Source organism: Hippopotamus amphibius, chromosome 17 (assembly GCF_030028045.1).
Source record: "Hippopotamus amphibius kiboko isolate mHipAmp2 chromosome 17, mHipAmp2.hap2, whole genome shotgun sequence".
Lineage (NCBI taxonomy): Eukaryota > Metazoa > Chordata > Mammalia > Artiodactyla > Hippopotamidae > Hippopotamus > Hippopotamus amphibius.
In genome coordinates this window covers 11929240-11990187 of record NC_080202.1, presented here as the reverse complement: position 1 = coordinate 11990187, position 60948 = coordinate 11929240, and the positions used below count along the sequence as shown (strand labels likewise).

The 60948-nt window shown below is 40.3% G+C and overlaps 5 protein-coding genes across 5 annotated transcripts; all 5 read right to left on the bottom strand.

Annotated features, from left to right (window-relative positions):
- Positions 1-4805: 4805 nt before the first annotated feature.
- On the bottom strand, positions 4806-5756 carry LOC130839541 (olfactory receptor-like protein DTMT). The gene has a single exon (XM_057713800.1). The coding sequence runs from the start codon at positions 5754-5756 to the stop codon at positions 4806-4808; it is 951 nt and encodes a 316-aa protein (XP_057569783.1).
- A 7807-nt stretch (positions 5757-13563) lies between these two features.
- Positions 13564-14508, bottom strand: LOC130840362 (olfactory receptor 1468-like). Its single transcript, XM_057715797.1, has one exon. It carries the CDS (start codon positions 14506-14508, stop codon positions 13564-13566), a length of 945 nt encoding a protein of 314 aa, XP_057571780.1.
- An 11367-nt stretch (positions 14509-25875) lies between these two features.
- LOC130840332 (olfactory receptor-like protein DTMT) lies at positions 25876-26820 on the bottom strand. The gene has a single exon (XM_057715746.1). The coding sequence runs from the start codon at positions 26818-26820 to the stop codon at positions 25876-25878; it is 945 nt and encodes a 314-aa protein (XP_057571729.1).
- A 10526-nt stretch (positions 26821-37346) lies between these two features.
- LOC130840331 (olfactory receptor-like protein DTMT) lies at positions 37347-38291 on the bottom strand. Its single transcript, XM_057715745.1, has one exon. The coding sequence runs from the start codon at positions 38289-38291 to the stop codon at positions 37347-37349; it is 945 nt and encodes a 314-aa protein (XP_057571728.1).
- A 9607-nt stretch (positions 38292-47898) lies between these two features.
- LOC130840285 (olfactory receptor-like protein DTMT) lies at positions 47899-48843 on the bottom strand. Its single transcript, XM_057715639.1, has one exon. It carries the CDS (start codon positions 48841-48843, stop codon positions 47899-47901), a length of 945 nt encoding a protein of 314 aa, XP_057571622.1.
- Positions 48844-60948: the final 12105 nt, after the last annotated feature.

Here is a 60948-nt window from a genome sequence, read left to right as displayed (position 1 = left end):
AAGTGTTCAGTTTCTTTACTGGGAGCTGGCTAAATGGGGACTCTGAAAATTCATTGAGCTATGCACTTGACTTGTGCATTTTCTGTTTGTATGTTATATTTCAATTTAAGAAGTTACCTAAATAAACTGAAGATTGGCATTCCAAAAGAAAAAAAAAAAGAATATTGTGCCTAGTGACATGACCGACAGAAAAAGACAAATACTGTATGCTATGTGAAATCTAAATACAATACAAATGAATGTACATGCAAAACAGAAACAGAATCACTGATATAGAAAACAAAGTAGTGGTTACTAAAGAGGAGAGGGAAGGAGGAGGTGTAAATTATGAATATGTGATTAAGAGATACAAACTACTATGTATAAAATAGATAAGTAACAAGGATATATTGTATAGAATAGGAAATTATATCCAGTATCTTAAAATAACCTACTAGGAGTATAATCTGCAGAAATACTGAATTATTCTGCTGTACACCTGAAACTAACACAATATTGTAAATCAACTATATAATTAAAATAATTAAAAATTTTAAAATTGTACCTTAATAAAGCTTCCAAAAGGTGAATAATCTACTTCGAAGAGAGCAAAATCAAATGAACAGAAGTATCTGTGTATAAACAATTAAATGATTTATAAAAGTATAAATATATTTAAAAAAAAAACACTGTGAGATATACATAGCATGTGATATAATTCAGCCATGAAAAACTGAAATCTTGGCTTTTGGGACATGTGGATGGAACTCAAGGGCATTATGCTAATGAAATAAGTCAGATAGAGAGAGGCAAATACCATACAATCCCTCTTATATGTGGATCTTAAAAAAAACAAACTAAGCTCAAAATATAGAGACAAAATTTGTGGTTGCCTGAAAAAGAGGTGGAGGCCAGATGAAATGGGTGAACTGCTTTTTTAGTAAAAATAAACTGTTTTATCACTTTCCTACATGTTCATTGCTAGTTGATATAAATATAATTTCAGTATCTTAATATTAATTTTTATTATTTTAGATTTAGATACAGAAATATAACTAATTTATTAACAATGTATCCTATGAACTCACTAAACTCACTTATTCTTTCTAGAGCTTTTTTACATTCTTCAGCATTTTATACATAGACAATCATGTTGTCTATAAATATAGTTTCATTTCTTACTTTCCAACCTGTATACTTCTTTTCTTTTTTTTTTTTGGCATCTATGCTGCTTTTTTTTTTTAATTATTTTTTTGGGGGTACACCAGGTTCAATCATCTGTTTTTATACACATATCCCCGTATTCCCTCCCTTCCTTGACTCCAACCTGTATACTTCTTATTACCGTTCCTTCGCTTTTGCAGTCCCTAGGACTTCCAGTACAATGTTGAATAACAGTGGTTAGAGCAAGTATTTTTACTTTGTTCCTGATCTTAGAGACAAAGCATTCACTCTTTCACCATTAACTAGATATTAACTATAGTTTTTTAGAAGTTCCTCTTCCCTCAGGTTGAGGAAGTTCTTTCTATTTCCAGTTTGCTGAAGGTTTTAATCACAAATTGTTTAATGTTGAATATTTTGTCAAAAGCTTTTCCTACACTAAGGGAGACGATTTTTCCATTTTTGATAAATCTTCCTTTTTAATACCAAAGGGCCACTTGATAGCCATGTGACAATACACGTATCCACAGAACTATAGATTAGAATACAGCTTTAATTAAATAGTTTCTTTGAAGCGTCACACCATGCTTTTTAATCATATAGGTTTTTTTCCTTTAGTTTGTTGATATGATCATTTAGATTTTTGGGGTTTTGAATTTTTGAAACACATTTTCATTCCCAGAATAAACCCCACTTGATAGTGATGTATTATATTTTTCATATATTGTTAGACTTTACTTGTTTGTGTTTTTGAGGATTTTAGTTTCTACCTTCATGTGGGATATTGGTCTGCAATTCTCCTATAATGTCTTCACCTGTTATAGGTATCAGGGCCACTTTGGAAAATAAAATAGAGCCTCCTCGAAAGAAAAAAAGAAAGAAAGAAAGAAAGAAAGGAAGGAAGGAAGGAAGGAAGGAAGGAAGGAAGAAAGAAAGAAAGAAAGAAAGAAAGAAAGAAAGAAAGAAAGAAAGAAAGAAAGAAAGAAAGAAAGAAAGAAAGAAAGAAAGAAAGAAAGAAAGAAAGAAATAGAACTACCATACGAACCAGCAACCCCAATTCTGGGTTTATATCCAAAGGAAATGACATGAGGAATATGAAGAGACATCTGCACTTGAGCGTTCATGTCAACAATGTTTCCAAGAGCCAAGATATGGACACAACCCACATGTCCATCAGCCAGTACAGGGATAAAGACGATGTGTGGTACATGCACACAGTGACTACCACTCAGTCTTTAAAAGAAGAAATACTGACATTTGTGACAACACAGATGAACCTGGAAGACATGGTTCTAAGTGAAATAACCCACTAACAGAGGACAAATCCCAAATGATTCCATCACAGAGATGAGGTATCAAAGTAGTTACACTCATAGAAGGAGAGACTAGAATGGTGATTGTCAGGGGCTGGAATGAGGAGAAAGCAGAAAATTGATTTTTGATGGGTATAAAATTTCTGTTATGTAAAATGAGGAAGCAGTAAAATATAAGACAGTACCTACAGTTAACAATATGGTATTGTGCACTCTAAAATACATTCAGAGGAAAGAAGTTACATTAAGTGTTTTTTGTTTTTGTTTTTGTTTTTTCCAGAAGAAAAAAAAGAGAGAAGAAAGAAAACCCACAAAAGAACACAAGAAATTCTTGAGGGTGATGTATACGTATAGTAGCTTGGTGTGGGTAATGGTATCAAAGATACATGCATTTGTCCAAACTCAGCAAGATGTATTCATTAAATGTATTCTTTTTGCATATGGATTACAGCTCAATAAAGCTAAGAAGAGAAATGGATTATAAAACAAAAAGCAGATTTTGGAAAATATTAAAGGTTCCCATTTTCTACATGTAAAGATTAAAGTGCTCATAGAGCATCATGTAGAGATGCCTACCATGAAGATGAAGATGAAAATTAGGAACTGGAGAACAGTTCTCACTGAAGACAGAGAGGTGGAGGTGAGCAGAAAATACAAAAGGGTTTAGATAAAATTAAATGATGGGTTTAGATGCCATCCATTACAGGACACAATAAGGAAACAAATGGACCCAAGTTGGAAAGCTAGACAATGCCATATATGGAGCTAAGGTTGAAAAGTGAACGAGTGCTCCCCTCATTTCTGAGATGGGAGGAAATGAGAAGAATCCATAAACTCAAACACTCTGAGGGACTTCCCTACTGCTCCAGTGGTTAAGACTCTTCACCTCCAATGCAGGGGGTGGGGTTCAATCCCTGATCAGGGAACTTAGATCCCAAATGCCATGTGGCGTTGCCTAAAAAATAAATAAAATTATTTTTAAAAGAATCAGATACTCTAAGACTTTAAATAACCTCAGTATTGACCCACTCTAGGGCCTTGTCAAACCCTCAAATTTCACATTTTTCAGTTGTTAAAATTGTGATAACATTCTGTTGTGAACTCATTACAAGAATAGAACAAGGTCATGCATATAAACTGTGTGAATCAATTCCAAAATAGGAAGCAAGAGAGAAACACCCTTAAAGAATGAGGCTGGTAACTAGACTCCGACTTCCTTCCCACACCTGAGGGAGTAAGTTTAGGGCCCCAGGTATGAGTCAGCTCCCAGGTAAAGACGAACTAAACTATCGTAGCAAAGGAGATAGAAAGTTCACTTGAGGGTCAAGTCAGGTGAAAAAGGGATTGGAGCGAAAATAAATCAGGAGAAAAGGTTAAGAGACAGAATAGTGTGAACCCTTGCTCAGAAAGGGGTAAGTAATAATCTGTATTCAATAATGAAAAGACCAGTTTAACAGAGGTAATCAGGGGAGTGAGAATTTTGAGGTTAAAAGAGTATTGCCCTGGGAGGACTCAGTAGTATTTAAAGCAGGTTTTGGGTTATTTAAAAAAAAAAAAAAGATAAATTGTTTAAAAAGGGACAGAGATATTGGAGGAAAGGTCATGCTTCTCCACCTCTTTAGCCTGGCAGACTTGGGTTCTAAGCAGCCTTCCTAGGAGCGTGGGGGGGGGGGCCCGGATGGCTGCGGCACACCTCTGAAGGGTGAGCTTTAGGAAGGGAGCCCTGGCACAAGAATGTGCTACCATCGCGGCACGCAGTGGCCAAGGAGGCAGGGATCCCAAATGAGTGTTCTTTTATAAGCTGTGACATCTGTACTGTTTCTTTAAGTCTCCTCCAGATTTTCAGATTGGAAGATAATAAGAGTAACTACCTCGTGGTTTTCTGGTTCAGAAAATATTGTTCACCTACTGCGCACCTCAGTACTGCAGTGACAGTCTCTTCTTCATGGAGCTTCTGTCCAAACAGTGGTGGGAGCAGGGAGGGGGGAGGATGTCTCATAAATAAACTCGATAAATAGTAGTGTTTATTTGTATCAGTAAAGGAAACAATCGAAACAGTAAAAAAAAAAAAGGGGGGGGGGGAATACAGACATTAACTGGAAGTTTAAAACTTATGCTTCTTAGGGTCACCCAGAAAGAACATAGAGGAAGACCCTGCTAGAGGGTCACTGAGATCGCCTTTCCGACTTCAACTACATACCTCCACTTTATATCTTTTACTTATTGGACAATTACCCACTATGTAATTTGAACAAAAAGATCATTGAAAAAAAGAAATCTGGGTTAATATCCCAATTTTAAAATCAATTTTAAATTTATCTACTAGATAAAATTGTGTAGAAATCCCAATTGTTACCATTTTAGAGAGAAAGATATTTTCTTTTTGCAAAAGACTCTTCCCAGGGCTCCCTTCATGTCTCTGTTCCTCAGGCTGTAGATGAAGGGGTTCAGCATGGGGGTCACCACAGTGTACATCACAGACATGACAGTCTCCTTAACAGCAGAGTTATTAGCTGAAGGGCATAAATAGAGACCAATAATTGACCCATAGAAGAGAGACACCACGGAGAGGTGGGAGCCACAGGTGGAGAAGGCTTTGCAGATGCCCTTGGCAGAAGGGACCTTGAGGATGGAAGAGAGAATTCGTGCGTAGGACAGGATGATGAGTAGGAATGGGAGGACAATGACGAGCCCCCCAACGATAACTGTCACCAGCTCATTAACTCGAGTGTCCGAGCAGGACAGCTTCAGCAGAGCAGACAAATCACAGAAAAAGTGGGGGATCACATTGTCTGCACAAAAACGCAGTCTGGCAGTGAGCAGAGCCTCTAACATGGCGGTGAACGTGGTCAGCACCCAAGGCAGAACCACCAGGAAGAGACAGAGCTTGGGGCTCATGATGGTGGTGTAGTGCAGGGGGAAGCAGATGGCCACATAGCGGTCATAGGCCATGGCCGCAAGGAGGAAGTCCTCAAGGTCTGCAAAAAATAGGAAGAAGTACATTTGGGTCAGGCAGGCAGCATAGGGGATGGATGGGACGTGGCTCTGCATGTCCTGCAGCAACTTGGGCACTGTGACAGAGGAAAAGCAGAGATCAGAGAAGGACAAATTGCTGAGAAGCAAGTACATGGGTGTGTGGAGGTGGGGGTCCAAGCAAATGAGGACCATGATGAGGAGGTTCCCCAGGATGGTGGTAACATACATGGCCAGGAACAGGGCAGAGAACAGGTGCTGATGCTCTGACTGGATGGGCAGTCCCAGCAGCAGGAACTCAGAGACAACAGTTTCATTCCTCCCTGTCATGCTCTGTGTCCAGGATCCTCGAGAAGAAATCAGAGTGTCCATGAAAACCTGCATTTCCACATGAACATATTTCTATGATACATGGACCGTTAGATGCTTTGCAAAAATACTTTATATTTTTCACAATATAATCACAATCTTTATGGTACTCCAATTCTCTATAATCAAAATCTCTATGATAAGAAATGACTTATTTTCTTCAATTCTCTTTAACATGAAACAATATTCCAACTTTTCCAAAACACTCTTTTCCTTTATCTCCTGAGGCAGATAATATATTGGTTTTCCTCATACCTGCCTGGCCACACGTCCTCAATAACTGTAATTGGCTTCTGTTTTGTCAATATCACCAAGTTGTTTGATGTTCCAGGGCTTTTTCCTAAACACTGTTCCCTTATAATTCTGCATATACCACCAAGAAAAGCTCACATACTCCAATGGCTTTGATCACCATTTAAACCTCAGGTGTAGATGTCTCTCTAACCTATAAGAGAATATACTCAATTGTGTAATTGTTATCTTTCCTTGACTGTATCACATGCATCTTCAGCTAAACAGATTCCAAAAGAAACACATGCTCCCACCCTGCCCCTCTCCAAGTCCCTCCTCCTCAAATCTCCCATATCCCAGAAAAAGAGCTCAGGTGCTCCAGACAGAAACGTGAGAGTTTTCTTTCATTTTCTCCTTTCTCTTGTCAACATCCAACCTGTCAACAAGACCTATAAGTTCTTTTTCTCATTCATCCATGCATTATCTACCTTGTCACTACCTAAGATCAGCCTGACATCACATATTGTCTGCACTATTGGAACAACCTCTTTTTTAAACATTTTTTAATTAATTAATTTATTTATTTATTATTTTTTTGGGGGGGTACACCAAGTTCAATCATCTGTTTTTATATATATATATCCCCGTATTCCCTCCCTCCCTCAACTCACCCCCCACCCTCCCTCGAGTCCCCCCCGCCCTCCCCGTCCCAGTACTCTAAGGCATCTTCCATCCTCAAGTTGAACTCCCTTTGTTATACAACAACTTCCCACTGGCTATCTATTTTACAGTTGGTAGTATATATATGTCTGTGCTACTCTCTCGCTTCGTCTCAGCTTCCCCTTCAGCCCCCGCCCCCTCCCAAACCTCGAGTTCTCCAGTCCATTCTCTGCATCTGCATCCTTGTTCTTGTCACTGAGTTCATCAGTACCATTATTAGATTCCGTATATGTGAGTTAGCATACAATATTTGTCTTTCTCTTTCTCACTTACTTCACTCTGTATGACAGACTCTAGGTCTATCCACCTCATTACATATAGCTCCATCTCATCCCTTTTGATAGCTGAGTAATATTCCATTGTATATATATGCCACATCTTCTTTATCCATTCGTTTGTTGATGGGCATTTCGGTTGCTTCCATGTCCTGGCTATTGTAAAGAGTGCTGCAATAAACATTATGGTACATGTTTCTTTTGGGATTATGGTTTTCTTTGGGTATATGCCCAGTAGTGGGATGACTGGATCATATGGTAGTTCTATTTGTAGTTTTTTAAGGAACCTCCAAACTGTTTTCCATAGTGGCTGTACCAACTTACATTCCCACCAACAGTGCAGGAGAGTTCCCTTTTCTCCACACCCTCTCCAACATTTGTGGTTTCCAGATTTTGTGATGATGGCCATTCTGATCGGTGTGAGGTGATACCTCATTGTGGCTTTGACTTGCATTTCTCTGATGATTAGTGATGTTGAGCATCTTTTCATGTGTTTGTTGGCCATCTGTATGTCTTCTTTGGAGAAATGTCTATTTCGGTCTTCCGCCCATTTGTGGATTGGGTTATTTGCTTTTTTGGTCTTAAGCTGCATGAGCTGCTTGTATATTTTGGAGGTTAATCCTTTGTCCGTTGTTTCATAGGCAACTATTTTTTCCCATTCTGAGGGTTGCCTTCTAGTCTTGTTTATGGTTTCTTTTGCTGTGCAAAAGCTTTTAAGTTTCATGAGGTCCCATTTGTTTATTCTTGATTTTATTTCCATGATTCTAGGAGGTGGGTCAAAAAGGATCTTGCTTTGATGGATGTCATAGAGTGTTCCGCCTATGTTTTCCTCTAGGAGTTTTATAGTGTCTGGCCTTACATGTAGGTCTTTAATCCATTTGGAGTTTATTTTTGTGTATGGTGTTAGGAAGTGTTCTAATTTCATTCTTTTACATGTTGCTGTCCAATTTCCCCAGCACCACTTATTGAAGAGGCTATCTTTTTTCCATTGTATATTCGTGCCTCCTTTGTCAAAGATAAGGTGCCCGTATGTGTTTGGGCTTACTTCTGAGTTCTCTATTCTATTCCATTGATCTTCCTTTCTATTTTTGTGCCAGTACCATACTGTCTTGATCACTGTGGCCTTGTAGTATAGTTTGAAGTCAGGATTTAAACATTTTTATTGGAGTATATTTGACTTACAATGCTGTGTTAGTTTCAGGTGCACAGCAAAGTGAATCTGTTATACATATACACACATCCACTCTTTGTTAGATTCTTTTCTCATATTGGCCATTTCAGAGTATTGAGTAGAGTTCCCTGTGGTATACAGTAGGTCCTTACTAGTTATCTATGATCTATTTTATATATAGGAGTGTGTACATCTCAATCCCAATCTTCGGAACAGCCTCTTAATTCATCTCCCTGCTTCCAGGCTTGAAACCCTCCACGACAGTATCCTTCATCACACCAGGCATTCTAAGACGAAGAACTGATCAGCATTCTCCATAAAGTCTTTGTGGATTCCCATTGCTCTTCACATAAAGGCAAATTCCTTAAAGGCAAATTGCTTTCAAAAGGTGACCCATGACCTGACCCTTGCCTACCTGCACAGCCTCATCTGGCCCCACAGCTACACTCACAGTTCACTCTCCAGCACAGCTGGACTTCAGGGCAGCAATCTTGCTCTAGCAGTTTGCACTTGCTGGTCCTCTTCCCCAGCATTCTCTTCCTTCTGCACCCTCTTCACATGGCTTGTCCCTATTTGTCCTTCTCATATATTACATGGCACTTACCCAGCAGACCTTCCCTGTCTCCCCAGACCACATGAGAACCTGCTATGTTTCCAAGCATCCTGTGCTTGTCCCCACAGTGCTCCATACGAATGGGATTATTTCTTTATAGCTGCCTTCCCTAGCGGATTATAAATGCCATGTGGGGAAAGGTCGTGTCTGCCTTCACAACGGCAGCACAGCCAGCACCTGCCCCAGTGCTGGGATGCAGGTGGTATTTCATAACTGTTTATTGGTTGTGCTTCAGGCTAAGACATGCATTCCTCCAACTGTGAAGGCAGCAAGACTCCTTTTAAGTTAGAATCACTAAAACTACTAAATCCTCCCCGAACAACAACCCACTACACTCAACCATCTAGCACTGAATTTGACACTGTATTACAAAAATTTTGGAGGAATTCTGTCCCCGTGAAATTTGTTTTGGTGCCTCAAACACACTGTGATTTCGCCAATACAGGTAATACAGACAATAGAAATATATACATGTATCTAGATAGGTAGCGTTATAGAGATGTAAACCGCTACTGGATCCGTTTCTCTGGGGAACCCTAATACCTCTCAGTGTGTCTCAAAGCTGGCAGAAAAAGCAGAGGAGAAGCATCATGAGATGGGGAAGCTCCTTCAGTAAAGACAAAACTGAATCCAGCTGCTGGGATTTCACTCTTTGGTGCTGGTTGACCCAGCCAAGTCAACAGGTTTACACATGGATATTATGTACTGGCGTCACGCTGGGAAGAAAGACCTGGTTTCTCAGAATTTTTTCCCCTGGTGAATGAGCTGGACCTGACTCTTGTAGCAAGAGTGTGACTGGGGATCAGAAACCAGAGACAGCACTTGAGGATGTTGTCACTGATGATGTAGTGAGCCTCTCACCTTCTATACCCATTAGGTCAGTATTTCTCAGCCAGGATTGCACTTAAGAAAACCTAGGGCAGTGCTTCTAAAATGTAACGTCCATGCAAATTGCCTTGGAGTTCTGGTTTAGCACTGTTTCGGAGTTAGCAGGCCAGGTTCTACATTTTAAGTTAGCACCCAGGTACTGCCCTTGCCGCAGTCCATGCACTATACAGTGAATAGCAAGGATGCGTGATGCTTTTGAAAATAAGATTACTCAACACATCAGATAAATGTAACCACAATCTTTCAGAGGAAGTCTGCAGAAAGTTTTTTCAAGCTCCAGGTAGGTTCTAAAATAAACAATGTTGCAGAACTATTGCATTAATGCTTACCTTAAGAGTATGCTGAAATTATACAATATTCTGGGAATAAATGATATAGTAAGTAATACAGAAGAATGTTATCATTAATAAAAACAGATTGTAACTGGTGAACATTACTAAAGAATATCTCAAAGATAGTGACGTTTTAGGGGGCCTAGAGGTGGAAAAGAGGAGCATTACCATACTTGAAAAACTCTCCTGCAGAACAGCATACAACCTGGGAAAGGAAGACTCTCAGGCTGGAAGGACCCTAAGAGGCCAGCTCAGTCATCCTTTACCCAACATACCCAGTGTGTCTGAGGGTGACTCCAGATGTGGACCTGAGATCCTGCTTCATTTATTCACTAAGGCATGTGAAGTAACAACCTCTGTAGTCATCACCTGCACCTGCAAAGTCCCTTCTCACACCTCTCATTCTGCACATCTTTGGGACAAAAGTACCCTGGATCCCAGAGGTGTCTGAATCCTGGTGGAACTCATTAAAGACAAACTACTTACCCAAGGCCTCTCTGGGACAAGGGTTCTCAGGACCTGGAACGGGGACTGATTTTAGTCACTGATCACACTGTCTGTGCTTTGGGGGAAGGTGAGGATGGAGAGAAGCTCGTGCATGAAATCTTAATTACTGCCTGTTTAGGGAATGGACAGTACACCTTTGTGGTTGGAGCCTACAGTTTGGGAAGTGAAGGAGGATGGTTTGTGAAGCCATAAAACAAGCTGGGACCATACTGCTAATTTCCTAAAGTATCTGAGGAGTGCAGCACGCTGTTTTCTGTGGGCAACAAGAAGCCATCAGTTGTTTGAGCAAAGTGCCTATAAAGACACACCTTTTGGAAAGATTCTGAAGGTGGCAAAATCTCTCAGTATAATACCATTTCCCCATTTAAACCACCTGCAGCTAACATGGAGTGGTTATCTATGACACAATCATATGCAGATATATAAAAAGTATTGGAAAAAGAGAAAAGATAATCTCTCCCTGATCACATTCAATTCTTCCTCAAGCCGAGATAGAAAATAAAACCCAGTTTGAATCTCCCCTCAAAAAATTAAATAAAAGAGAATAGAACTACCATAGGATACAGCAATCCCAATTCTGGGTTTATATTGGAAGGAAATGGCATGAGGAATATGAAGAGACATCTGCACTTGAGCGTTCATGTCAACAATGTTCCCAAGAGCCAAGATATGGACACAACCCACACGTCCATCAGCCAATACAGGGATAAAGAAGATGTGATACATGCACACAATGACTGTCACTGAGGCTTTGAAAAAGAAATACTGACATTTGTGACAATATAGATGAAGCAGGAGGACGTGGTGCTAAGTGAAATAACCCACTAACAGAGAACAAACCTCGAATGATTCCATTTCAGAGATGAGGTATCAAAGCAGTTACACTCATAGGAGGAGAGAATAGAAGGTGGTTGTCAGGGGCTGGAATGAGGAGAAAACGGAAAATTTATTTTTGATGGATATAAAACTTCTGTTATGTAAAATGAGGAAACAGTAAAATATAAGATAGTACCGACAGTTAACAATATGGCATTGTGCACTCTAAAATACATTCAGAGGAAAGAAGTCATGCTAAGTGTTGGGGGTTTTTGGTTTTTTTTTGTCCGTTTCTTTTTTTGGAAAAAATAAAGGAAGAAAGAAAGAAAAAAATGCAAAAGAACACAAGAAATTCTTGAGGGTGATGTACAGTACCTTGGTGTGGTTATGGTATCAGACACACATGCACTTGTCCAAACTCATCAAGATGTATACATTAAATGTATTCAATTTTTGCATATTAATTATAGTTCAACAAAGCTAAAAAGAGAAATGGATTATAACACAAAGATCAGCCTTTGGAAAATATTAAAGTTCCCATTTTCTGCGTGTAAAGATTAAAGTGCTCATAGAGCATCAAGTGGGGATGCCTACTATGAAGATGAAAATTAAAATTCGGAACTGAAGAACAGCTCCCACGGCAGACAGAGATGTGGAGGTGAGCAGAAAATACAAAAGGGTTTAGACAAAATAAAATGATGGGTTTAAATGCCATCCATTACAGGAGACAATAAGGAAACAAATGAACCAAAGTTGGAAAGCTAGACAATGCCAGATGTGGAATTAAGATTGAAAAATGAATGAGTGTTCCCCTCATTTCTGAGGTGGGGGAAATGGGAAGAATTTGTAAAATTAGATACTCTGAGATCTTAAATAAGCTCAGTACTGACCCACTCTGGGACCCTGGCAAGTCCTCAAATGCCACATTTTTAAGTCTTTAGGATGGTGATAAGATTCCTTGTGGAATCATCACAAGAATAGAAGATAATGGATATAAAATGTGTTGATCAATTCTAAAATAGGAAGCAGGAGAGAGACAGCCTTAAAGAGTGAGGCTGGTAACTAGACTCCGGCTTCCTTCCCCACACTTGAGGGAGTAAGTTTAGGGCCCCAGGTATGAGTCAGCTCCCAGGTAAAGACGAACTAAACTACTGTAGCAAAGAAGATAGAAAGTTCACTTGAGGGTCAGGTCAAGTCAAGAAGACAATGGAGACATGAAAGTCAATCAGAGGAGAAAAGGTTGAGACAGAAAAATGTGAACCCTTGCTCAAGAAGAGGTAAGTAAAAATCTGTATTCAAAAATGAAAAGTCCAGTTTAGTAGAGCTAAGCAGGGGAGTGAGAATTTTGAATTTTAAATAGTACTGACCTGGGAAGACAGAGTATTACTTAAAAGCAGGGTTTGGGTTATTCTTAAAAAATATGATAAATTAATTGTTTTAAAAAAGGACACAGATATTAGAGAAAAGGGCATGCTTTTCCTCCTCTTTGGAGTGCAAGACTGGGGTTCTTGGTGGCCTTTCTATGAGTATGAGGTGGTCTGGATGGTGGCCTCACACCTCGGGAAGGGTGAGCTTTGGGAAGGGACCCCGGCACAAGAATTTGCCTCCATAGTGGCACCCAGTGGGCCAGGAGGCAGGGCATCCCAAATTAATGTTCTTTTAGAAGCTATCACAGTTGTAATATTTTTGGAAGTTTCCTCCAGATTTTCAGATAGGAGGATAATTAGAGTAACTGCCTCAGGGGTTTTTTGGTTCAGTAAATAAAGGGCACCTGCTGTGCGCCCAGGCACTGCAGTTACTGTCTCTTCTCTATGGAGCTACTGTCCAAAGTGATGGGGTGAGTGAGGAGGGGGAGGGTGTCTCATGAGTAAATCAGTAAGTACTTGATAAATAGTAATGTTTATATTATCAGTAAATAAAACAATGGAAGCAGTAGAGGAAAAGGAACACAAATATTAATTGGAAGTTTAAAAATGATGCTTTTTAGGGTCACCTGGAAAGAAAAAAAGAGGAAGACCCTGCTAGCAGGTCACTGACGTCCCCTTTCCAAGTCCAACTATACATCTTCACTTTCTCTCTTTTAGGTATTGGACAATATCTTACTATGTAATTTAACCAAAAGACCACTAGGAAAAAAAGAAGCCTGGGTTGATATCCCAATATTAAAATCAATATACCGACTGGATAAAATTGTGTAGAAATCCCAACTTTACCATCACAGGGAGAAGGGAGTTTTCTTTTTGTAAAAGACTGTTCCCAGGGCTCCCTTCATGTCTCTGTTCCTCAGGCTGTAGATGAAGGGGTTCAGCATGGGGGTCACCACAGTGTACATCATGGACATGACAGTCTCCTTAACAGTGGAATTATTAGCTGATGGGCATAAATAGAGACCAATAATCATCCCATAGAAGAGAGACACCACGGAGAGGTGGGAGCCACAGGTGCAGAAAGCCTTGCGGATACCCCTAGCAGAAGGGACCTTGAGGATGGAGGACACAACTCGTGCATAAGACAGGATGATGAGTAGGAATGGGAGGACAACGACGAGTCCTCCGATGATAAATATCATCAGCTCATTAACTCGGGTGTCAGAGCAGGACAGCTTCAGCAGAGCAGACAAATCACAGAAAAAATGGCAGATCACGTTGTCTGCACAGAACCTCAGTCTGGCCGTGAGCAGGGTGTGTAACATGGCATGGAACGTGGTCAGCACCCAGGGCAGAACCACCAGGAAAAGACAGAGCTTGGGGCTCATGATGGTGGTGTAGTGCAGGGGGAAGCAGATGGCCACATAGCGGTCATAGGCCATGGCCGCAAGGAGGAAGTTCTCCAGGTCTCCAAAAAACAGGAGGAAGTACATTTGGGTCAGGCAGCCAGCATAGGGGATGGATGGGACGTGGCTCTGCATGTCCTGCAGCAACTTGGGCACTGTGACAGAGGAAAAGCAGAGATCAGAGAAGGACAAATTGCTGAGAAGCAAGTACATGGGTGTGTGGAGGTGGGGGTCCAGGCAAATGAGGACCATGATGAGGAGGTTCCCCAGGACGGTGGTAACATACATGGCCAGGAACAGGGCAGAGAACAGGTGCTGATGCTCTGACTGGATGGGCAGTCCCAGCAGCAGGAACTCAGAGACAACAGTTTCATTCCTCCCTGTCATGCTCTGTGTCCAGGATCCTCGAGAAGAAATCAGAGTGTCCATGAAAACCTGCATTTCCAAATGAGCATATTTCTATGATACATGGTCTGTTAGATGATTTGCAAAAATATATTATTCTCATCACAGTAATGACAATCTTTATGGTACTCCAATTCTCTATATAATCAGAATCTCTACTCTGGGAAATGACTTATTTTCTTCCCTTCCCTGTAAAATATAACAATAATCCAACTTTTCTAAAACATTCTTATCCCTAATCTCCTGAGACACAAAATATATTGGTCTTCCTCATGCCTGCCTGACCAGACATCCTCAATAACTGTAACTGGCTTCTGTTTTGTCAATATCTTCAAGTTGATGTTCCAGGGCTTTTTCCTAAACACTGTTCTCTTGAAATTCTACATACACCACCAAGAAAAACTCACATACTCCAATGGCTTAGATTGCCATTTCAGTCTCAGGTGTAGGTGTCTCTCTAACTTACGAAAGAGTACCCTCAGTTCCCTAATTGTTATCTTCCCTTGGACATTACACACTCATTTTCAGCTTAATTTCCTAAAGCAACTCACGATCTCCCCCGGCCCTCCCCCATCTCCCTCCTCCCCTAGTTTCCCATATCTCAGGAAATGGGAGTCCAGGTGCTCCACAACCGGAAAGATTTCTTTCATTTGCTCCTTTCATCATCATCAACTTCCTATCTGTTGGCAAGTCCTAAAGATTCTGCCCCTTGATTCTCTTACCCATTCACCCACTCCCAGTAGCCACTATCAACACCCTAGACCTGGCTGACATCATGTCTTTTCTGTACCATTGGAACAGCCTGTTAACTTGTCTCCCTGTTTCCATGATTGAAGTCTTCTCCTTCCATATCCTTCAATCACAGTTTATAGCTGTCTTCCCTATAGAATGGTAAACTACACATAGAAAAGGCCTTGTCTGCCTTCCTGACTGCAGCAGTGTTAGCAGCTGACAGCGCATCTGGATGTAGCCAATGTTTCATAAACACTAATTGGTTGTGCTTCAGGCTGACACACATTCTTCCAACTTTTAAGACCCCAAAACTCCTTTTAAGTTAGAACCACTACTCCTCCTAAAACCTCCAAGAACAAGCACTCACTAGACTCAAGCATTTAGCACTTAATTTCACACTTTATTACAAAACTTATTGATGTAATAACATCCCCACAGAAAATGTTAGGGTACCTCAGATACACTACTCTTTTCACCTCTACAGCTGACATAAATAGAGATGTTTATCCATATAGATAACAATAAAAGTATAGGTATAGATATACTCTCCTAATGATTCCCTTTCTTTGAAGAACCCTGATTAATCCACCTCAGAGTGCCTCAAAGCTGACAAAGAAAGCAGAGGAGAAGCATTGTGAGATGAGGGAAGGTCTGTCATTAAATACATGACTGGATCCAGCTGCTGGGATTTCACCCCTTGGTTCTGGTTGATCCAGCCATGTCAACAGGTTTACACATGGACTTATGTGCCGACAGCACAGTGGAAAGAAACATGGAGGGAAAATCACACCCCTGGTTTCTCAGAAATCTGTTTCCCTGGTAAATGAGTGGGACCCAACTCTTGTGTCAAGAGTGTGACTGGGATCACAAGCCACAGACAGCACCTGAGGATGTTGTCACTGATGATGCAGGGAGGCTCTCACCTTCTACACCTGGTAAGTCAGAAGTTCTCAGCCTGGACGGCACATAAGGAAATCAAGGGCCGTGCTTCTAAAACTGAATAACCATGAAAATCCCCTGGGAGTTCTGATAAACCTTTGCTTCTGATTCAGCAGGCCAGGTTCTACATTTTAAGTTAGCACCCAGTAATACCTGTGTCTCAGTCCATGGACTATACAGTGAATAGCAAGGATACATGATCCTATTAAAATAAAGATTACTGAACCCCTCAGATAAATTTAACCACAACCATTGAGAGGAAGTCATACAAAGTTTTTAATGCTCCAAAGTGATTCTAAAATGAAACAAGGGTTCGGAGCTATTGCATTAATGCCTACCTCAAGAGTTGTTAGTATGCTGAAATTACACAATATTGTGGGAACAATTGATATAGTAAGTAATACATAAGAATGTTATCACTAATAAAAATATATTGTAACTGGTGAAGATTAATTAAAAAATTCTCAAACATAGTAAAGTTTTAGGGGGCCTAGAGGTAGAAAGAGGAACATTACCATACTTGAAAAATTCTCCTGCAGAGCACCATACAACCTGGGGAATCAAGACCCTCAGGTTGGAAGGAACCTAAGGGAGCAGCTCATTCATGCTCTGCCCAACTTACCCAGTGTGTCTGAGGGTGACTCCAGGATGTGGACCTGAGATCCTGGTCCCCTTTATTCACTAAGGCATGTGAAGTAACAGCCTCTGTAGTCATCACCCGCGTCTGCCAAATCCCTTCTCGCATCTCTCATTCTGCACATCCTTCAGCAGAAAGGGCCCTGGATCCCAGAGGAGTCCGAATCCTGGAGGAACTCATTAAAGACAAACTACTTACCCAAGGCCTCTCTAGGACAAGTGCTTTCAGGGTCCTGGAGTAGGGACTGATTTTAGTCACTGATTACACCTGACCACACTTTGGGGAAAGGTGAGGGTGGAGAGAGGCTCGTGCATGAAAGCTTAATCACTGCCTGTTTAAGGAATGGACAGTAGATCTTTTTGTTTGGAGCCTGCACTTGGGGAAGTAAAAGAGTTTGTGAAGCCATGAAACAGCCCGGAACCGTACTGCAAATATCCTAAAGTATCTGAGGAGTGCAGCAGGATGTTTTCTGTGGGCAAAAAGAAGCCAATGGTGGTTTGAGCAAAGTGCCAATAAAGACTCATATTTTGGAACAATTCTCAGGGTGGCAGAATCTCTCAATACAACACCATTTCCCATAAACCACGTGCAGCTAACAAAGAGTAGATATCTATGACACAACCAAATGCAGATATATAGAGAGTACTAGAATAAGAGAAAAGATAAACTCTCCCCATCACGTTCAATACTTCCTCAAGCCAAGACAGAGAAGAAAACCCAGTTTGAATCCCATTGAGGTACTTCTGCCTCCCTACCTCTGTGGGAAAACATTAATGGCACCTGCCACCACCATCATCTCCAGTACTCCCCACATGTGTCAGGATACCTCCTAGTTGCCAGCTCTTCTTTATGCTGCAGTTAACTATGGACACCTCCTTTCGCTACCCATTCCATGTTCTCCTCTACCATCATCTCAGCTGTATGGGGTTCTTACACGGTCGTATAATGCAAACTTTCCTTCCTTGGGAATCAGCATCTTCATTAGTCTTGCCTTATCAAGTTGTTATAGTTTTGTTGATATTTATTTTTGGACAGAAAATACTAAGTGGCACTCAAAGAATTCCCCAGAAATGCACACATGGTCCTCTCCACTCCAGTTGTGTGTAGGAACCCAGTTTTCCCTTATTAATCTATAGCACCACCCCAGGCTCAATGGGAATCCTACTCTTTGCATATGGGGTCACATAAGAACCACAAAATGTCCAGGTGTTGGGCTCAAGTTCCAATTGAACAAAACCACTGTTACATCCCCTGGTAGAAGCACTCCTCCCTTGAGAACTACACCAGACACTTCTCGTGCCCCTTTTCAATTCTCTCAGCCTCATTTCCTATTCCAGCCACAGCTGCAGTAACCAGCTCTGCCCTGGCTTCAGCTAGCTTTCATAGGTGCAATATGACCTCGCCTTATCTCGGTTCTGGTCTGCGTGTTCCAAGCTTCCTGCTCTGGAACTACTCTAACTCCAAGAAACAGGGTGTCATGGAAACTGTCTCAGTACTCATACCAACATTTAGGCATATGACCCATCAAGAGTGGGTTATTGAGAACGTGAGGTGTGGATTAAAGTTTCTTCTTTCACGTGGAAATTCACGTTTTCCAGCATCATTGGTTGACAAGACCATTTTCCACTGAATCGTCTTTGCACATTTGTCAATGATCAGTGGACGATATACAAGTGAATCTATTTTTGGACCCTATATGGTATTCTGTACTCTCTATATTGATGTATATTTCTCTCTTTTCTCTAATACCAATACTTTCTGATTATTTTAGCTGCAGTAAATTTATGTTTTTAGTTTCTTTGCCTTCATATATGCATTTTACAATCATATTGTTCATTTGTACTACCAAAAATCCTGCTGGCATTTAATTGGAATTGTGCTGAATCTTTGATCAGTTTCAGAAGAGTCAACATATTAGCAATTTTGAGTCTTCCAATCCATGAATATGTTATCTCTATCCATTTCTATAACAATTTCTTTATATCCCACCTGGGAAAGGACATTCTCTTCAACAAATGGGGTTGAGAAATCAGGAAATGCAAAAGAATTTAACTCAAAATGTGTTAATGCTTGAACCTAAGAACTGAGACCATAAAAGTCCTACAGGAAAACATAGTCTGTAAGGTCTTGACAGAGGTCTTGGGGATAATTCTCTGAACATGACACCAAAGGCAAAAGCAACAAAAGCAAAAATAAAAAATGGACTACATCACACTAAAAAGCTTCTGCACAGGAAAGAAAACCACCACCACATTGAAAAGGCAACACACTGAATGGGAGGAAATCTTTCCAAATCATATACCTAATAAGGGATTAGCATCCAAAATATATAAAGAACTCATATAACTCAATAGCAAAAAGACAAACAATCTGATTAAAAACAGGCAGAAGACCTATAGTCTTTTTTTTTTTTTTTTTTTTTTGGCTGCACCACGCCACATATAGGCTCTCGGTTCCCCGACCAGGGATCGAACCCATGCCCCCTGCATTGGAAACATGGAGTGTGAACCATTGGACTGCCAAGGAAGTTCCTAAAGAGTCATTTTTCCAAAGAAGACATGCAGATGGCCAACTGACACATGAAAAAATTCTCAACATTCAGCTCCCAAGAATCGAGCTCAAATTTGTGCAGGTAAAGTGTTTTTTATACTGTAAGTCATTTTCGCCCTCCAACCTAACAACTTGGTTCACTTCCAGAAAGAGGACTCAATATGGTAGATTCATTTTTAATGTGTGCGTGTTTATAAATTGTAGCTTGGTCTTTTGGCAAGTTGAGGTTTGGTAGTTGGAGATTCTGTAGAAATTCTTTTTTGTTGCTGTTCCCTTCTCTCTCAGCCAGTTACAGGTTAGGTGGTAGCAGGTGAGACAGCCCATCTAGGTCTAGAGAAGAGGGAGAAATGAGAAAGTGAATCACAAATCTTGGCTGGGCTTCCACTTGGCTAGCTCTCCTATAAGACCAAAAATAAGGCTCCATTGTAAATTATTTAACTCTCCTGAACTGTAAAAGTGATTTGGTTAGCTTCCTCAAATTAGCAAAATTTAAAGTGACTTATGCCTAACACAGACATGTACCTTGAATGTTCAAATTTGTTATGTAAATTTGTCAAGCAACAGTTTTTCCTGTCTGTATGGTACAGCTGAAGACTGTTCTTTTGCTCTCAAATATAAATAGCAGCTCAAAAGGTGGCTGAAAGTCATAGGAAATTCTTTGTAATGTCAAAAACAATTATCAGATGAAGCTGTGATGGTTTCTTATATCTGCTACTGTTCTCATTATCAGGGCAGATAGTTGGATATGCTATTAAATTATTTACTAAAATTTGCAGCACAGAAAAAAATTCTCAACATTGCTAATTATTAGAGAAATGTAAAACAAAAGAATAGTCACACCTGTTAGATTGGCTGTCATCAAAAAGAACACAGCTTTGATCCCTGGTCAGGGAACTACATCCCACATGCTGCAACTAAGAGTTCGCATGCCACAACTGAAGATCCTGTACATGAATCAAAGATCCTGCATGCTGCAGCTAAGACCTGGTGCAGCCAAATAAAAAAAAAAAAAAAAGAAAGAAAATGTGGTACATGTATACAATGGAATACTACTCAGCCATAAAGAAAATAATGAAATAATGCCATTTGCAGCAACATGGATGGACCTAGAGATTATCATACTAAGTAAGTAAAACAAAGACAAATACCCTATGATATAACTTATATGTGGCATCTGAAAAAAAGACACAAATTAACTTATTTACAAAACAGAAATAGACTCACAGACATAGAAAAAAAAAACCTTACGGTTACCAAAGGAGCGGGGGATCTAGTAGGAGTTTGGGATTAGCATATACACACTACTATATATAAAATAGGTAGCCGACAAGGACCTACTGTATAGCACAGGGAACTATACTCAATATTTTGTAATAACGTATAAAGAAAAAGAATCTGAAAAAGGATATAAATGTAGTATATCTGTGGCGGGGGATGTGTGTGTATGCATGTGTGTAACTGAATCACTGTGTTGTACACCTGAAACTGATGACATTGCAAATCAACTATACTTCAATTTTAAAAAATATAATTAAAAGAACAAAAATAACAAATGTTGGAGAAAATGTGGAGAAAAGAGAACCCTTGGACACTGTTGGTGGGAATGTAAATTGGTGCAGCCACTGTGGAAAACAGTATGGAGTTTCCTCAAAAAAACTAAAAAAGAACTACCATATGATCCAGCAATTCCACTCCTGGGTGTATATCTGGAAAACCAAAAAAACTAATTCAGAAAGATACATGCACCCCATGTTCATAGCAACACTATTTACACACTATTTACAATAGCAAGACATGGAAGCTACCCAAATGCCCATCACAGATAAATGGGTAAAGAAGATGTGAGTTATATATATACATATACATGCAGTGGAATATTATTTAGCCATTAAAAAGAATGAAATTCTGCCATTTGCAGCAACCTGGATGGACCTAAAGAATATTGTGCCTAGTGACATGTCAGACAGAAAAAGACAAATGCTGTATGATATCACTTATATGTGAAATCTTAAATATAATACAAATGAACGTATATGCAAAACAGAAACAGAATCACTGATATAGAAAACAAACTAGGTTACCAAAGGGGAGAGGGAAGGAGGAGGTGTAAATTAGGAATATGAGATAAAGAGACACAAACTACTGTGTATAAAATATATAAGCAACAAGGATATATTGTATAGAATAGGAAATTATATCCAGTATTTTAAAATAACCTATATAGGAGTATAATCTGCAAAAATACTGAATTATTATGCTGTACACCTGAAACTAACACAATATTTTAAATCAACTCTACTTAATTAAAATTTTTTAATTTATACCTCAATAAAGCTTTAAAAAGGTGAATAATCTACCTTGAAGAGAGCAAAATCAAATGAACAGAAGTATCTGTGTATAAACAATTAAATGATTAATAAAAGTATAAACATATTCCAAAAAATACCATGAGATATATAGATAGATGGATAGATAGATATCATGTGATATTATTCAGCCATGAAACAGAGTGAAATTTTGGCTTTTGGGACATATGGATGGAACTCGAGGGCATTATGCTAATGAAATAAGTCAGACAGAGAGAGGCAAATACTGTAGGATCTCTCTTATATGTGTATCTTAAAAAAAAACAAAAACCTAAGCTCAAAGATATAGAGACCAAATTTGTGGTTGCCTGAAACAGGGGTGGAGACCAGATGAAATGGGTGAACTCTTTTTAATAAAAATAAACTGTTCTATCACTTTCCACATGTTCATTGCTAGTTGATATAAATATTTCAATATCTTAATATTAATTAATATTTATTATTTTAGATTTATGTACAGAAATATAACCTTTTAAAAAATTTATTTATTTATTTATTATTTTTGGGGGGGGGGCACCAAGTTGAAATGTAACTTTTTAATTTATTAACAATGTATCCTAAGAACTCACTGAACTCACTTATTAGTTCCAGAATATTTTTAACATTATTCAGCATTTTCTACATAGACAATCATCTGGTCTATAAATATAGTTTCATTTCTTACTGTCCAACCTGTATATTTTTTATTACTTTTCCTTTCCATTTTCAGCCCCTAGGACTTCCAGTACAATGTTGAATAAGAGTGGTTAGAGCAAGTATTTTTACTTTGTTCCTGATCTTAGAGACAAAGCATTCAATTGATCACCATTAAGTAGTTGTCAACTATAGTTTTTAGAAATTCCTTTTCCATCATGTTGAGGAGGCTTTTTCTAATTCCAGTTTGCTGAAGGTTTTAATCACAAATTGTTTAACTTAATGTTGAATATTTTGTCAAAAGCTTTTTGTACACCTACAGAGATGATCTATTTTTCCTTTTTCTGATAAATGTTCCTTCTTAATACCAAAGGACCAGTTGGTAGCAATGTGACAATACACATATCCACAGAACTAGAGTTTTGAATACAGCTTTAGTTAAATGGTTTCATTGAAGCGTCACACCATGTTTTTTTAATCAGATGGGTTTTTTTTCCTTTAGATTGTTGATATGACCATTTAGATTTTGGGGGTTTTGAATTCGAAACACGTTTTTATTCCCAGAATAAACCCCACTTGATAGGCATCTTTTTCATATATTGTTAGACTTTGTGCTTTTGAGGATTTTAGTTTCTACCTTCATGTGGGATATTGGTCTGCAATTTTCCTATAATGTCTCCATCTGGTATAGGTGTCAGAGCCACTATGGAAAACAGCATGGAGGCTCCTCAGAAAAGAAAGAAATAGAACTACCATATGCTCCAGCAATCCCAATTCTGGGTTTATGTCGAAAGGAAATGACATGAGGAATACGAAGAGATATCTGCACTTGAGTGTTCATCTCAACAATGTTCCCAAGAGCCAAGATATGGACACAACCCACATGTCCATCAGCCAGTACAGGGATAAAGATGCAGTACATGCACACAGTGACTGTCACTCAGTCTTTAAAAAAAGAAATACTGACATTTGTGACAACACAGATGAACCTGGAGGACATGGTGCTAAGTGAAATAACCCACTAAAGGGGACTAACCCTGAATGATTCCATTTCAGAGATGAGGTATCAAAGCAGTTACACTCATAGGAGGAGAGACTAGAATGGTGGTTGTCAGGGGCTGGAATGAGGAGAAAACGTAAAATTGATTTTTGATGGGTATAAAAATTCTGTTGTGTAAAATGAGTAAGCAGTAAAATATAAGACAGTACCTAGAGTTAACAATATGGTACTGTACACTCTAAAATACATTCAGAGGAGAGAAGTCATGCTAAGTGTTGGGGTTTTTTTGTTCGTTTTTTTGGAAAAAAAAAAGGAAAAAGAAAGAAAAAAATGCAAAAGAACACAAGAAATTCTTCAGGGTGATGTACAGTACCTTGGTGTGGTAATGGTATCAGACATACATGCACTTCTCCAAACTCATCAAGATGTCTACATTCAATGTATTCAATTTTTGTGTATGAATTACAGCTCAATAAAGCTAAAAAGAGATTATAAAACAAAGATTATAAAAAAAGGATTTGATAAACAAAAGGATTATAAAACAAAGATCAGACTTTGGAAAATTTTCTGTGTGTAAAGATTAAAGTGCTCATAGAGCATAAAGTGGAGATGTCTACCAAAAAGATGAAAATTAAAATTAGGGACTGGAGAATGGTTCCACTGCAGATAAAGATGTAGAGGTGAGCAGAAAATACAAGCAGATTAAAATGATGGGTTTAGATGCCATCCATTACAGGAGACAATAAGGAAACAAATGAACTAAAGTTGGAATGCTGGACAATGCCAGATATGGAGCTAAGATTGAAAAGTGAATAAGTGCTCCCCTCATTTCTGAGGTGGGAGGAAATGAGAAGAAGAATTCGTAAAATCCGATACTCTGAGATCTTAAATAAGCTCAGTACTGACCCGCTCCGGGACCTTGGCAAGTCCTCAAATTCCACATTTTTCAGTCTTTAAGATGGTGATACGATTCCTTTCTGGAATCATCACAAGAATAGAAGATCATGGATATAAAATGTGTTGATCAATTCCAAAACAGGAAGGGAGAGAGAGACACCCTTAAAGAGTACGTCTGGAAACTAGACTCCGGCTTCCTTCCCCACACCTGAGGGAGTCACTTTAGGGCCCCAGATATGAGTCAGCTCCCAGGTAAAGACAAACTAAACTATTGCAGCAAAGGAGACAGAAAGTTCACTTGAGGGTCAGGACAGGTCAAAAAGACAATGGAGACATCAAAATTAATTAGCAGAAAAGGTTAAGAGAGAGAATAATGCGAACCATTGATCAAGAAGAGGTAAGTAAAAATCTGTATTCAATAATGAAAAAAAAGACCAGTTTACCAGAGGTAAGCAGGGGAGTGAGAATTTTGAGTTTTAAATAGTATTGACCTGGGAGGACAGAGCATTATTTAAAGCAGGATTTGGGTTATTTTTTAAAAAACATGATAAATTAATTGTTTTAAAGAGGGAAACAGATATTGGAGAAAAGGGCATGCTTCTCCTCCACTTGGCTTGGAAGACTGGGGTTCTTATTGGCCTTTCTGGGAGCATGGGGAGGCCTGGATTGTGGCTTCACACCTCTAGTAGCGCGAGCTTTGGGAAGGGACCCCTGGCACAAGAGTTTGCCTCCATCATGGCACAGACTGGGCCAGGAGGCAGGGCATCCCAAATTAATGTACTTTTACAAGCTGTCACAGCCATGCTAGTTCTTAAAGTTTCTTCCAGATTTTCAGATTGGAGGGTAATAAGAGTAGCTGCCTCAGGGGTTTTTTGGTTCAGTAAATATTGGGCACATAGTGTGATCCCAGGTACTGCAGTTACAGTCTCTTCTTCATGGAGCTTCTGTCCAAAGTGATGGGGTGAGTGGGGAGAGGGAGGGTGTCTCATGAGTAAATGAGCAAATACTTGATAAACAGAAGTGTTTACAATATCGGTAAATAAATTACTGGGAGCAGTGGGGAAAGGGGACACCAACATTAATTGGAAGTTTAAAAATGATGCTTCTTGTAGAAAAATGGTACAAATCAATTGGTTTGAAAGGCAGAAATAGAGACACAGATGTAGAGAACAAACATATGGACACCAAGTGGGGAAAGTGGGGAGGGCTGGGGGGAATGAATTGGGAGATTGGCATTGCCATATATACATTACTGATGAGAAAAAAATACCAAATAGTACATTCTAAATATATGCAATTTATTGTATGTTAACTGTAACTTAATAAAAGTTCTTAAAAAAAAAAAAAGAAAAGAAAAGATGCTTCTTAGGGTCACCTGGAAAGAAAAAAGAGGAAGACCTGACTAGCAGGTCAGTACATCCCCTTTCCGAGTCCAACTACGCATCTCCACTTTCTCTCTTTTACATATTGGACAATATCTTACTATGTAATTTAACCAAAAGACCATTAGGAAAAAAAGAAGTCTGGGTTGATATCCCAATATTAAAATCAATGTACCTACTGGATAAAATTGTGTAGAAATCCCAACTTTACCCTCATAGAGAGAAGAGAGTTTTCTTTTTACAAAAGACTCTTCCCAGGGCTCCCTTCATGTCTCTGTTCCTCAGGCTGTAGATGAAGGGGTTCAGCATGGGGGTCACCACAGTGTACATCACAGACATGACAGTCTCCTTTAAGGTAGAATTATTAGCTGATGGACATAAATACAGACCAATAACCGTCCCATAGAAGAGAGACACCACGGTGAGGTGGGAGCCAGAGGTAGAGAAGGCTTTGCAGATGCCCTTGGCAGAAGGGACCTTGAGGATGGAAGAGAGAATTCGTGCGTAGGACAGGATGATGAGTAGGAATGGGAGGACAACGACGAGCCCTCCAGTGATAAATATCACGAGCTCATTAACTCGCGTGTCCGAGCAGGACAGCTTCAGCAGAGCAGACAAATCACAGAAAAAGTGGGGGATCATGTTGTCTGCACAAAAATGCAGTCTGGCCATGAGCAAGGTGTGCAACATGGCATGGGCAGTAGTCAGCACCCAGGACAGCGCCAGCAGAGAGAGACAGAGCTTGGGGCTCATGATGGTGGTGTAGTGCAGGGGGAAGCAGATGGCCACATAGCGGTCATAGGCCATGGCTGCAAGGAGGAAGTCATCCAGGTCTCCAAAAAACAGGAAGAAGAACACTTGTGTCAGGCAGCCAGCATAGGGGATGGATGGGACCTGGCTCTGCATGTCCTGCAGCAACTTGGGCACTGTGACAGAGGAAAAGCAGAGATCAGAGAAAGACAAATTGCTGAGAAGCAAATACATGGGTGTGTGGAGGTGGGGGTCCAGGCAAATGAGGACCATGATGACGAGGTTCCCCAGGACGGTGGTAACATACATGGCCAGGAACAGGGCAGAGAACAGGTGCTGATAGTTTGATTCAATGGGCAGTCCCAGCAGCAGGAACTCAGAGACAACAGTTTCATTCCTCCCTGTCATGCTCTGTGTCCAGGATCTTCAGGAAGAAATCAGAGTGTCCATGAAAACCTGCATTTCCAAATGAACATATTTCTATTATGCATGGTCTGTTAGATGCTTTGCAAAAATATATCATTCTCATCAGTATAATTACAGTTTTATGGTACTCCAATTCTCTATGTAATCAGAATCTCTATGCCAGGAAATGACTTATTTTCCTCCCCTCCCTATAAGATGTAACATTATGCCAATTTTTCTAAAACATCTGATCCCTTAGCTCCTGAGACAAAAAATGTATTGGTTTTCCTCATGCCTACCTGACCAGACATCCTCAGTAACTGTAACTGGCTTCTGTTTTGTCTGTATTTTCAAGTTGTGCTTCCAAGGCTTTTTCTTAAACACTGATTTTGTAACTCTACATATACCAGCAAGAAAAACTCACATACTCCAATAGCTTTGATTACCATTTAAACCTCAGGTGTACATGTCTCTCTAACCTATGAAAGAATACCTTCAGTTGCCTAAGTTTTATCTTCCCTTGGACATTACACACTCATTTTCAGCTAACATCCTAAAGAAACTCATGATCTCCCCCTGCCCTCCAGCAATTCGCTCCTCCCCTAGTTTCTCATATCTAGTAGATGGGAGTCCAGGTGCTCCGCAACTGGAACGTTTGCTTTCATTCCGTCCTTTCATCATCATCAACTTCCTATCTGTTCGCAAGTCCTAAAGATTCTGCCACTTGATTCTCTTACCCATTCAACCACTCCCAGTAGCCACTGTCAACACCCTAGACCTGGCTGACATCATGTCTTTTCTGTACCATTGAAACAGCCTCTTAACTCGTCTCCCTGCTTCCAGGGTTCAACCCTTCTCCTCGATATCCTTCAATCACACTCTCTATAGCTGTCTCCCCTATGCCATGGTGAACTACACATGGAAAAGGCTAAGTCTGTCTTCATGACTGCAGCAGTGCTAGCAGCTGACAGAGTGTCTGGATGTAGTCAAATTTTCATAAACGCTACTTGGCTGTACTTCAGGCTGAGACACACATTCTTCCAACTTTTAAGACCCCAAAACTCCTTTCAAGTTAGAACCACTACTTCGCGTAATCCTGTCAGAACGAAGACTCACTAGAACCAACCATTGAGCACTAAATTTCACAGTCTGTTACAAAATTTACGGATGTAATCGTGTCCCCACAGAAGATGTTAGGGTACCTCAGATACACTACTCTTGTCACCACCACAAATGATATAAATAGAGATGTTTATCCATATAGATAACAATAAAAGTATAGGTATAGATATACTCTCCTCTTGATTCCTGTTCTTTGAAGAACCCTGATTGGTACCCCTCAGTGTGCCTCAAAGCTGACAAAGAAAGCAGAGGAGAAGCATTGTGAGATGTGGGAAGGTCCTTCATTAAAGACATGACTGGATCCAACTGCTGGGATTTCACCCCTTGGTGCTCGTTGATCCAGCCATGTCAACAGGTTTACACATGGACTTACGTACCGAGAGCACAGTGGGAAGAAACATGGAGGGAAAATCTCACACCTGGTTTCTCAGAATTTGGTTTCCCTGGTAAATGAGAGGGACCCAACTCTTGTGTCAAGAGTGTGACTGGGATCACAAGCCACAGACAGCACTTGAGGATGTTGTCACTGATGATGCAGCAAGGCTCTCACCTTCTACACGCGTTAAGTCAGTACTTCTCAGCCTGGGCTGCACATGAGGAAACCTAGGGCCGTGCTTCTAAAATTTAGTATCCATGAAAATCCCCTGGGAGTTCTGGTACAACACTGGTTTGGATACGCCAGGCCTGCTTCTGCATTTTCAGCTAGCACCCAGGTAACTATGCCCATGCTGCAGTCTATGCACTACACCGTGAGTAGCAAGGATACGTGATGCCTTTAAAAATAAAGATTATTGAACCCCTCAGACACAATTAACCATAATCTTTGAGAAGAAGTCCATACAAAGTTTTTTTAATGCTCCAAGGTGATTCTAAACTAAAACAAGGGTTCAGAACAGTTGCATTAACGCCTACCTCAAGAGCTATTAATATGCTGAAATTACACAATATTGTGGGAATAAATGATATGGTAAGTAACACATAAGAATGTTACAATGAATAAAACAGATTGTAATGGGTGAATATTAATAAAAAATTTCTCAAACATAGTGAAATTTTAGGGGGCCTAGAGGTGGAAAAGAGGAGCGTTACCACACTTGAAAACCTCTCCTGCAGAACACCATACAACCTGGGAAAGGAAGACCCTCAGGTTGGAAGGACCCTAAGGGACCAGATCATTTACCCTCTACCCAACTTACCTAGTGTGTGAGGGTGACTCCAGGAACCTGTCCTGAGGTCCTGCTCCCTTTTATTCACTAAGGCTGTGATGTAACAGCCTCTGTAGTCATCACCTGCATCTGCAAAATATCTTCTCACATCTGTAATCCTTGACATCTTTGTGCCAAAAGGACCATGGATCCCAGAGGAGTCCAAATCCTGGAGGAACTCATTAAAGACAAACTACTTACCCAAGGCCTCTCTAGGACAAGTGCTCTCACGGTCCTGGAGCAGGGACTGACTTTAGTCACTGATCACACCTGTCTATACTTTGGGGGAAGGGAGGATGGAGAGAAGCTGGACCATGAAACTTAATCACTGCCTATTTAGAGAATGGTCAGTAGACCTTTATGATTGGAGCATGCACTTTGGGAAGTAAAAGAAGATGGTTTGTGAAGCCTTAAAACAAGCCAGGACCATACTGGGAATATCCTAAACTATCTGAGGAGTGTAGTAGGATGTTTTCTGTGGGCAACAAGAAGCTGTCGGTAGTTTGAGTAAAGTGCCAATAAGGACATATATTTTGGAAAGATTCTCAGGGTGGCAGAATCTTGCAATACAACACCATTTCCCATAAACCACATGCAGCTAACAAAGAGTAGATATCTATGACACAACCAAATGCAGATATATAGAGAGTACTAGAATAAGAGAAAAGATGAACTCTCCGCGATCACGTTCAATTGTTCCTTAAGCCAAGACAGAGAAGAAAACCCAGTATGAATCCCATTGAGGTCCTTCTGCCTCCCTACCTCTGTGGGAAAATATTAATGGCACCTGCCACCACCACCATCTCTAGTACTCCCCACATGTGTGAGGATACCTCCCAGTTTTCAGCTCTGACTTATGCTGTAATTGACTGCAAGGCCACAGGCTACTTTATAACGCCTTCATTGACTACCCATTCCATGTTCTCCTCGGCCATCATCTCAGCTGCATGGGGCTCTTACCGGGTTCTATAATGCAAACCTTCAATCCTTGGGAATCAGAATCCTCACTGGCCTTGTCTTATCGAAATGTTACCGTTTTGTGGATACTCATTTTTGGAGAGAAAATACTAAGTAGCACTCAAAGAATTCCCCAGAATTGCAGGCATAGTCCTTTCTACTCCAGTTTTGTGGAGGAATCCAGTTTTCCCTTATTAATCTATCGCACCACCCCAGGCTCAATGGGAATCCTACTCTTTGCATATGGGGTCACATAAGAACCACAAAATGTCCAGGTGTTGGGCTCAACTTCCAATTCAATGAAACCATTGTTACATCTTCTGGTAGAAGCACTCCTCCGTTGAGAGCTACACCAGACACTTCTCGTACCCCTTTTCAATTCTCTCAGCCTCATCCCCTATTCCAGCCACAGCTCAGGAACCTGCTCTGCCCTGGCTTCAGCTCGCTTTTGTAGGTGCAACCTGAGGGCACCTCAGCTCAGTTCTGCTCCACATGCTCCAAGCTTCCTGCTCAGGGACTTCTCTGACTCCAGGAAGCAGGGTATCATGGAAATGCTCTCAGTGCTCATACCAACATGTAGGCATATGACCCATCATGAGTGAGTTTTATTGAGAACCTGAGGTTCTCAAAAATGGGCAGAGGATGTAGAGTCTGGTATTTTTTTTCTTAATTTTGGTTGCAGCACATGGCATATGGGATCATAGTTCCCCGACCAGGAAGCAAACCCACCCCCCCTGCAATGGAAACATGGAGTCTTAACCACTGGACTGCCAATGAAGTCCCTGGGCAGAGGATCTAAACAGTCATTTTTCCAAAGAAGACATGCAGATGGCCAACAGGCACATGAAAGAAATGCTCAACCTTGTTAATTATTAGAGAAATGGAAATCAAAACAACAGCCACACCTGTCAGATTGGCTATCATCAAAAACAACAGAAAAACAAACACTGGAGAAGTGGAGAAAAAAGAACCCTTGGGTACTGTTGGTGGGAATGTAAATTGGCACAGCCACTATGGAAAACAGTGTGGCGTTCCCTCAAAAACACAAAAAGTAGAACTACCATATGATGCAGCAATTCCACTCCTGGGGGTATATCTGGAAAAAAGCAAACAAATTAATTCAAAAAGATACATGCACCCCCATATCCATAGCAACACTGTTTACACACTATTTACAATAGCAAGATATGGAAGCAACGCAAATGCCCATCACAGATAAATGGGTAAAGAAGATGTGAGATGTATATATACACATACACACTCGGTGGAATATTATTTGGCCGTGAAAAAGAATGAAATTCTGCCATTTGCAGCAACCTGGATGGACCTAAAGAATATTGTGCCTACCCTATCTCTGATAAAGGAGGCAAGAATATACAATGGGAAAAAGACAGCCTCTTCACTAGGTGGTGCTGGGAAAATTGGACAGCTACAAGTAAAAGAATGAAATTAGAACACTTCCTAACACCATATACAAAACATAAACTCAAAATGGATTAAAGACTTAAATGTAAGGCCAGACACTATAAAACTCCTAGAGGAAAACATAGGCAGAACACTCTATGACACACATCAAAGCAAGATCCTTTTTGACCCACCTCCTAGAAACATGGAAATAAAATCAAGAATAAACAAATGGGACCTCATGAAACTTAAAAGCTTCTGCACAGTGAAAGAAACCATAAACAAGACAAGAAGACAACCCTCAGATTGGGAAAAAATATTTGCCAACGAAGCAACTGACAAAGGATTAATCTCCAAAATATACAAGCAGCTCATGCTGCTTAATACCAAAAAAGCAAATAACCCAATCCACAAATGGGTGGAAGACCTAAATAGACATTTCTCCAAAGAAGACATGCAGATGGCCAACAAACACATGAAAAGAGCTCAACATCACTAATCATCAGAGAAATGCAAGTCAGAGCCACAGTGAGGTATCACCTCACACTGGTCAGAATAGCCATCATCAAAAAATCTAGAAACAATAAATGCTGGCGAGGGTGTGGAGAAAAGGGAACCCTCCTGCACTGTTGGTGGGATGTAAACTGGTTCAGCCACTATGGAAAACAGTTTGGAGGTTCCTTAAAAAACTAAAAATGGAACTACCATATGACCCAGCAATCCCACTCCTGGGCATATACCCTGAGAAAACCATAATCCAAAAACAAACAGGTACCATAATGTTCATTGCAGCACTGTTTACAATAGCCAGGACATGGAAGCAACCTAAATGCCCTTCAACAGATGAATGGATAAGGAAGATGTGGCTCATATATACAATGGACTATTACTCGGCCATAAAAAAGAATGAAATTGAGTTATTTGTAATGAGGTGGATAGACCTAGAGTCTGTCACACAGAGCAAAGGAAGCCAGAAAGAGAAAAACAAATACCGTATGCTAACTCATAGATATGGAATCTAAAAAAAAAAAAAAAATGGCACTGATGAACCCAGTGACAGGGCAAGAATAAAGATGCAGATGTAGAGAATGGACTTGAGGACACACGGTGGGGTTGGCAAAGGGAAAGCTGGGACGAAGTGAGAGAGTCCCATTGACATATATACACCACCAAATGTAAAACAGATAGCTTGTGGGAAGTTCCTGCATAACATAAGGAGATAAAGTCGATGATGGGTGATGACTTAGAGGGCCAGGATAGGGAAGGTGGGAAGGAGTTGCGGGAGGGTGGGGATATATGTATAAATACAGCTGATTCACTTTGGTGTACCTCAAAAACTGGCACAGCAGTGTAAAGCAATCATATTCCAATAAAGAACTTTAAAAAACAAAAACCACCTAGTCTCCCTAAAGAGGCCTATAACCTCACTCACCAATACATTAAGATTGTATTTAAGCCTGAATTCTAAGTCATCTCAGAGTTATTCACTTTCCTTGGTATCTCCCATGTATACAGGAGATATATATGTGTTAATACACTTTGTTTTTCTCTTATTAATCAATTTTTTATTGCAGGTGTCAGCTAAGGACTCAGAAGGTTACAGTGACTACAACCGAGTCCCTGCCAAAATGCAAGTGATAATGGCTGATTCCTCTGCTGTACCAAGATCTGAATAAATAGGTTTTGCTTTTTAACAAAAAAAAAAAAAAAAGAATTTTGTGCCTAGTGACATGTCAAAGACAAATACTATATGATATCACTTATATGTGAAATCTAAATATAATACAAATGCATGCATATGCAAAACAGAAACAGAGTCATAGATATAGAAAAGAAACTAGTGGTTACATGAAGGGAAGAGGGAAGGAGAAGGTGTAAATTAGGAATATAAGATTAAGAGGTACTTAATTAAATAATTTAAAATTTTAGAATTGTACCTCAATAAAGCTTCAAAAAGGTGAATAAGCTACTTTGAAGAGAGCAAAATCAAATGAACAGAAGTATCTGTGTATAAACAATTAAATTATTAATAAAAATATAAACATATGCCAAAAACACCACATTGTGAGATACATATATATATCATGTGATATTATTCAGCTATGAAAAAGAGTGAAATCTTCGCTTTGGGGACATAGGGATGGAACTCAAGGGCATTATAGTAATGAAGTAAGTCAGACAGTGAGAGGCAAGTACCATATGATCTCTCTTATATGTGGGTCTTAAAAAAAAATAACTAAGCTCATCGATACAGAGACGAAATTTGCAGTTGCCTAAAAAAGGGGTGGGGACCAGTAGAAATGTGTGAACTGTAATTTTTAGTAAAAATAAATAGTTTTCTCACTTTCCACATGTTCCCATTGCTAATTGATATAAATATAATTGATATATTAATATTAATTATTTTATATATACAGATATATAACTTTTTAATTTATTAACATTGTATGCTATGAACTCACTAAACTCATTAGTTCTAGAGCTTTTTTTTTTTGTGGAGCACAGGCTTAGTTGCTCCGCGGCATGTGGGATCTTCCTGGAGCTGGGATCGAACCCGTGACCTCTGCATTGGCAGGCGGATTCTTAACCACTGCGCCACCTAGGAAGCCCATGATTTCATTTCTTACTGTCCAACCTTTTTATTATTTTTCCTTCCTTCCCTTTTTCAGTCCCTAGGACATCCAGGACAATGTTGAACAAGAGTGGTTACACGCAAGTACTTTTACTTTGTTCCTGATCTTAGAGAGAAAGCGCTCAACCTTTCACCATTAAGTAGATGGCAGCTATAGTTTTTTAGAAGTCCCTCTTCCATCAGGTTGAAGAATTTTTCTATTTCCAGTTTGCTGAAGGTTTTAATTACAAGTTGTTTAAATTAATGTTGACTATTTTGTCAAAAGCTTTTTCTACACCTAGAGAGATGATCTGGTTTTGTTTGTTTGTTTCGGTAAATGTTCCTTTTTAATATCAAAGGGACAGTTGGTAGCAATGCGACAATACACGTATCCACAGCACTAGAGTTTAGAACACAGCTTTACTTAAATGGTTTCTCTGAAGCGTCACACCATGTTTTGTAATCATAGGGGTTTTTTCCTTTAGTTTGTTGATATGATCATTTAGATTTCTTTGTTTTTGAATTCGAAACACACTTTCATTCCCAGAATAAACCCCACTTGATAGTGATGTATTATCTTTTTCTTATATGGTTAGACTTTATTTGTTTGTGTTGAGGATTTTAGTTTGTACCTTCATGTGGGATATTGGTCTGCAGTTTACCTATAATGTCTTCTTCTGGTATAGGTATCAGGGCCACTATGGAAAATAGCACGGAGCCTCCTCACAAAAAAAAAAGAAAGAAAGAAAGAATAGAATAGAACTACCATATGCTCCAGCAATCCCAATTCTGGGTTTATGTCGAAAGGAAATGACATGAGAAATAAGAAGAGATATCTGCACTTGAGTGTTCATCTCAACAATATTCACAAGAGCCAAGATATGGACACAATCTAAATGTCCATCAGCCAGTACAGGGATAAAGATGTGGTACATGCACACAATGACTATCACTCAGTCTTTAAAAAAAGAAATATTGACATTTGTGACAACACAGATGAACCTGGAGGACATGGTCCTAAGTGAAATAACCCACTAACAGAAGGACAAACCCTGAATGATTCCATTTCAGAGATAAGGTATCAAAGTAGTTACACTCATAGGGGGAGAGAATAGAATGGGGAGAGGGTGGAAAATTGATTTCTGATGGGTATAAAATCTCTGTTATGTAAAATGAGTAAGCAGTAAAATAGAAGACAGTACCTACACTTAACAAATATGGTATTATGCACTCTAAAATACGTTCAGAGAAGAGAACTCATATTAAGTGTTGGGTTTTTTCTTGGTTGTTTGTTTGTTTTGGGGGGGAAAAAAGGAAGAAAGGAAGAAAACCCACAAAAGAACACAAGAAATTCTTGAGAGTGATATACAAGTGTAGTGCTTTGGTGTGGTAATGGTATCACCCGAGATACATGCATATGTCCAAACTCATCAAGATGTCTACATAAAATGCATTCAGTTTGTGCATAAGAATGATCGCTCAATAAAGATAAAAAGAGAAATGGATTATAAAACAAAGATCAGACTTTGGAAAATATTAAAGGTCCCCATTTTTTGCGTGTAAAGATTAAAGAGCTTACAGAGCATCACGTGGAGATGCCTACCATGAAGATGAAGATGAAAATTAGGAACTGAAGAACGGTTCCCACTGCAGATAGAGATGAGGAAGTGAGCCGAAAATACAAAAGGGTTTAGATTAAACTAAATGATGGGTTTAGATGCCATCCACTACAGGAGACAATAAGGAAACCAATGGACCAAAGGTGGAATGCAAGACAACACCACATGTGGGGCCAAGATTGAAAAATCAGGGAGTGCTCCCCTCATTTCTGAGGTGGGAGGAAATGAGAAGAAGAATTCGTAAAATCAGATACTCTGAGATCTTAAATAAACTCAGTACCGACCCACTCTTGGACCTTGGCAAGTCCTCAAATGCCACATTTTTCAGTCTTTAAGATGGTGATACGATTCCTTTCTGGAATCATCACAAGAATAGAATAAGATCACAGATATAAAATGTGTTGATCAATTCCAAAATAGGAAGGGAGAGACACCCTTAAAGAGTGAGGCTGGTAACTAGACTCCGGATTCCTTCCCCATACCTGAAGGAGGCACTTTAGGGCCCCAGGGATGACTTAGCTCCCTGGTAAAGACGAACTAAACTATTGCAGCGAAGAAGATAGAAAGTACACTTGAGGGTCAGGTCAGGTCAAAAAGACAATGGAGACATGAAAATAAATCAGGAGAAATGGTTAAAAGACAGAATAATGCAAACACTTTCTCAAGAAGAGGTAAGTAAAAATCTGTATTCAACAATGAAAATTCCAATTTAGCAGAGGTAAGCGGGGGAGTGAGAATTTTGAGTTTTAAACAGTATTGAACTGGGAGGACAGAGTATTATTTAAAAGCAGGATTTGGGTTATTTTTTAAAAACCATGATAAATTAATTGTTTTAAAGAGGGAAACAGATATTGGAGAAAAGGGCATGCTTCTCCTCCACTTTGGTTTGGAAGATCAGGGTTCTTATTGGCCTTTCTGGGAGCATGGGGAGGCCTGGATTGTGGCCTCACATCTCCGGAAGCGCGAGCTTTGGGAAGGGACCCCTGGCACAAGAGTTTGCCTCCATCATGGCACAGACTGGGCCAGGAGGTAGGGCATCCCAAATTAATAATATATTTTTACAAGCTGTCACAGCCATGCTAGTTCTTGAAGTTTCTTCCAGATTTTCAGATTGGAGGGTAATAAGAGTAGCTGCCTCAGGGGTTTTTTGGTTCAGTAAATATTGGGCACATAGTGTGATCCCAGGTACTGCAGTTACAGTCTCTTCTTCATGGAGCTTCTGTCCAAAGTGATGGGGTGAGTGGGGAGAGGGAGGGTGTCTCATGAGTAAATGAGCAAATACTTGATAAACAGAAGTGTTTACAATATCAGTAAATAAATCACTGGAAGCAGTGGGGAAAGGGGACAACAACATTAATTGGAAGTTTAAAAATGAGGCTTCTTAGGGTCACCTGGAAAGAAAAAGAGGAAGACCCTGCTAGCAGGTCACTGACATGCCCTTTCCGAGTCCAGCTACACATCTCCACCGTCCCTCTTTTACTTATCGGACAATATCTTACTATGTAATTTAACCAAAAGACCATTAGGAAAAAAAGAAGTCTGGGTTGATATCCCAGTATTAAAATCAATATATCTACTCAATAAAATTGTGTAGAAATCCCAAGTTCACCCTCATAGAGAGAAGAGAGTTTTCTTTTTGCAAAAGACTCTTCCCAGGGCTCCCTTCATGTCTCTGTTCCTCAGGCTGTAGATGAAGGGGTTCAGCATGGGGGTCACCACAGTGTACATCACAGACATGACAGTCTCCTTTAAGGTAGAATTATTACCTGATGGACATAAATAGAGACCAATAATTGTCCCATAGAAGAGAGACACCACAGACAGGTGGGAGCCACAGGTGGAGAAGGCTTTGCAGATGCCCTTGGCAGAAGGGACCTTGAGGATGGAAGACACAACTCGTGCATAGGACAGGATGATGAGTAGGAATGGGAGGACAACGACGAGCCCTCCAGTGATAAATATCACCAGCTCATTAACTCGACTGTCCGAGCAGGACAGCTTCAGCAGAGCAGACAAATCACAGAAAAAGTGGGGGATCATGTTGTCTGCACAAAAACACAAACTGGCCATGAGCAGGGTGTGTAACATGGCAGGAAACATGCTCAACACCCAGGACAGCACCACCAAGAAGAGACAGAGCTTGGGGCTCATGATGGTGGTGTAGTGCAGGGGGAAGCAGATGGCCACATAGCGGTCATAGGCCATGGCCACAAGGAGGAAGTTCTCCAGGTTTCCAAAGAACAAGAAGAAGTACATTTGGGTCAGGCAGGCAGCATAGGGGATGGATGGGACGTGGCTCTGCATGTCCTGCAGCAACTTGGGCACTGTGACAGAGGAAAAGCAGAGATCAGAGAAGGACAAATTGCTGAGAAGCAAGTACATGGGTGTGTGGAGGTGGGGGTCCAGGCAAATGAGGACCATGATGAGGAGGTTCCCCAGGACGGTGGTAACATACATGGCCAGGAACAGGGCAGAGAACAGGTGCTGATAGTTTGATTCGATGGGCAGTCCCAGCAGGAGGAACTCAGAGACAACAGTTTCATTCCTCCCTGTCATGCTCTGTGTCCAAGATCTTCAGGAAGTAATAATACTGTCCATGAAAACCTGCATTTCCAAATGAACATATTTCTATGATACATGGTCTGTTGGATGATTTGCAAAAATATATTATTCTCATCACAATAATTACAGTTTTTATGGTACTCCAATTCTCTATGCAATCAGATTCCCTATGATGGAAATGACTTATTTTCCACCCTTCACTGGAAAATGTAACAATATGCCAACTTTTCAAAATCACTCTTATCCCTTAGCTCCTGAGACACAAAATGGATTGTATTTCCGCATGCCTGCCTGTTCAAACCTCCTCAGTAACTGTAACTGGCTTTTGGGTTGTCAATATCTTCAAGTTGATGTTCTAGGGCTTTTTCCTAAACACTGATCTCTTGTAATTCTACAGATACCACCAAGAAAAACTCACATACTCCAATGGCTTAGGTTGCCATTTAAATCTCAGGTGTAGATGTCTCTCTAACCTAGAAAGAGTACGCTCAGTTGCCTAACTGTTACCTTCCATTGGACTTTACACAGTCATTTTCAGCTTAACATCCCAAAGAAACTCATGATCTCCCCCTGCCCCGCCCCCAACTCCCTCCTCCCCTAGTTTCCCATATCTCAGTAGATGGGAGTTCAGGTGCTCCACAACCTGAACATTTGCTTTCTTTCCCTCCTTTCGTCATCATCGACTTCCTACCTGTTGGCAAGTCCTAAAGGTTCTGTCACTTGATTCTCTTACCCATTCACCCACTCGCAGTAGCCACTGCCTAGACCTGGCTGACATCATGTCTTTTCTGTGCCATTGAAACAGCCTCTTAACTCGTCTCCCTGCTTCCATGGTTCAACCCTTCTCCTCTATATCCTTCAATCACAGTGTTTATAGCTGTCTTCCCTATAGAATGGTAAACTACACATAGAAAAGGCTTTGTCTGCCTTCCTGACCACAGCAGTGTTACCAGCTGACAGAGGGTCTGGATGTAGCCAATGATTCATAAACACTAATTGGTTGTCCTTCTGGCTGTGACTGCATTCTTCCAACTTTAAAGACCGCAAAACTCCTGTTAAGTTAGAATCACTACTCCTCCCAAATCCTCCCAGAACAAGAACTCACTAGACTCAACCTTCTAGCACTAAATATGATACTTTATTACAAAATTTATGGATGTAATTGTGTCCCCATAGAAATTGTTAGGGTACCTCAGATACACTACTATTTTCACACTACAGATGATATAAATATGGGTGTTTATCGATATAGATAATAATATAAGCATTGGTATAGATATATTCTCCTAATGATTCCCTTTCTTTGAAGAACCTGATTAATCCACCTCAGTGTGCCTCAAAGCTGACAAAGAAAGCAGAGGAGAAGCATTGTGAGATGTGGGAAGGTCCTTTATTAAAGACATGACTGGATCCAACTGCTGGGATTTCATCCCTTGGTGCTGGTTGATCCAGCCATGTCAACAGGTTTACACATGGACTTATGTGCCGACAGCACAGTGGGAAGAAACATGGAGGGAAAATCACACCCCTGGTCTCTCAGAATTTTGTTTCCCTGGTAAACGAGCGGGACCCGACTCCTGTGTCAAGAGTGTGACTGGGATCACAAGCCACAGACAGCACCTGAGGATGTTGTCACTGATGATGCAGTGAGGCTCTCACCTTCTACACCCATTAAGTCAGTAGTTCTCAGCCTGGACGGCACATGAGGGAGTCTAGGACCGTGCTTCTAAAATTTAGTATCCATGAAAATCCCCTGGGAGTTCTGGTACAACACTGATTTGGATATGCTAGGCCTGCTTCTGCATTTTCAGCTAGCACCCAGGTAACTATACCCATGCTGCAGTCTATGCACTACACCGTGAGTAGCAAGGATACGTGATGCCTTTAAAAATAAAGATTATTGAACCCCTCAGACACAATTAACCATAATCTTTGAGAAGAAGTCCATATAAAGTTTGTTAAAGCTCCAAGGTGATTCTAAACTAAAACAAGGGTTCAGACCTGTTGCATTAACACCTACCTCAAGAGTTGTTAGTATGCTGACATTACACAATATTGTGGGAATAAATGATATGGTAAGTAACACATAAGAATGTTACAATGAATAAAACAGATTGTAATGGGTGAATATTAATAAAAAATTTCTCAAACATAGTGAAATTTTAGGGGGCCGAGAGGTGGAAAAGAGGAGCATTACCATACTTGAAAAACTCTCCTGCAGAACACCATACAACCTGGGAAAGGAAGACCCTCAGGTTGGAAGGACCCTAAGGGACCAGCTCATTCACCCTCTGCCCAACTTACTCAGTGTGTGAGGGTGACTCCAGGAACCTGTCCCGAGGTCCTGCTCCCCTTTATTCACTAAGGCTGTGATGTAACAGCCTCTGTAGTCATCACCTGCATCTGCAAAATATCTTCTCACATCTCTCATCCTTGACATCTTTGTGCCAAAAGGACCATGGATCCCAGAGGAGTCCAAATCCTGGAGGAACTCATTAAGGACAAACTACTTACCAAAGGACCCTGTGGGACAAGTGCTCTCAGGATCCTGAAGCAGGGACTGACTTTAGTCACTGATCACACCTGACTGTACTTTGGGGGAAGGTGACGATCAAGAGAAGCTCGGGCCGGAAAGCTTAATCACTGCCTGTTTAGGGAATAGACAGTAGACCTTTGCGGTTGGAGCCTGCACTTTGGGAAGTAAAAGAAGATGGTTTGTGAAGCCTTAAAACAAGCCAGGACCATACTGGGAATACCCTAAAGTATCTGAGGAGTGCAGCAGGCTGTTTTCTGTGGGCAACAAGAAGCTGTTGGTGGTTTGAGCAAAGTGCCAATAAGGACACATATTTTGGAACAATTCTCAAGGTGGCAGAATCTCTCAATACAGCACCATTTCCCATAAACCATGTGCCGCTAACAAAGAGTAGATATCTATGACACAACCAAATGCAAATATATAGAAAGTACTGGAACAAGTGAAAAGACAAACTCTCCCTGATCGTGTTGAATTCTTCCTCAAGCCAAGATAGAGAAGAAAACCCAGTTTGAATCCCACTGAGGTCCTTCTGCCTTCTTATCTCTGTGGGAAAACATGCATGGCACCCGCCACCACCATCATCTCTAGTACTCCCCACATGTGTGAGGATACCTCCCAGTTTCCTGCTCTGACTTGTGCTGTAATTGACCGCAAGGCCACAGTTAACTTTATAACACCTTCTTTCACTACCCATTCCATGTTCTCCTCTACCATCACCTCAGCTATCTGGGCTTCTTACTGGCTGGTATAATGAAACCTTCAGTCCTTGGGAATCAGCATCCTCATTTGTTGTCTTGTCCACTTGTTACAGTTTTGTTGATTTTTATTTTTGGACAGAATATACTAAGTGGCACTCAAAGAATTCCCCAGAATTGCAGGCATGGTCCTCTCCGCTCCAGTTTTATGGAGGAACCCAGTTTTCCCTTATTAATCTATCCCACCACCCCAGGCTCAGTGGGAATCCTACTCTTTGCATATGGGGTCATATAAGAACCACAAAATGTCCAGGTGGTTGACTCAACATCCAAATCAATGAAACCACTCTTACATCCACTGGTAGAAGCACTCCTCCCTGGAGAACTACACCAGACACTTCTCGTGCCCCTTTTCAATTCTCTCAGCCTCATCCCCTATTCCAGCCACAGCTCAGGAACCAGCTCTGCCCTGGCTTCAGCTCGCTTTTGTAGGTGCAACCTGAGGGCACCTCAGCTCAGTTCTGCTCCACATGCTCCAAGCGTTCTGCTCTGGGACTTCTCTGACTCCAGGAAGCAGGGTGTCATGGAAATGCTCTCCGTACTCATACCAACATGTAGGCATATGACCCATCAAGAGTGTGTTGTTATAGAGAACGTGAGAGTGGGTTGTTATTGAGAACATGAGAGTGGATTCTTATTGAGAATGTGAGGTGTGGATTAAAGTTTCTTCTTTCACGTGGGAATGCATGTTTTCCAGCATCATTGGTTGACAAGACGATTTTCCACTGAATCGTCTTTGCACATTTGTCAATGATCAGTGGACGATACATGAGTGAATCTATATTCGGATTCTGTGTGATGTTCTGTACTCTCTGTACTGATTCATATTTCTCTCTTTTGTCTAATACCACAATTTTCTGATTATTTTAGCTGTAGTAAATTTACATTTTTAGTTTCTATGCCTTCATATATGCATTTTACAATCATATTGTTCATGTGTACTACCAAAAAATCCTGCTGGCATACAATTGGAATTGTGCTGAATCTCTAGATCAGTTTCAAAAGAGTCAACATCTTAACAATATTGTCTCCCAATCCATGAATATGTTATATGTATCAATTTCTTTATCAATTACTTTAGATCTCTATGAGTTATTTAATCAGTGTTTGCTAATTTCAGAATATAGATCTTGCATATATTGTGTATGATTTATACTTAAGTATATAATGGATTTTTGCTATTATAAATGGTAGTTTAAAAATACAGTGGACCATGGAAAACAGTATGGCAGCTCCTCAAAAAACTAAAAACAGAACTACCATATGACTCAGTAATCCCACTACTGGGCATATACCCCGAGAAAAACATAATTCAAAAAGATACATGTACCACAATGTTCATTGCAGCACTATTTACAATAGCCAGGACACGGAAACACCCTAAATGTCCATCGACAGATGAATGGATAGAGAAGATGTGGCTCATATATACAATGGAATATTACTCAGCCATAAAAAGGAATGAAATTGAGTTACTTGTAGTGAGGTGGATGGACCTAGAGTCTGTTATACAGAGCAAAGTAAGTCAGAAAGAGAGAAACAAATACTGTATGCTAACATATATATATGGAATCTAAAAAAATGGTCCAGATGAACTCAGTGGCATAGGAAGAACAAAGATGCAGATGTAGAGAACGGACTTGAGGATGTGGGGAGGGGGGAAGGAGAAGCTGGGACAAAGTGAAAGAGTAGCATTTACATTTATATACTATGAAATTTAAAATAGATAGCTAGTAGGAAGTAACTGCATAACACAGGGAGATCAACTCGATGATTGGTGATGACCTAGAGGGGTGGGATAAGGAGGGTGGGAGGGAGGCTTAAGAGGGAGGGGATATGGGGATATACGTATAAATACAGCTGATTTGCTTTGTTGTACAGTGGAAACAGGCACAACAGTGTAAAGCTGTTATACTCCAATACAATTAGAATGAAAAAAAAATACAGTTGGAAAGGACAGTCTCTTCAATAAATGGGGTTGAGAAAACAGGAAATGCAAAAGAATTTAACTCAAAATGTGTTAATGCTTGAACCTAAGACCATAAAAGTCCTACAGGAAAACATAGGCCATAAGGTCTTGACAGAGGTCTTGGTGATAATTCTCTGAATATGACACCAAAGGCAAAAGCAACAGATGCAAAAATAAACAAACGGGACTACATCAAACTAAAAAGCTTCTGAACAGAAGAAAACCACCAACACAATGAAAAGGCAACACACTGAATGGGAGAAAATCTTTCCAAATCATATACCTGATAAGGGGTTAGTATAGATAAATATATAAAGAACTCATACAACTTAATAGCAAAAAGGCAATCTGATTGAAAATGGGCAGAGGATGTAGAGCCATTTTTGTTTGGTTGGTTGGTTTTTTTTTTTTTTCTTTTTGTTGCACCACAGGGCATATGGGATCATAGTTCCCCAACCAGGGATCAAACCCACGCCTCCTGAATTAGAAACATAGCATCTTAACCACTGGACTGCCAAGGAAGTCCCTGAGCAGAGGATCTAAACGTCATTTTTCCAAAGAAGACATGCAGATGGCCAACAGGCATATGAAAAAATGCTCAACATTGCTAATTATTAGAGAAATGGAAATCAAAACAACAGCCACACCTGTCAGATTGGCTGCATCAAAAAGAAAACAAATAACAAATGTTGGAGAAGATGTGGAGAAAAGGGAACCCTTGGACACTGCTGGTGGGAATGTAAATTGGTGCAGCCACTATGGAAAACAGTGTGGAGGTTCCTCAAAAAAAAAATAAAAATATAACTACCGTGTGATCCAGAAATTCCACTCATGGGTGTATAGCTGGAAAAAAGAAAAAAAAATTAATTCATTTGCAAGGCAGAAATAGAGACACAGTTGTAGAGAACAAACATATGGACACCAAGTAGGGACAGTGGGAAGGGTTGGGGAGGAATGAACTGGGAGATTGGGATACAAAAGTGTACACTCTAAATATATGCAGTTTATTGTATGCTAACTATCTCAATAAAAGTTCTTCAAAAAAAACAAATGAACTATTAAAAAACAAAAACCTAATTCACAAAGATACATGCACCCCCATATCCATAGCAACACTATTTACAATAGCAAGATATGGGAGCAACACAAATGCCCATCACAGATAAATGGATACAGAAAATGTGAGATTATATATATACGTATATATGTGTGTGTGTGTGTGGTGTATCTGCAGTGGAATATTATTTAGCCGTTAAAAAATGAAATTCTGCTATTTGCAGCAAACTGGGTGGACCTAAAGAATATTGTGCCTACTGACATGTCAGACAGAAAAAGTTCCTCTTCCATCAGGTTGAGGAACTTTTTTCTATTTCCAGTTTGATAAAGGCTTTAATCATGGATTGTTTACATTAATGTTGAACATCTTGTCAAAAGTTTTTTCTATACCTAGAGAGATGATTTGTTTGTTTGTTTGGTAATCTTCCTTTTTAATACCAAAGGGCCAGTTGGTAGCAATGTGACCATACACGTAACCACAGAACTAGAGTTTAGAACACAGCTTTAGGTAAATGGTTTCTCTGAAGCATCACACCATGTTTTTTTAATCATATGTTGTTTTTCCTTTAGTTTGTTGATATGATCATTTAGATTTTTTGGTTTTTAAATTTGAAACACATTTTCATTCCCAGAATAAACCCCACTTGATAGTGACGTATTATCTTTTTTCATATATGGTTAAACATTACTTGTTTGTGTTTTTGAGGATTTTAGTTTCTACCTTCATGTGGGATATTGGTCTGCAATTTTCCTATAATGTCTTCACCTGGTATAGGTATCATGGCCACTACGGGAAATAATATGGAGCCTCCTCAAAACAAAAAAAAAGAAAGAAAGAAAGAAATAGAACTACCATATGCTCCAGCAATCCCAATTCTGGGTTTATGTCGAAAGGAAATGACATGAGGAATACGAAGAGACATCTGCACTTGAGTGTTCATCTCAACAATGCTCCCAAGAGCCAAGATATGGACACAACCCACATGTCCATCAGCCAGTACAGGGATAAAGAAGATGTGGTACACGCACACAGTGACTCTCACTCAGTTTTAAAACAAAGAAATATTGACATTTGTGACAACACAGATGAACCTGGAGGACATGGTGCTAAGTGAAATAACCCACTAACAGGACAAACCCTGAATGATTCCATTTCAGAGATGAGGTATCAAAGCAGTTACATTTATAGGAGGAGAGAATAGAAGGTGGTTGTCAGGGCCTGGAATGAGGAGAAAACGTAAAATTGATTTTTGATGGGTATAAAATTTCTGTTATGTAAAATGAGTAAGCAGTAAAATATAAGACACTACCTACAGTGAACAATATGGTATTTTGCACTCTAAAATACATTCAGAGGAGAGAAGTCATGTTAAGTGATTTTTTTTAAATAAAAAAGGGTGAAAGAAAGAAAACCATAAGAGAACACAAGAAATTCACGAGAGTGATGTGTATGTGTATTATCTTGGTGTGGTAAAGGTATCAGAGGTACATGCATATGTCCAAACTCATCAAGATGTATACATTAAATGCATTCAATTTTTGCATAAGAATTATAGCTCAATAAAGCTAAAAAGAGAAATGGATTATAAAAGAAAGGGCAGACTTTGGAAAGTATTAAAGTTCCCATTTTCTGCGTGTAAAGATTAAAGTGCTCACAGAGCATCACGTGGAGATGCCTACCATGAAGATGAAGATGAAAATTAGGAACCGGAGGACGGTTCCCACTGCAGACAGAGAGGTGGAGGTGAGAGGAACTACAAAAGGGTTTAGACAAAATAAAATGATGCGTTTAGATGTCATCCATTACAGGAGACAATAAGGAAACAATGGACTGAGCTTGGAACGCTGGACAATGTCACATGTGGAGCTAAGATTGAAAAATGAACGAGTGCTCCCCTCATTTCTGAGATGGGAGGAAATGAGAAGAATTCTTAAAATCAGATACTCTGAGATCTTAAATAAGCTCAATATTAACCCAATCTAGGACCATGTGAGGTCCTCAAATTCCACATTTTTCATAGTTTAAAATGGTGACAAGATTCTGTTGTGGAATCATTGCAAGAATAGAATAAGATCACAGATATAAAATGTGTTGACCAATTCCAAAATAATAAGCAAGAGAGAGACACCCTTGAAGAGTGAGGCTGGAAAATAGACTGTAGCCTCCTTCCAAACACCTGAGGGAGTAGCTTTAGGACCCCAGGTACGAGTAAGCTCCCAGGTAAAGACAAATTAAACTATTGCAGAAAAGCAGATAGAAAGGTCACTTGAGGTTCAGGTCAGGTCAAAAAGACAGTGGAGACATGAAAGTCAATCAGAGGAGAAAAGGTTAAGGGACAGAATAATGCGAACTCTTGCTCAAGGAGAGGTAAGGAAAAATCTGTATTCAATAATGAAAAGTCAGGTTTAGCAGAGGTAAGCGGAGGAGTGAGAATTTTGAGTTTAAAAGAGAATTGACCTGGAAGGACAGCGTATTATTTAAAGCAGGGTTTGGGTTATTTTTAAAAAATACAATAATTTGTTTATAAGAGGGACACAGATACTGAAGAAAAAGGCGCGTTTCTCCGGCTCTTTAGTTTGGCAGACTTGGGTTCTAAGCGGCCTTCCTGAGAGCATGGTATGACCTGGATGGTGGCGGCACACCTCTAGAGGGCGAGCTTTAGGAAGGGGCCCCTGGCACAGGAATGTGCTGCCACAGCGGCACGCTGCGGGCAAGGAGGCAGACATCCCAAACTGATGCTATTTTACAAGCTGTCACCGCTGTACCATTTCCTTAAGTCTCCTCCAGACTTTCAGATAGGAGGATAATAATAGTAACTACATGGGGGGATCTCTGCTTCAGGAAATATTGGTCACCTACTGTGTGCCCAGGGCCTGCAGTGACAGTCTATTCTTCATGGCGCTTCTGTCAAAAGTGATGGAGTGAGGGGGGAGGTGGAGGGTGTAAATGAGTAGATAATAAATAGTGGTGCTTATTTTACCAGTATATAAAAAATGGAAACATTGGGGGAAAGGGGACACAAAGATTAACTGGAAGCTTAAAAATGATGCTCCTTAGGGTCACCTGGAAAGAAAAAAGAGGAAGACCCTGCTAGCAGGTCACTGACATGCCCTTTCCGAGTCCAGCTACACATCTCCACTTTATTTCTTTTACTTATTGGACAATATCTTACTATGTAATTTAACCAAAAGACCATTAGGAAAAAAAGAAGTCTGGGTTGATATCCCAATATTAAAATCAATATACCTACTGGATAAAATTGTGTAGAAATCCCAACCTTACCCTCATAGAGAGAAGAGAGTTTTCTTTTTGCAAAAGACTCTTCCCAGGGCTCCCTTCATGTCTCTGTTCCTCAGGCTGTAGATGAAGGGGTTCAGCATGGGGGTCACCACAGTGTACATCAAGGCCATGACAGTCTCCTTTAAGGTAGAATTATTAGCTGATGGACATAAATAGAGACCAATAATTGTCCCATAGAAGAGAGACACCACGGAGAGGTGGGAGCCACAGGTGGAGAAGGCTTTGCAGATGCCCTTGGCAGAAGGGACCTTGAGGATGGAAGACACAACTCGTGCATAGGACAGGATGATGAGTAGGAATGGGAGGACAAATATGAGCCCTCCAGTGATAAATATTACCAGCTCATTAACTCGAGTGTCCGAGCAGGACAGCTTCAGCAGAGCAGACAAATCACAGAAAAAGTGAGGGATCACATTGTCTGCACAAAAAGACAAACTGGCCGTGAGCAGGGTGTGTAACATGGCAGGAAACATGCTCAACACCCAGGACAGCACCACCAAGAAGAGACAGAGCTTGGGGCTCATGATGGTGGTGTAGTGCAGGGGGAAGCAGATGGCCACATAGCGGTCATAGGCCATGGCCACAAGGAGGAAGTTCTCCAGGTCTCCAAAGAACAAGAAGAAGTACATTTGGGTCAGGCAGGCAGCATAGGGGATGGATGGGACGTGGCTCTGCATGTCCTGCAGCAACTTGGGCACTGTGACAGAGGAAAAGCAGAGATCAGAGAAGGACAAATTGCTGAGAAACAAGTACATGGGTGTGTGGAGGTGGGGGTCCAGGCAAATGAGGACCATGATGAGGAGGTTCCCCAGGACGGTGGTAACATACATGGCCAGGAACAGGGCAGAGAACAGGTGCTGATGCTCTGACTGGATGGGCAGTCCCAGCAGGAGGAACGGAGAGACAACAGTTTCATTCCTCCCTGTCATGCTCTGTGTCCAGGATCTTCAGGAAGAAATCAGAGTGTCCATGAAAACCTGCATTTCCAAATGAACATATTTCTATGATACGTGGTCTGTTAGATGCTTTACAAAAATACTGTATAGTATTCTCAACACAAAAATGACAGTCTTTATGGTACTCCAATATTCTATAATCAAAATCTGTGTGATGAGAAATGACTCATTTTCTTCACTTCTCTTTAACATGAAACAATATTCCAACTTTTCTAAAACACTCTTATCCCTTTGCTCCTGAGACTCAAATGTATTGGTTTTCCTCATACCTGCCTGAGCAGACATCCTCAATAACTGTAATTGGCTTCTGTTTTGTCAGTATCGCCAAGTTGATTAATGTTCCAAGGCTTTTTCCTAAACACTGTTCTCTTGTAATTCTACATATACCACCAAGAAAAACTCACATACTCCAATGGCTTTTGATCACCATTTAAACCTCAGGTGTACATGTCTCTCTAGCCTATGAAAGAGTACCCTCAGTTGCCTAAGTGTTATCTTCCCTTGGACATTACACACTCATTTTCAGCTAACATCCTAAAGAAACTCATGATCTCCCCCTGCCCTCCAGCAATTCCCTCCTCCCCTAGTTTCCCATATCTAGTAAATGGGAGTCCAGGTGCTCCGCAACCGGAACGTTTGCTTTCATTCCGTCCTTTCATCATCATCAACTTCCTATCTGTTGGCAAGTCCTAGAGGTTCTGCCCCTTAATTCTCTTACCCATTCAACTACTTCCAGTAGCCACTGTCAACACCCTAGACCTGGCTGACATCATGTCTTTTCTGTACCATTGGAACAGTCTCTTAACTCTTCTCCCTGCTTCCATGATTGAATCCTTCTCCTCTATATCCTTCAATCACACTGTTTATAGCTGTCTCCCCTATACAATGGTAAACTATATGCAGAAAAGGCCATGTCTGCCTTCATGAATGCAGTAGTGCTAGCAGGTGACAGAGTGTTTTGATGTAGCCAATGTTTCATAAACGCTAACTGATTGTGCTTCAAGCTGAGACAGGCATTCTTCCAACTTTAAAGACAGCAAAACTCCTTTTAAGTTAGAATCACTACCCCTCATCAAATCCTCCCAGAACAAGGACTCAACAAAACCAATCATTTAGCACTAAATTTCACAGTTTATTATAAAGTTTATGGATGTAATCTTTTCCCACATAAAATGTTAGAGTACCTCAGATACACTACTATTGTCACCACTACAGATGATATAGAGATGATTATTTATATAGATAATAATATAAATACAGGTATATATGCAATCTCCTAATGATTCCCTTTCTTTGAAGAACCCTGATTGGTACCCCTCAGTGTGCCTCAAAGCTGACAAAGAAAGCAGAGGAGAAGCATCGTGAGATGTGGGAAGGTCCTTCATTAAAGACATGACTGAATCCAACTGCTGAGAGGTCACACCCTTGGTGCTGGTTGATCCAGCCATGTCAACAGGTTTACATACTGACTTATGTACTGACAGCACAGTGGGAAGAAACATGGAGGGAAAATCTCACATCTGGTTTCTCAGAATTTGGTTTCCCTGGTAAATGAGCGGGACCCGACTCCTGTGTCAAGAGTGTGACTGGGATCACAAGCCACAGACAGCACTTAAGGATGTTGTCACTGATGATGCAGCAAGGCTCTCACCTTCTACACCCATTAAGTCAGTACTTCTCAGCCTGGACGGCACATGAGAAAACCTAGGGCCGTGTTTCTAAAATTTAGTATCCATGAAAATCCCCTGGGGGTTCTGGTACAACACTGATTTGGATACACTAGGCCTGCTTCTGCATTTTCAGCTAGCACCCAGGTAACTATGCCCATGCTGCAGTCTATGCACTACACCGTGAGTAGCAAGGATACGTGATGCCTTTAAAAATAAAGATTATTGAACCCCTCAGACACAATTAACCATAATCTTTGAGAAGAAGTCTATACAAAGTTTTTTTAATGCTCCTAGGTGATTCTAAACTAAAACAAGGGTTCAGACCTGTTGTATTAACACCTACCTCAAGAGTTGTTAGTATGTTGAAATTACACCATATTGTGGGAATAAATGATATGGTAAGTAACACATGAGAATGTTACAATGAATAAAACAGATTGTAATGGGTGAATAGTATAAAAAAACTTCTCAAATGTAGTGAAATTTTAGGGGGCCTAGAGGTAGAAAAGAGGAGCATTACCTTACTTGAAAAATTCTCCTGCAGAACACCATACAACCTGGGAAAGGAAGACCCTCAGGTTGGAAGGACCCTAAGGGACCAGCTCATTCACCCTCTGCCCAACTTACCCAGTGTGTCTGAGGGTGACTTCAGGACCCTGACCCGAGATCCTGCTTCCCTGTATTCACTAAGACATGTGAAGTAACAGTCTCTGTAGTCGTCATCTGCATCTGCAAAATCCCTTATCACATCTCGCATTCTGCACATTTGTGGGACCTGGATCCCAGAAGAGTCCAAATCCTGGAGGAACTTGTTGAAGACAAATTACTTACCCAAGGCCCCTCTGGGACATGTGCTCTCAGGGTCCTGGAGCAGTGACTGATTTTGTCACTGATCACACCTGACTATACTTTGGGGGAAGGTGAGGATGGAGAGAATCTGGTTCAGGAAAGCTTAATCACTGCCTGTTTAGGGAATAGACTGTAGACCTTAGTGGGTGGAGCTGATACTTTGGGAAATGAAAGAGGATGGTTTGTGAAGCCATAAAACAAGCCAGGACCATACTGGGAATATCCTAAAGTGTCTGAGGAATGTAGCAGGCTGTTTTCTGTGGGTAACAAGAAGCTGTTGGTGGTTTGAGTGTCAATAGAGACACATATTTTGGAAAAATTCTCAACATGGCACCATCTCTCAATACAACACCATTTGCCACAAACCACTTGCAGCTCACAAGGAGTAGATATCTATGACACCACCACATGCAGATATATAGAAAGTACTTGAACAAGAGAAAAGACAAACTCTCCCTGATCATGTTCAATCCTGCCTCAAGCCAAGATAGAAAAGAAAACCCAGTTCGAATCCCATTAAGGTACTTCTGCCTTCTTACCTCTGTGGGAAAACATTAATGGCACCCGCCACCACCATCATCTCCAGTACTCCCCACATGTGTCAGGATACCTCCTAGTTGCCAGCTCTTCTTTATGTTGCAGTTAACTATGGACACTTCCTTTCACTACCCATTCCATGTTCTCCTCGGCCATCATCTCAGCTGTATGGGGTTCTTACACGGTCGTATAATGCAAACTTTCCTTCCTTGGGAATCAGCATCTTCATTAGTCTTGCCTTATCAAGTTGTTCTAGCTTTGCTGATATTTATTTTTGGACAGAAAATACTAAGTGGCACTCAAAGAATTCCCCAGAAATGCAGACATGGTCCTCTCCACTCCAGTTGTGTGGAGGAACCCAGTTTTCCCATATTAATCTATAGCACCACCCCAGGCTCAATGGGAATCCTACTCTTTGCATATTGGGTTCACATAAGAAGCACAAAATGTCCAGGTGGTTGACTCAACATCCAAATCAATGAAACTACTCTTACATCCCCTGGTAAGGGGTAACCACTCCTCCCTTGAGAACTACACCAGACACTTCTCATGCACTTTTTCTATCCTCTCAGCCTCATCTCCTACTCCAGCCACAGCTGCAGTAACCAGCTCTGCCCTGGCTTCAGCTAGCTTTAGTAAATGCAACCTGACGGCACCTCACCTCACTTCTGCTCCACATGCTCCAAGCTTCTTGCTCAGGGACTTCTCTGACTCCTGGAAACAGGGTGTCATGGAAACCCTCTCAGTACTCATACCAAGATTTAAGCATTTGATCCATAAGAGTGGGGTTTTTTTGAGAATGTGAGGTGTGGATTAAAGTTGCTTCTTTCACGTGGAAATCCAAGTTTTCCAGCATCATTGGTTGATAAGACCATTTTCCACTGAATCGTCTTTGCACATTTGTCAGTGATCAATGGACAATACATAAGTGAATCTATTTTTGGACTCTATATGGTATTTTGTACTCTCTGTATCAATCTATATTTCTCTCATCTCTAATCTCACAATCTGATTATTTTAGCTACAGTAAATTTACTTTGTTAGTTTTTTTTTGACTTCATGTATGCATTTTGCAATCATATTGTACACTTGTACCACCAAAAAATCCTATTGGAATTTAATTGGAATTGTGTTAAATCTCTAGATCAGTTTTAGAAGAGTCAGCATCTTAACAATATTGAGTTCTCCAATCCGTGAACATGTTATACCTATCAATTTCTTTAGATCACTATGAGTTCTATAATCAGTGTTTTTTGTTTTCAGGATATAGATCTTGCACATATTGTGTATTATTTATTCCTAAGTATTTAATGGTTTGGTGCTATTATAAATGGCACTTTTAAAATAGAGCAGAGAAGGACAGCGTCTTCAATAAATGAGGTTAGGAAAACTGAAAATACAAAAAAATTTAACTCAAAATGGGTTAATATTTGAACCTAAGACCTAAAGCCATAAAACTCCTAGAAGAAAACATAGGCAAGGCAGTAAGGTCTTGACATAGGTCTTGGTGATAATTCTTTGAATATGACACCAAAGACAAAAGCAACAAAAGTAAAAATAAACAAATGGGACTGCATCAAACTAAAAAGCTTCTGCACATCAAAGAAAACTACCAACAAAACCAAAAGGCAACACATTGAATGGGAGAAAATATTTGCAAATCATATACCTGATAAGGCATTAGTATCCAAAGTATATAATGAGCTCATATAACTCAAAAGCAAAAAGACAATCTGATTAAAAATGATCAGAGGATCTAAACAGTCATTTTTCCAAAGAAGACATACAGATGGCCAACAAGCACATGAAAAGATGCTCACCATTGCTAATTATTAGAGAAATGCAAACCAAAACAACAATGAGATATCACCTCACACCTGTCAGATTGGCTATCATCAAAAAGAACACAATAACAAATGTTGGAGAAGATATGGAGAAAAGAGAACCCTTGTACACTGTTGGTGGGAATGTAAATTGGTGCAGCGACTATGGAAAACAGTATGGAGGTTCCTCAAAGGAAAAACAGAACTGCCACAGATCCAGCAATTCCACTCCTTGGTATACATCTGGAAGGAAAAAAAAACAAAAGAACTATCTCAAAAAGATACATGCACCCCCATGTTCACAGTAGCACTATTTTACAATAACCATGATATGGAAGCAACACAAATGCCCATCAATGGATAAGAAAATGTGGTATATATGCAATGGAATATTATCCAGCCAGTAAAAAGACTGAAATTCTGCCACTTGCAACAATGTAGTTCAAGTTAAAGAGTATTATTCCCACTGAAATGTCAGACAGAGAAAGACACTGTATCACTAATCTGTGAAATCTGAATATAATTAAAATGAATGTAAGGTCTGAAAGAAGATGGCAGAGGAGTAAGAGATGGGGATCACCTTCTTCCCCACAAATACATCAAGAATACATCTACTTGTGGAAGAGCTCCTAGGGGACACCTTCCGAATGCTGATTTGGGACCTTGGACCTCCAGAAAGGCAAGAAAATTTCCACGTAACTGGGTAACGCAAAAGAAAAAAAGAGAAGAAAAGAGATAAAGGAATCCCAAGGAGACATGCCCCTCTGGGAGCGGGCTGCGAAGGGGGGAAACTTCCACACACTGGGAAGCCCCCTTGCTGGCAGGGATGGACAGGGGGAGCTCAGAGCCCCCAGAGGGGAGAGCAACAACAGGTGTGCAGAGGACAGAGCGGAAAGATTCGGGCACCGAGGACTCAGGCAGCATTCCCCAGCCAGAGATGCGGGTCTGCTCACCCGCAGCGGCGGTGGGGGCTGGGCGCCAAGGCTTGGGCTTTGGAGAACAGACACCAGGGAGGGAACTGGGGCTGGCTGTGAGAAAACAGCCTGGGGGGAAAGTGCACCACAGCTGACTGGGTGGGAGTTTGGGGGAAAGCCTGGGCCTGAAGGAGAACCAGGAGACCTTTGTTTCCGGGTGCTCGAGAGGAGCTTGCTGCTCCGCGAACTCACAGGCTGCGGAGCGGCGCCTGTGCCAGCACCACCCGTGACCACGGCTGCTAAATCAAAACACAGAGCCCATCGCCCACCCAATTGCCCACCCACCGCATTCGCTGCCAAGGGTCCTGTGTGCAAGGCAGGTCATTGGCCACACCCTTCTGGCAACAGGTGCAGCCTACCAGCGCCAGGGGTGCTATGTTCAGGACCAGCTTCCCTGGGACAACGCAAGGCACATCTCAGGCTCACGCAGACCTCTGCTGCTGCAAGCACTCCCACAAATTTCAGTTAGACTGCCATACCCTTCCCTCCCCTCAACCTGAATTTGCAAGTGATCCCCAACCACCCTCTTTTGCCCCCTCTTGCCTAGGTGGGAAACCGACTCCTAAGAGCAGCCCACACGCAAAGAAGGGACCAAAACCAAAACTGATCCCCAAGGACTGTAAGACCGATGAAGAGAAAAGGAAACAGCCACAGGAGGAGCAGATTCAATACCCACAATAGGCTTGATAGACTCTGCACCTTAATAGACGAGCGTTTCTACAATAGAGGCTGTAGACTTAGGGGGTAACTGAGGACTGTGGGGGCAAATATACACAGGACTAATACCAGGCTACAGTCTGAGCTCTCCACAGTCCTCCCCACAGCAGGTGCAGAGACCCATCTAGAAGAATTGGAGGACTTCCTGGTATGTTTGACTCGTTTCTGGTTTTATGTATTTGTCAGTTTAATCTTTACTGTATATATTTGTATGTGGGTTTGTAAACGGGTTTGATTACTCCCTTATTTGTAGTCCTTCTCTTTTGTTTTCTCTTCTTCTCTTTTCATCTCTTTTTGCAAGTGCGCACATCTCCTTGTGTGATTTTGACTGTTTAGAATTGTTTTTACCACCTGTCTTGGGGATTTGTCTGTCCTATCCCTTTCTTCCTTTTTTTTTTTTCTTTTTTTTTCTTTTCTCTCTTTCTACCTCCTTTTCCTCCATGCTGTGCAGCTTCAAGGGGCTTAGTGCCCCGGCCGGGGGTCAGAGCTGGACCTCTGAGGCAGCAGAGCTGAGTCCAAAACATTGGATCATCAGAGAACTCCCAACCCCATGGAATATTAATCAGCAAGTGCTCTCCCAGAGGTCTCATTCTCAACACTAAGATCCAAATCCAACCAAAGGCCAGCAAGCTCCAGTGCTGGATACCTCAAGCCAAACACCTAGCAAGACAGGAACATAATCCCACCCATTAGCAGACAGACAGCCTACAGTCATACTAAGCCCACAGACACACCAACAGATGTGGCTCTGCACACCAGAAGGATAAGATCCAGCTCCACACACAAGAATACAGGCATCAGTCCCCCCCACCAAGAAGCCTACACAACCCACTGAACCAACCTCCCCATTGGGGACAGGCAACAGATTTAAAAAGAACTATGACCCTGCAGCCTAAGGAAAGAAGACTCCAAACACACTGAGTTAAAATGAGAAAACAGAGAAAGATGCAGCTGATGAAGGAACAAGGTAAAACCCCACAAGACAAGGCAAATGAAGACGAGATAGCCAGTCTAACTGAAAAAGAATTCAGAATAATTATAGTAAAGATGATCCAAGATTTCAGAAATAGTATTGAGGCACAGATGGAGCAAATGAAAGAAATGTTTAACAAGGAGCTGGAAGAACTAAAGAGCAAACAAACAGTGATGAACAACACAATAAATGAACTTAAAAGTACTCCAGAAGGAATGCAGACCAGAATAACTGAATCAGAAGAACGGATAAGTTCCTGGAAGATAGAATGGTGGAAAAAACTGACACAGAGCAGAAAAAAGAAAAAAAGAATGAAAAGAATTGAGGACAGTCTCAGAGACCTCTGGGACAACATTAAATATACAAACATTTGAATTATAGGGGTCCCAGAAGAAGAAGAGAAAAAGAAAGGGTCTGAGAAAATATTAGAAGAGATAATAGTGGAAAATTCCCCAACATGGGAAAGGAAAAAGTAAATAAAGTCCAAGAAGCGCAGAAAGTCCTATACAGAATAAATCCAAGGAGAAACACAATGAGGCACATATTAATCAAACTAATGAAAATTAAATACAAAGAAAAGATTTTAAAAGCAGCAAGAGAAAAGCAACAAATAACATATAACGGAAAACCCATAAGGATAACCGCTGACCTTTCTGCAGAAACTCTGCAGGCCAGAAGGGAATGGCAGGATATATTGAAAGTCCTGAAAGAGAAAAACCTACAGCCAAGAATACTCTACCCAGCAAGAATCTCATTCAGATTCGATGGAGAAATCAAAAGCTTTACAGACAAGCAAAAGTTAAGAGAACTCAGCACCACCAAACCAGCCTTACAACAAGTGCTAAAGGAACTTCTCTAGGCAGTAAACACAAGAGAAGGAAAAGACCTACAAAAAAAAACTCAAAACAATTAAGAAAATGGTAATAGGAACATACATGTCAATAATTACCTTAAATGTAAATGGATTAAATGCTCCAACCAAAAGACACAGACTGGCTGAATGGATACAAAAACAAGACCCTTCTATATGCTGCCTACAAGAAACCCACTTCAGACCAAGGGACACATACAGACTGAAAGTAAAGGGATGGAAAAAGATATTCCATGCAAATGGAAGTCAAAAGAAAGCTGGAGTAGCAATACTCATATCAGACAAATTAGACTTTAAAGATCATTACAAGAGACAAGGAAGGACACCACATAATGATCAAGGGATCCATCCAAGAAGAAGATATAACAATTGTAAATATCTATGCACCCAACATAGGAGCACCTCAATACATAAGGCAAATGCTAACAGTCATAAAAGGGGAAATTAACAGTAAATAATAGTAGGAGACTTTAACACCCCACTTACACCAATCGACAGATCATCCAAACAGAAAATAAATAAGGAAACACAGGCTTTAAATGATAAATTAGACCATCTCAACTTAATTGATATTTATACGATATTCCATCCAAAAACGACAGAATACACTTTCTTCTCAAGTGCACACGGAATATTTTCCAGGATAGATCAAATCTTGGGTCACAAATCAAGCCTCGGTAAATTCAAGAAAATTGAAATTGTAGCAAGGATTTTCTCTGACCACAACGCCATGAGACTAGATATCAATTACAGGGAAAAAACTGTAAAAAATACAAACACATGGAGGCTAAACAATACGCTATTAAAGAATGAAGAAATCACAGAAGGAATCAAAGAGAAATCAAAAAATACCTAGAGACAAATGACAATGAAAACACAACAATCCAAAACCTATGGGACACAGCAAAAGCATTTCTAAGAGGGAAGTTTATAGCAATACAGTCCTACCTCAAGAAACAAGAAAAATATCGAATAAACAACCTAACCTTACACCTAAAACAATTAGAGAAAGAAGAACAACAGCAACAACAAAAACCCAAAATGAGCCGAAGGAAAGAAATCATAAAGATCAGGTCAGAAATAAATGAAAAAGAAATGAAGGAAACAATAGCAAAGATCAATAAAACTAAAAGCTGGTTCTTTGAGAAGATAAACAAAATTAATAAACCATTAGCCAGACTCATCAGGAAAAAAGGGGAGAAGATGCAAACAGAATTAGAAATGAAAAAGGAGAAGTAACAACCAACACTGCAGAAATACAATAGATCATGAGAGACTACTACAAGCAACTATATGCCAACAAACTGGATAACCTGGAAGAAATGCATAAACTCTTAAAAAAGTACAATCTTCTAAGACTGAACAAGGAAGAAATAGAAACTATGAATATACCAATCACAAGTACGGAAATTGAGGCAGTGATTAAAAAATCTCCCAACAAACAAAAGCCCAGGGCCAGATCACTTCACAGGCAATTCTATCAAATATTTAGAGAAAAGCTAACACCCATCCTTCTCAAACTCTTCCAGAACATAACAGAAGGAAGAACACTTCCAAACTCATTCCATGAGGCCACCATTACCCTAATACCAAAACCAGACAAAGATGTCACACACAAAAAAGAAAATTATAGGCCAATATCACTGATGAATATAGATGCAAAAATCCTCAACAAAATACTAGCAAACAGAATCCAACAGCACATTTAAAAGATCATACAGGGACTTCCCTGGTGCCTCAGTGGTTAAGAATCTGCCTGTCAATGCAGGGGACAGGGGTTTGATCCCTGGTCCAGGAAGATCCCACATGCTGTGGAGCAACTAAGTCCATGCACCACAGTTACTGAGCCTGAGCTCTAGAGCCCGAGAGCCACAACTACTGAGCCCATGTGCCGCAACTACTGAAGCCTGCATGCCTAGAGCCCATGCTCCGCAATAAGAGAAGCCACCCACCGCAATGAGACACCCTCACACCGCAACGAAGAGTAGACCCCACTCGCCACAACTAGTGAAAGCCCATGCACAGCAACGAAGACCCAACACAGCCAATAAATAAATAAATAAATAAATAAATAAATAAATAAATCTATCTTAAAAAAAAAAAGATTATACACCATGATCAAGTGTGGTTTATTCCTGGGATTCAAGGATTCTTTAATATATGCAAATAAATCAATGTGACACATCATATTAACAAATTGAAGGATAAAAACCATATGATCATCTCAATAGATGCAGAAAAAGCTTTTGACAAAATTCAACATCGATTTATGAGAAAAACTCTCCAGAAAATGAGCATAGAAGGAAGTTACCTCAACATAATAAAAGCCATATATGACAAACCAACAGCCAACATCGTTCTAAATAGTGAAAAACTGAGCATTACCTCTAAGAACAGGAACAAGACAAGGGTGTCCACTCTCCGCACTATTATTCAACATAGTTTTGGAAGTTTTAGCCACAGTAATCAAAGAAGAAAACAAAATACAAGGAATCTAAATTGGAAAAGAAGTAAATTGTCACTCTTTGCAGATGACATGATATTATACATAGAAAACCCTAAAGAAGTTATCAGAAAACTGCTAGCACTAATCAATAAATTTAGTAAAGTAGCAGGACGCAAAATTAATGCACAGAAATCTCTTGCATTCCTATACACTAACAATGAAAAAGCGGAAAGAGAAATTAAGGAAACTCTTCCATTTACTATTGCAACAAAAAGAATAAAATACCTAGGAATAAACCTGCCTAAGGAGGCAAAAGACCTGCATGCAGAAAACTATAAGACACTGTTGAAAGAAATCAAAGACGATACAAACAGATAGAGAGACATATCATGTTCTTGGATTGGAAGAATCAACATTGTGAAAATGACTATCCGACCCAAAGCAATTTACAGATTCAAATTACCAATGGCATTTTTCACAGAACTAGAACAAGAAATTTTATGATTAGTATGGAAACACAAAAGACCTCAAATAGCCAAAGCAATCTTGAGAAGGAGAGATGGGGCTGGAGGAATCAGCCTTCCTGACTTCAAACTATACTACAAGGCCATAGCGATCAAGACAGTATGGTACTGGCACAAAAATAGAAAGGAAGATCAATGGAATAGAATAGAGAACTCAGAAGTAAGCCCAAACACATATGGGCACCTTATCTTTGACAAAGGAGGCACGAATATACAACGGAAAAAAGACAGCCTCTTCAATAAGTGGTGCTGGGAAAATTGGACAGCTACATGTAAAAGAAAGAGATTAGAACACTTCCTAACACCATACACAAAAATAAACTCCAAATGGATTAAAGACCTACATGTAAGGCCAGACACTATAAAACTCCTTGAGGAAAACATAGGCAGAACACTCTATGACATACATCAAAGCAAGATCCCTTTTGACCCACCTCCTAGAATCATGGAAATAAATCAAGAATAAACAAATGGGACCTAATGAAACTTAAAAGCTTTTGCACAGCAAAAGAAACCATAAAGAAGACAAGAAGACCACCTTCAGATTGGGAGAAAATATTCACCAATGAAGCAACTGATAAAGGATTAATCTCCAAAATATACACGCAGCTCATGAAGCTTAATACCAAAAAAGCAAATAACCCAATCCACAAATGGGCAGAAGACCCAAATAGACATTTCTCCAAAGAAGACA

What these genes read in the sequence shown, in the direction of transcription:
- LOC130839541 (XM_057713800.1), bottom strand. Translation starts at nt 5,756, where the DNA reads ATGACAGGGAGGAATGAAACTGTTGTCTCTGAGTTCCTGCTGCTGGGA.
- LOC130840362 (XM_057715797.1), bottom strand. Translation starts at nt 14,508, where the DNA reads ATGACAGGGAGGAATGAAACTGTTGTCTCTGAGTTCCTGCTGCTGGGA.
- LOC130840332 (XM_057715746.1), bottom strand. Translation starts at nt 26,820, where the DNA reads ATGACAGGGAGGAATGAAACTGTTGTCTCTGAGTTCCTGCTGCTGGGA.
- LOC130840331 (XM_057715745.1), bottom strand. Translation starts at nt 38,291, where the DNA reads ATGACAGGGAGGAATGAAACTGTTGTCTCTGAGTTCCTCCTGCTGGGA.
- LOC130840285 (XM_057715639.1), bottom strand. Translation starts at nt 48,843, where the DNA reads ATGACAGGGAGGAATGAAACTGTTGTCTCTCCGTTCCTCCTGCTGGGA.